The 72089-nt window shown below is 42.7% G+C and overlaps 1 protein-coding gene and 1 long non-coding RNA gene across 2 annotated transcripts; one reads left to right on the top strand and one right to left on the bottom strand.

Moving 5' to 3' along the window:
- Positions 1 to 21353: 21353 nt before the first annotated feature.
- Positions 21354 to 23511, bottom strand: LOC117875581. Its single transcript, XR_004645289.1, has 2 exons — positions 23071 to 23511; positions 21354 to 22540 (listed from the first exon to the last, which is right to left on the bottom strand). It is a non-coding gene; the product is annotated as an uncharacterized LOC117875581 (long non-coding RNA).
- A 339-nt stretch (positions 23512 to 23850) lies between these two features.
- On the top strand, positions 23851 to 60814 carry DUSP10 (dual specificity phosphatase 10). Its single transcript, XM_034764626.1, has 4 exons — positions 23851 to 23967; positions 25899 to 26747; positions 52305 to 52676; positions 59015 to 60814. The coding sequence occupies exons 2-4, from the start codon at positions 25943 to 25945 to the stop codon at positions 59278 to 59280; spliced, it is 1443 nt and encodes a 480-aa protein (XP_034620517.1). The 5' UTR covers positions 23851 to 23967; positions 25899 to 25942; the 3' UTR covers positions 59281 to 60814.
- The last annotated feature ends 11275 nt before the right edge of the window (positions 60815 to 72089 follow it).

Raw genomic sequence — 72089 nt, 5'->3', positions numbered from 1 at the left:
GACAGCGCTCTCAACTCAGATGCACTGACCAGGTAGACAGGAAAAGACCCGCGAAGGTTTGAATTTCATTTCCTGTTTGCCCAGCGTGGAGAGCACAGGTGACCACGCAGAGCTCATCAGCACAGGTAACCGTCATGGAGTCCTCCCAGGATCGCAAAAGAGCTCCAGCATGGACCGAACGGGAGGTACGAGATCTGCTCGCCATATGGGGAGATGAAGCAGTGATAGCTGAACTCCGTAGCAGTAAAAGAAATGGAAAAGTATTAGAAAAGATCTCCAAGGCCATGAAGGACCGAGGCCATAACAGGGACACACAGCAGTGCCGCGTGAAAATTAAGGAGCTAAGGCAAGCCTACCACAAAGCCAGAGAAGCAAACGGAAGGTCCGGGGCAGAGCCGCAAACTTGCCGCTACTACGCGGAGCTGCATGCGATCCTAGGGGGTGCAGCCACCACTACCCCAACCGTGTGCTATGACTCTCTCACTGGAGAAACACACAGGGAAGACGGTTCGGGGAACGAGGAAGATGACGATGGAGGTACTGTAGGTAGCTCACAGCAGCAAGGAAGCGGAGAAACCGGTTTCCCCAACAGCCAGGATCTGTTTGTTACCCTGGACCTGGAACCAGTAACCTCCGAACTCACCCAAGACCCTCAGGGCACACAGGAGACCTCTGGTGAGTGTACCTTTGTAAATATTTGTAAACATTACACATGGTTTAAAAGCAAGCGTGTTTAATGATTAATTTGCCCTGGCAATCGCGGCCAGTACATCTACTGGAAAAGTCTGTTAACGTGTATGGGGATGGAGCGGAAATCCTCCAGGGACATCTCCAGAAAGCTCTCCTTTATGTACTCCCAAAGCCTTTGCAAAAGGTTTCTGGGGAGGGCTGCCTTATCCCGTCCGCCATGGTAGGACACTTTACCACGCCAGGCCAGTAGCACGTAGTCTGGAATCATTGCATAACAAAGCATGGCAGCGTATGGTCCCGGTGTTTGCTGGCATGCAGACAATATCCATTCCTTGTCTCTCTTTGTTATCCTCAGGAGAGTGATATCATTCACGGTCACCTGGTTGAAATGGGGTGATTTTATTAAGGGGACATTCAGAGGCGCCCGTTCCTGCTCTTCTGAACAGAAATGTTCCCCGCTGTTAACCATGCGGTGGAGGGGAGGGGTGAAGTGATCATCCCAGAGAATCGTGTGTGTGTGTGTGGGGGGGGGGGGTGGTTTACTTGTGTTTGTGCCGCATGTTAACCGGGAAACTGCAGCCCCCTCCTTTTACATTGAAACCCCATTTTAAATGGACAACCCAATTCATCCTTGAGATGGGAAATGCGCTGCTGTTTGCAACCTTTCCCGCATGTTAAGAAGGTTAAATAAGCCAAAACACTGTGGCCTACGATGGCTGCCTGCAAGCCGAAATATGCGACCTTGTAATGAAAGAGTGTACCCATTGTTCCCTAAAATGTGTCTTTTTTAACCACCTCTCCCTTCTCCTCCACCAGCTGCAAATGTTTCTCCTTCGCAGAGGCTCGTGAACATTAGAAAGAGAAAACGTAAGACGAGGGACGAGATGTTCACGGAGCTGCAGATGTCCTCCCACGCTGATAGAGCACAGCAGAATGCGTGGAGGCAGTCAATGTCGGAGATGAGAAAAGTCCAACATGAACGAGAGGAGAGGTGGCGGGCTGAAGACGATAGGTGGCGTCAGCTTGCAGACAGACGGCAAGAGGCAATGCTCCGTCTGCTGGAGCATCAAAGTGATATGCTCGAGCGTATGGTTGAGTTGCAGGAAAGGCAGCAGGAGCAGAGACCGCCGCTACAGCCCCTGTGTAACCAACAGCCCTCCTCCCCAAGTTCCATAGCCTCGTCACCCAGACGCCCAAGAACACGGTGGGGGGGCCTCCGTCCACCCAGTCACTCCACCCCAGATGATCGCCCAAGCATCAGAAGGCTGGGCTTCAATAAGAGTTAAAGTTTTAAAATGCAGTGTGTCCTTTTCCATCCCTCCTCCCCCACCCATCCCTGCTACCTTGGCAATTATCCCCCTACCTCTGTAAGGAACTAATAAAGAATGCATGAATGTGAAAAAACAATGACTTTATTGCCTCTGCAAGCGGGAGGGGAGGGGAGGGTGGGGTGGGGTGGTTGGTTTACAGGGAAGTAGAGTGAACCGGGTCGGGGGGGGGGTTGGAGGGTTCATCAAGGAGAAACAAACAGAAGTTTCACACAGTAGCCTGGCCAGTCACAAAACTCGTTTTCAAAGCTTCTCTGATGCGCACCGCGCCCTGCTGTGCTCCTCTAACCGCCCTGGTGTCTGGCTGCGCGTAATCAGCGGCCAGGCGAGTTGCCTCAACCTCCCACCCCGCCATAAATGTCTCCCCCTTACTCTCACAGATATTGTGGAGCGCACAGCAAGCAGCAATAACAATGGGGATATTCTTTTCGCTGAGGTCTGAGCGAGTCAGTAAGCTGCGCCAGCGCGCTTTTAAACGTCCAAATGCACATTCCACCACCATTCGGCACTTGCTCAGCCTGTAGTTGAACAGGTCCTGACTCCTGTCCAGGCTGCCTGTGTATGGCTTCATGAGCCATGGCATTAAGGGGTAGGCTGGGTCCCCAAGGATCACGATAGGCATTTCAACATCCCCAATGGTCACTTTCTGGTCCGGGAAGAAAGTCCCTTCCTCCAGCTTTCGAAACAGAGCAGAGTTCCTGAAGACGCGAGCATCATGTACCTTTCCCGGCCATCCCACGTTGATGTTGGTGAAACGTCCCTTGTGATCCACCAGGGCTTGCAGCAGCATTGAAAAGTACCCCTTGCGGTTTATGTAGTCGGTGGCTTGGTGCTCCGGTGACAAGATAGGGATATGGGTTCCGTCTATGGCCCCGCCACAGTTTGGGAATCCCATTTCAGCAAAACCATCCACTATTGACTGCACGTTGCCCAGAGTCACTACCCTTGCTATCACCAGGTCTTTCATTGCCCTGGCAAATTGGATCACAGCAGCCCCCACAGTAGATTTGCCCACTCCAAATTGATTCCCGACTGACCGGTAGCTGTCTGGCGTTGCAAGCTTCCACAGGGCTATTGCCACTCGCTTCTCAACTGTGAGGGCTGCTCTCATCTTGGTATCCTGGCGTTTCAGGGCAGGGGAAAGCAAGTCACAAAGTTCCATGAAAGTGCCCTTACGCATGCGAAAGTTTCGCAGCCACTGGGAATCGTCCCATACCTGCAGCACGATGCGGTCCCACCAGTCTGTGCTTGTTTCCCGGGCCCAGAATCGGCGTTCCACGGTATCAACCTGCCCCAGTAACACCATGATTTCCACATTGCTGGGGCCTGTGCCTTGTGAGAGGTCTATGGCCATGTCAATTTCCTCATCACTCTCGTCGCCGCGCTGCAATCGCCTCCTCGCCTGGTCCGGGTTTCGCCTTGGCATGTTCTGGCTCTGCATGTACTCCAGGAGAATGCGCGTGGTGTTCATAGTGCTCATAATTGCCGCGGTGATCTGAGCGGGCTCCATGATCCCAGTGCTAGCTATGGCGCCTGGTCAGAAAAAAGGCGCGAAAGTAGTATCTGATGGACCAGGAGAAGGAGGGCGGGAGGGAGGGAGGGCCGAGTGACGACATGGCGTACAGGTACAGGAACAGGGAGAAACACAAACAACTGTCACACAGAATGGTCCCCCCAAAGATTAAACTGGAAACCCTGGGCTTAGCAGGCCGTTGATTTCACGGAGGAAGGGGAAGCAAATGAACACAGAACAAATCTATTTTTTACATCTTAAGGTGGCAGCCGACGCTGCAGCATGAGTGACAGCCATACCAGTATGACGATGACGGATACCAATCATAATATGCCATCATCTGCCAAAAGGCAAGGGGCTGCTGCTGTGTAGCAATGCAGCCCCACGTCTGCCAGCCCCACGTCCGCCAGCACCCAGCATCGCCCTCGGCCTCTTCTGGGTGCTTAGCAGACAATATTGGGCAATTGGCAGAAAATAGTATATTATGACTGGTAACCGTCATCATCGAAACAGTAGCATGTCTGCCCAGGTGGCCATGATTGACAGCCATACCAGTACGACGACGACGGGTACCAGTCATAATATACCATCGCCTGCAAGGGGCTGGTGCAATGCAGCACTACGGCTGCCAGCCCCACGGCTATCACTCATGCTACACCGTCTACCGCCAAAAGGCAGTTAGCAGCTGCTGCTGTGTAGCAATGCAGTCCCACGTCTGCCGGCACCCAGAGGACATATGGTGACGGTGAGCTCAGCTGAGCTGAGCGGGCTCCATGCTTGCCGTGGTATGTTGTCTGCACAGGTAACCCAGGTAAAAAGGCGCGAATCTATTGTCTGCCGTTGCTGTGACGAGGGGGGAGGGGCCTGACGACATGTACCCAGAACCGCCCGCGACACTGTTTTGCATCATCCGGGCATTGGGATCTCAACCCAGAATTCAAAGAAAAGGCGCGAACCGCTTCTCGGCTCGAGCTGTGGCGCAAACGTAGTATCTGACGGCCTAGGGGAAGGAGGGAGGGGGGCCGAGTGACGACATGGCGTACAGGCACAGGGAATTAAAATAAAGAACGGTGGCTGTGCATCAGGGAGAGACACAAACAACTGTCACAGACTGGTCCCCCCCAAAGATTAAACTGAAAACCCTGTTGACGGAGGGAGGGGGAAGCAAATGAATACAGAGAAAATCTATTTTTTACATCTTAAGACGACGGTGCAGCGTGACTGATAGCCCTCGGCATCTTTCTGGGTGCTTGGCAGCAAATACTGGGCGGTGTATGACGATGGTCTTCAGGCCTATTGCACGAGCTGCTGCTCAGGGAAGACTCTGCTAACGTGCGATGACCCGACTTGTAATAGGCCGGCTAACAGTCATAATACACCATTTACTGCCAAAAGGCAAGCCCCACGGCTGCCAGCACCCAGATCGCCGATGAAGGCTACCAGTCTACTGCACCGTCTACCGCCAAAAGGCAGTTAGCAGCTGCTGCTGTGTAGCAATGCAGTCCCACGTCTGCCGGCACCCAGAGGACATATGGTGATGGTGAGCTCAGCTGTGCTGAGCGGGCTCCATGTTGTCTGCACAGGTAACCCAGGTAACCCAGATAAAAAGGCGCGAATCTATTGTCTGCCGTTGCTGTGATGGGGGAGGGAGGGGCCTGACGACATGTACCCAGAACCGCCCGCGACACTGTTTTGCATCATCCGGGCATTGGGATCTCAACCCAGAATTCCAAGGGGCGGCAGAGACTGCGGGAACTGTGGGATAGCTACCCATAGTGCAATGCTCCGGAAGTCGACGCTAGCCTCGTACTGTGGACGCGGTCTGCCGACTAGAGCACCTAGAGCATTTTATTGTGTGGACATACACAATCGGCTGTATACAACCGATTTCAATAAAACCGGCTTCTATAAATTCGAACTAATTTCGTAGTGTAGACATACCCTAATAAAATCACTCTTATTCCAGAATAAGTATTCACACGGCTTGTATGGAAATATATTATTCCAGAATAGCTACTTTGGTAACTTCCAAATGTAGGCAAGCCCTAAGAGACACACTCCTGCCCTGTTTCCCTTTTGCTCATGGGGTGGAGGAAGGGGGAAGAAAGTAAGCAATACCATTTTTATTGGCTGCAGTTTCCAACCTTTTACCTAGCCTGTGAATAAGGGGATTGTCCAGTAGCTCTGCCTTTCTGCTCCATCCCTCCTATCACCTTTTGCCTGTGACGGAAAGAGATGGTGGGAAGAGTGGACCAAAGGTTCTGTAGCCCACTTTCTCCTCCCCCCCCACACACTTATCACCCAAACTCTGATTGGAGCAGGCCCCATGTGGTTATGTAGAGGGAAGAAATGGGGTCTTATTTGCATGCCCAGAAATATAGGAGCAGGACACAATCTTGCTTGTTAGGCTTACAAATGCTTTGCAGTTCTATAGCATTTTTTTTATTCGAGGGTCTCAGAATGCACACTGTGACTGATGCAAGAGTAGCAAAAGCTCACCCACTACACACTAGAGATGTTAAATTTCCAGAAATTGTGAAGGCATGGGAAAAAACAAGTTTTCTTCCAGATTTTTTTGTGGAGGGAATGGAAATTTTGGGAAAAATTGAACTGGTGTATTTGCGGTAGTTACTTGCTTATCAAAACTAAACTTTATTTACTTATTTAAGATTGAGAAATGTATTCTGTATAATGTAGTTAGCACATAGAAAATTTTGTAAGATATATTTATGAAATAAGTATAAATTATTTACTTTTGAATAATGACAAATATACCTAGTATTAGAGATGGATCTGCACTTAAGTGTATTTTTCTACCTGTTGACGTATTTCTAAAATTGAGGGGGGGGGATTAAAATGTTGAAAATAGAAAGTATCATATTATTGACTTGTAAACAAAAAGGAAGGTTATATCTGTTGGGCTCAAAAATAGTATGTAATTTGAGACCTGATGTTATAATGCCGATACAGAAGAACCTCATGTTTTTTAGAGAAAATGTCAGAAAATGAACATCTCTATATATTTATTACAATGTAATTAACACAGTACAGTATTAAGGACCAACAATGGTATATAGCCATACTTTATAGTAAACATTAGACTCTTTAATAGTGCATTATTATCATATATAGAGTAAGTGTGGTAATCAAAACTAGCCATCCTAGAAACAAGTATAGCGTAACAAACAGTTTAGTATAATTTGGAAATGCTGGCTCAAGCTTTTCCTTGTGATTTCTCTTATCAGAATTTCTGTCTGAAAGATCCACAATGTCTGATTCTGAACTTTCATTATGATCTTCATGTACTTCATTACACTGAAGAGTTGCATGAATTGAAACATGTTTCACATATTAGCCTGTTTGTTGATTTTGTGTATATCTTTCCAAACATTGACCAGTTCCTTTCACATGCTGCAGAAAATGGAGCAATCTGAAGCAGACAAGAAGGAAGAGGAGTCAGAGTTGTACAAAGGCCTTGCCACATGTTGTAGGAGCAATATGCTTGGCAGATTGCCAGATTGCACTCCTGGACCAAATACCTGAAGAGGTTCAGTGCTCTGTAACATTTGAAAGTACTTTTCCAAGAGCTAATCCTAAGTGATTGCTTTTTAAGTAATCCAGTCAAATGCTGTCCCAATGATGTCATCACTAACATTTCTACTTTTGAACCTTAGATCAAAGACATTTTCAGCACCATCTATTTGTCTGCAGCAAAATTCTTCCCATCTGTGAATAAAGTCCTTTGCTTTTACTTCTTTCTGACTTGTGGGTGGAGATGCACTTAGATTCTCAAAAACAGTTAAGTTTGTCTTGGCCATAAGTTGAGGAATGTCTGACAAAAATCCTTTGTCTGATTCAGATACACTGATTGCAGAAGCAATCGGGTATAGAATCTTCATGGAGTTCTGCAGGTGAACCCAGAAAATATCCTCTTCAAGTATAGAGTGTTGTATACTTTCTACAGTATCCAATAAGATCTTCAGTTAACACTGTTTCCTGAAGAGCTACTTTGTTTTTTAATAAACTTTAAAATGATGACATCATACTTCCCCATCTTATTTTGCCAGTAAGTTTCAGTGTTATCATTTTATTTTCCCCATGCTTTTCTTTCTGATGCTTCTTAAAGACAGCAGCTACAATATGAGTAGTTTTCACATCTTTTAGAACGTTTTACTCTTTTATAGATCTTTTTCAGTTTGCCCAACTTCATTAAATCATTAGGAAGCAGATTTAGGCCATGAGAAGCCCATCCTTTTGCAATAATATGTGGATATTCGTCCATTACGCTGTCCAATGCTGCTTTCATATTACTGGCATTGATAGCAGAGCAAGTACTTTCCCACTTCCAGTCTTCTCTAGTACTTCATATATTTTACCACTAATATACTCTGCAGGATATCTGCTCTCTTCTATTTCAATGCTCTTGTAAACACTGGTTGAGATGTTATCACAAAGTTCGATTCCTTCCCCACATACATTTGTCCACCCATCTGTAAGTACTGCCAGAAAAAGTACTTCATTGATTTTTCTTTTATTGCACAGCTTGCATTACATATTCATATTGTGACTGTAAAACAGGCTTGTTCAAAGAAAGGCTGCTGTGTAACTGGTACGATGGTCTTAATAGTTTAAATGCTGCCTGCCAATAATTGTTTTCTGTGACTGATAATGGAGTACCAGAAGTGTATGTCGCTTTTGTGAGAGTCTGGTCAATTTTTTGTTGATGTTCAAAGTCAACTTGTCTACAAATGAAGTCATTGTTGGGAATCTGTTGGACACAGTTGGTTGAGAGACCTGTTGTTTTCCTGGTGGTTGAGGTACTCAACTTGAGTATTCAACACTTCCAGAAGGTAACATCACAGAAGTAGAAGAACTTCTGGATCAAAAATGATTGTTGCAAGTGCAATCATTGTCAGTGTCATCTATCTCATGCTCTTTTTCTTGACCTTCATTTCCACTCATGAAGGATTTTTTTAATATCTGCAGGACAAGGATGTGTTTGGTCATCCTGGTAGTATTTGGAAATGCGTATTTCATTTGTCAGTATTTACAAAATGTGGTTCCTTTTTTGTCTGAATGACTTTCGGTGAGGAAATGCTGCCATATGTTAGAAGATGGTTGCACCATTTTTGCTGATGGAGAAGAAAAAAATAATAAGAGCTCCTCCATGCTGGGTGTGGTTGATTCCTCCTGTGGATTTTGGGGGTCAGGACTCAGGCAGGATCAATTCCAGCCCCTCAAGATTCTTCTGCAAGGCCCTGCAGGCATAGGCCTCTTGCTATCTGCCCCAATGGCTCCACACAAGCCAGCAGCAGGCTGTTTGTTCACCTGCAGGACAGAGGGTGTCAGTCTCCCATGTCACTAAGGCTAGGTCTATACTACCCGCCTGAATCGGCGGGTAGAAATCGACCTCTCGGGGATTGATTTATCGCGTCCCGTTGGGACGCGACAATCGATCCCCGAATCAGTGCTCTTACTTCACCAGCGGAGGTGGTAGTAAGCGCCGCCGACAGAAAGCCGCAGAAGTCGATTTTGCCACCGTCCTCACAATGGGGTAAGTCGGCTGCAATACGTCGAATTCAGCTACGCTATTCACGTAGCTGAATTTGCGTATCTTAAATCGACTCCCCCCAGTAGTGTAGATGTACCCCCAGGAAAGATGTCTTTGGGATGAGTTGGCTGCTCACCAGGACCAGTCAGGAGGAGAGCAACTTCAGAGTAGCAGCTACTTCTCCCTCATGATCACATTGTCTCCACACCAAACTCCACTTCCAGGATAGATGTAACCGAGGCAGGCAAGCAGCAATTCACAAGGAAGGGCCCCTGTACTTGCTTCTGTTCTCTAGTAAAGGTGACAGTGGGAGCTGAAATAATATGTCCTAGGGGATTAGATAGATATATGGTACATAGACCTACAGTACATTGAAATTGTAATTGCCTCATACTATAGTAACTCCTCATTTAACGTTGTAGTTATGTTATTGAAAAATGCAACTTTAAGCAAAACAATGTTAAGCAAAACCAATTTCCCCATAAGAATTAATGTAAATGAGGGGGTTAGGTTCCAGGGAAATTTTTTTCACCAGACAAAAGACTATATTTTATATATATATATATATATATATACACACACACACACACAGTATAAGTTTTAAACAAACAATTTAATACTGGTACACAGTGATGATGATTGTGAAGCTTGGTTGAAGTGGAGGAGTCAGAGGGTGGGATTTTCCCTTACTGCTAAATGATAAACTAGCAATTGGCTGAGCCCCCAAGGGTTAACTTTCACACTCTACAAGGAAGCAGGAATGGAGGGAGATATACACATTTCCCCTTTAAGTACACTGCCTTGTTAATTAGATCAGCTTGCTGAGACTAGCTGCTGCAAGCTCCCTCCGTCCTAAGTCCTGGTGTGTGTCCCCTGCTCTATGGAAGAGGGGGTAAGCGGGGTGCAGGAGCAGGGGGGAGGGGGACACCCTGACATTAGCCCCCCTCTTCCTTCCCTCCCCCACGCACAGCAAGCAGGAGTTTTGGGGAGCAGCTCCAAGGCAGAGGACAGGAGCAGCACATGGCAGTGGGGGGGAGGGACATCTGCAATTGCTAGGCCGCTGGGTGGCTGCAGCACAGGGAACCTAGGGGAGCGGGGAGCTGATAGGGGGAGCTGCCGGTCCACCTTGGTTCCAAGACCCCACCAGCTAGCTGCAACAGGCTGCTCTTCCTGGAAGCAGTAGACAAAGCAGTCGGCTGCCAAACGACATTAGAAGGGATCATTGCACAACTTTAAACGAACGTGTTCCCTAATTGATCAGCAATGTAACAATGAAACAATGTTAACTGGGACGACTTTAAGTGAGGAGTTACTGCATAAGTTTTGAAATAAAATAACTTCATTAGAAATACTTAGTAAGCATTTTGTAGGACTGAAGTGCAGCAATAATAACATCGTTACTCAAAAATTATTTTACTGTTTATTCTTTTCAATTTTTCCCAAAATTTCCACTTTTTCCCGACCAAGCCTTGGGTGGGGTAGTTGTTTTCTGGAAGTTTCTGGGGGTTTTCTGGACCCTCACCTCTACATTTATTTGTAGTTCACAGAACGCCAACTGCGCGGTCAGGACAATCAGATATCTGCCTCTGGGAAGGAGATTTTGTACCAACACACACATGGCCAGATTTTGTTGAAATGGAAATCAATAGGGTTGCATTGGGTGTAACTGAGAGTGTAATTTGGCCCATACACCTATCAGTTACTATGCATTGCTTTTTCAGTTCATGTTTATTAGTGGTAGCTGTAATTATACATTCATTTATTTTCTTAGAGTTGATATAGTGATTCAGCTGTGAAGCCTGGGAAAATATAGTCTTTATGAAACCAAGTGTTGAGTGGAGACATAAAGATAACTCTAACTGGACTTGTTCCTTTCTACTTGTGTTCTGTTTCTGTTCTCCATTACAGCACAATCTGTTTCCATTCAAGCTACACTAAATGTGTGAGAGAGACCACTCACCCCCTCACTAATAAAATAGAATGGAGATAATATAAATAACTAGAACTTGAGTTATAAGCTCTTTGAAGAGCAGTTTCCTCTTTCTTCTGGCTTTCCATTGTATCCCCTTCTCTCCTGGCACTCATCGTCTGTTTGTTGTTTCTTGTTACATTTATAACTTAGATTGTAACGCTCTCTGAAGTGAGGACCTTGGGTCCAAAACCTTTTTGCTCTGTGGCCCCTTTGTGCTGGCTATTGCCAGTCATAATGAAACCTAGTATCTGCTGAGTCTCCGGAGGTAAAGTTAAGGCCTTCTGACTGAACCCCCTTTTCTCCCTCCAGTCTCTACAGACAAGTTTGCAGAAGTGGGTAAAAATAGACATGTGCCCATCCTCCACATCAATTGCTTAAAAGAAGAAGTTTCAAGCGGCTGAAAGAAAAAAAAAACTACCTCCTTGCTGCTGTGGTTATTGGACAAGAAAGTTTGTCCTTGTTTAAAAACAGAAGTTTCTCTAATTTAACTTAAGTAACTTTAAAAACGAGCTTAGTTAAACTGGCGCAAACCCCTACATGGACATTCTTGTGGATCTTTTTTTTTTTTTTCAATTGGCTTATACTGTGGCAAAGCTCCACTGCTATAAGCCAGTATTAAACCAATACAGGAGTGTCTATACAGGGATTTAAAGTGGGAAGTGTCAGCACACAGTTGCCTCAGGTTAACAAAATAGGTTTAAAACTGTAGTTAACTTATAGATAAACTGGTGCAAGTGGGCATGTAGACAAATCCTTTATATGTGCACCTATGATATTTAAATTGTACCATTCACCATAGTATTTAGAGAGTTTATTCTGACATGAAAAGGGAGCATAATACAATAGGACAGAATGGATATGAAGTAACTTCCATACCACTGAAAAGTTCCCCAGTTCAAGGCTTTGAAGTTAACACCACATTGAGGTGAATTGGGTCAGTTGCAGAGAGCTAAGACCATCCTTTTGTTACTATTGTTTGGTTGGAAATAGGTTTCTAAAAGGCAGACAGAACCCTCTCCATTGTATGGTGTGACTGGGTCCCAGGGGAGCCAACTGAGGTCACTCAATTAGGGTGAACTGCAAAGAATGGGGCAGGCAATCCCCAAAGCTGGTGGATATTCCAATACTTAGATTTACCAAGCCAGCACAATACAGCTTCTATAATACCTCACTGGTTACCCAAAAGCCAACAACACAGTTCCCTTGAAGTAACCCAGCCTTAGGCCTCCACACAGACACTCAAGTCAAATATGATGAGGATTACTGAAAATCTTATTCATCTTATAAAAAAGTTCTACCAATCCCAAAGGATCGGACATATTACCTCCCAGGTTAATGAATATTCCAGATCTTGCCCAAATACACGCTTACAGCCAATTCTTATTAAATAAACTAAAATTTATTAAAAAAGAAAAGATAGAGAGCATTGGTTAAACGATCAGTATACATACAGACATGAGTACAATTCTTGAGATTCAGATTCATAGAAGAGATTGTGAGCTTTGTAGTTGCCAAGAATTCTTTCAGAAATAATTCATAGGTTATAGTCCAGTGTTTATATTCAGGGTGGTTCAGTCAGGATGGGGATCTCAGTCCTTATGGCTTAGGCTTCCCCTGCATGAAGCCTCAAGCAGATCTGAGATAAAAAAGGATTGGGACCCAAAGGTTTTATAGTTTCAGGCCTTCTTGTGACAGCTTGGATTCCTTCGGCAAACAATAGACACTCATGGGGACTTTGAAGTGGACCCATTTCCTAAGCATCACCAGTAATTGTCCACACAGATTAACATAAGGCAATTGCCTGGTTTTCCACCATTCACATGATTTGCTATGCATTTCAAAGAGAGATGAATACAGTGATATCCTATGTTTACAGTTCATTTAAATGTTAAGATGTCCTTTTGACCTCTGAATCAATAGCTATAGTGACAGACAGGAACATGGCTAAACATTAAACAAGATATAAGTAATCCATACAATTAGTATCACTTTTAATTTCTAACAATATAGGTTTGCGTTTCAAAGTTCTAGCCTATCTAACATGTCTCTAAAAGTTGACTCTGGGTCAGCTAGCCGACAAGCTGCTTAACCCTTTCTGGTCATGCGTCACATATGGGCTGGGAGTAGCCTTTCATTGTAAACTCAGTTTTAGATACTATTTTAAACTCCAACTTCTGGGTCAACTTGTCACATTTGCTCTCCTGCTAGGGGAGAATATAAGGAGGAACTTTGGGGATAACCGAGCAAGGTGTCTTGAGGACGAGGCTTTTTTTGTTTTTGTTTTTTAAAGAATGGTATTCTACTTGTGCAAAATTCTAACTGTAATGTGTAGATCAAGAGGTTTCTCAGATTAATTTTTTTCATTTGACCTCACTGAACACCATTTCCTTCATGAGATCGGTGGGACTATAGCTGGCTTTTGAACCTATGAGAGCTCCATCATTAGCAGATGGAGTTCAAAAACATTGTCCCCTCAACTCCAGGCAAATTTAAAAGGTGCTTAGCTTTCTGCAGGGGGTGACTTTCACACACACACAGAGGTGCCTATTATTTAATCCACCGACTTCCTGATCTGGTACAGGAAGCTCACTGCAAAATTTAAACATAATTTTGGACTGATGATTGGAATCTGTCTTCTGACTTCCCACTCTCCTATTACCTGCTCTGCCATGGACTTGTCAATCAACTTCTGTGCCTTGCTTTCCTGGTCTGTACAACTGGGATAATTACTTGCTTTGTAAAGTGCTTTGAGCCCCTTGAAAGAAAGGTGCTACATAAAGGCATTATCTGCACCATGCAGAGCCCTACACAGGAACCCCTTCATTTCCAGGTATAGGTGTACCTTATAAACCATATAAATGTTAATGGTCTCAGAAAGGCAGAAAGAACAGGAGTACTTGTGGCACCTTAGAGACTAACAAATTTATTAGAGCATAAGCTTTCGTGGGTTACAACCCACTTCTTCGGATGCAAAGAAAGGCAGAAGACTCCTTAAGAGGAAGGAAGGTCTTGTGGTTAAGGCACAGGAGTTTGGAATTGAATGCTCGGCTCTGCTACAACTTCCTGTGTATTGGTCTCAGTCAAAGCCAAGCTCTCCTGCCTCAGTTGACCATCTGTAAAAAGGAGACAATGCTTCCTTTCTCCATCTGGTCTGTTTAGATTGTGAGCTCTCTCAGGCAGGAGCTGTGCCTTACTATGTCTATACATCACCTAGCACAATGGAGGCCTAATCTTGGCTGTGGCCTTCAAGTTCTATTGTAATATAAACAACGATCATTGAGGCAAACGTATCTGAGCCCAAGTTTCAGACGTTGAAACCTAAGGACCTGACCTTGCAAACATTACTGAGGAGAGCGCTTACTACTGTTTTTATCATGGTGGAAAGTACTTTTCGTACTGTTTGCCAGACCAGGCCCAATCAGGCTGCTAATCTTCCTTTACACGTTCCTTAGCAGTAGTTTTGAAAGCTAAGGACTGCCAGCTCTGTAGACTTTAATCTTTATTTACACACAGGTCAGGTACTGCACATAGCCATTGGCAGACTGGTACTAAAATATAAACAGCCAGGGCAGTATTTTAGATAAAATTTCTGTGTTTCATTCCAAACAAGGGACAAAGTCACCTATCGTTCAACAGACAATTAGAATGAGACACACAGAACAAACCCTTCAACAACCAGGGATTTTTCTAGGGGCCACTTTAAAATGGTATCTACTGGTGAGTTTGACATGGTTATTACTGTGTAAATTGATTATTACTAAAAACATGTATCAGTGTTTAACTGTTTAATTACATGTTAACTTTAAGGGATTAAATATTTTGTTCAGTTAATGTGTGAAATGCAAAAATTTTGTGAATGTTTCACTTTAAAAAAAAAAAAATCATTTGGGCCTCATTCTCCACCCTTCTGTTTTTGCTTTCCGGCAAACATCTGAACAACCACATTTTAATAGTAAACATTTTTTGCCAAAAATGGACTTCAAAATCATGCTCACAACTACCTGTGGAAACAGAAATTTAAATAAACACATGCAGGTACTTATGCCAGCAGTGCTTATATCCCAGTACGGTAGCACACTCAACCAGTCATGACACAATACTATGGCCTATTTGTCATATCACAATTAAGCAACACAGGTTGAATTTTGAATACAGACAGTAAAAAATTCAAAAAAGATATTCATTAAATACATGTGAGGAAATCCCAATTGGGTCATGCATATTCTGTGAGCAGGAAGAAAGGGCTAGCATTATGGAAGAATCCAATGAAATGTAATAAAGATGAAGTCAATAAGGTTCTGTAGTAAGTCCTCTTAAGGCTACATAATTTGACTGAATACAAGGGATATTCTTTGGGTTTTCTATTGTACAAGGACAGAAAGCAATAACAATTACACTGGAATAAGGAAAAAAAATACAAAGCTACATTCAATAGAAAGCCATACGTGTTATAAAACAGTATTGTACATTTATACCCTCTTTGTCTGGCAAGAATACTCAGCAGAGATACATTCCTGAATTAAATATTATTGGATGGTTCAAAATAATCTATAGAAAACTTATTTTCTATTTAATTCTATAGAACTTTTCCACAAGGTAAGTTCATCAAAAATTAATTCACAATGAATCATTTTGCTCAGTTTAAGTTAATGTAGAATAGTCTGGTAAGAAAGTATAAGACAAATCGGTATCCTATTAAATCAGTATCCAAACATTTATTTTTTAATGAGTGTTTGTTTTGGATACATGTCAGATTTGACCACCTCACAGCAAAGCAGTTCAGTGAATCAGTCATTTTTCAGGAGGATGCCCACAATTATATATATGTTAGAACCCTTATGGTTGAGAGGACAACATTTTAAATGTGAAGACATAAAGCAATGCAGTGCCGTCTTCCAGAGTCCGCAGACAACCTGAAGTAATAGCTTTCAGGGAAGTGTAAACTGACTATCTTTGCCTCAGCAACATCAACATTAACTCTACACTGCTGATCAGAACAAGCAAGAAAAAAGAAGGAAGATCATTTTAGGAAAATCTGAGTGGAGTCTCACTTTGGCATTTTCATGGGGATCAAGCCATGTTTGTGCCCAAAATTTGGGAGAACACCACCACTCCCTCTCCACTCCATTCTAGCCTCTTGTTTGGAAAAGGCATTAATAATCAATAATTTCACATCTGTAAAAATCTTTTTATTTGTATTCAGTATTGCAAATAACCTATAACTCATAAGCCATTAGTAAGTATTCTACCTCCAAATAGGATTGTTGTGTTTTCTGATTTAAGAATGAAGCTGTTCTGTTTCCTGGCTCACTTAATCAAAATGTTCGCCAGAACATAGAAGCAATTGCTCTCAGTGGAAAGTTGACAGTTCAAGGGGAAGAGTCTTTGGGAAGCCAAGTTCTTGTATCTATGATATATCCACTGGCTTCCCCTACCCCACCCTCAGTGATCTGGAGTTGCTGCTGCAGAGCTGCAAACAAAAACCTGAGATTGAGTTGAGCTGAGCACAGGTTTGTGTTGAATGGCTCTATGACTGTTTGGGGAATCTGTCTATATGCAATTGATTAATTCTGGTTGATATTATGAATTCTCTGTGTTTAAGCCCTTATGATTATTTTTATTGTATTCTTATTGCATACTCCTTGTGACAGGCGTTAAGGGCTATCAACAAATTAAAAGGCCATGCCTTAACAGAACAATGGGGTGACTAAAGGTAGGAAAGCCAGATCTCCAGAGGAGAAGGAATGGAATTTCCCAGAAAGAGAACAGGTTTCTGGACTGAGGGGGAACCTTTCTGACTGCCAGACCAGCCAGAACCTGAAGCACACTAACTGCAGGAGTAAGATGGAGAGACTCCATGTTCTGGAGGAAAAGCCATGTGCAGGAGGAAAGCTGGAGAGGAAGGACCCTGCACTCATTAGAATGCTTTGACCTGCTCCCAATGAATACTTAAGTGTAGTGAAGAAACTGAGGTAGGCAATGGTGTAGAGTTGTCTCATTGTTTTGCCTAGATCTGTATCTCTCTTGTGTTGTGAAAGTGAAGAGTGGTGTTAGAATCCCAAAGCAAAATTGGTATCTATTTGCTTCAACAATCACATGTTCCTGTGATACCAGAGAAATCCCCAGACTCCATTTTGTATTCCTGGCCTCCATTTTGAATAAACAAGAGTCACTCCACCACTAGATGGAAGCTGTAGGTCATATAGCACTTCAAAGTAGGGGTAAAATCAGCTAAATTACCAATGTAGGGGAAAGTATAGATGAGGTAATCATAACTCTGAGGTAAACAACGGCAGTGAGCATGCGTGGAATGTTGGCATCCATTCAAGAATGAGGTAATGTTTGGAATGTTGGTACTGAGCATATGCGAGCATGTGCAGTAAAGATCTGATGGTGTCATATCTAAAAATAGAATTGAAAAACAGTATAAAAGGCAGTGTGCCTATGGACAGCAGAGAGAGAGTTAGAGGACGAGAGAGACTATTGGGAATGGACGGATAGCAAAGGAGGAGCAAGCAGATAGTAACCTGACTGGGAGGAGCCATGGTGAAGTTGAGCTATGGAGCAGACCAGAGCAAAGCAGGTGGTAGAAGAAAGCCTGAAGAAGCAGCAGCAGCAGAAATCAGGAGACAGAATAAGCCTGTCAGTTGTGACTGTAGTATAGTGTTAGTGTTAGCTTGTGTGTGGATTAATAAAGATGTGTCTGCGCATTATGTTAATTGTACAGGGAATCTATATATGTAACACTTAATGATTGTTACCAGTAGCTGTCAGTGACCTGTGATGATATTATTGTATCCGGGATTGTTATTTGCACCAAAAAGGGTGCTTTGTTTTGGAAAGAATACTGCTTGTGTCAATCATTTATTGGAAGACTGTATCCATGTCCTCTGGGGGTAACAAATTCAAGCTGTTCTAGGGAGTTTCTAAAACAGGGAACCCCTGGCAAGCCCAAGATATTCCTTAGCCATTCTGAAGACCCAGGCCCAATGAGAACAGCTTGATTATAACAGGAGAACAAGTGGGCTGTTTTGAGGGAACCCTTGGTAAACCCAGAAAGGGGCAATAGGTAAGCTATTCTGAGGATACCCCAAATCTGTTTTGGGGGTAACACCTGAAGGGACAAACTATACCAGAGTGCCCACAAGGTTGGAGCTCTGGGAATGGTGTGCTTACGGTATTGGGGAGTCTGGGGGAGCCACTACAATCTCAGGGCCTAGGCAGCTGGACTGTAAGGTCCTACTCTGAGAAGGGAGGGATAGATGGAGGATTGTACACCAAGAGTCTGCCTAGAGACCCAAAACCATAGACTATGCCTTGGCTCTGCTCAGACTCTGCAAGCAAAAAGCACTCAAGTCCAGTGTTGGGATCCAAACACAGCAGCCTGGTGAGTGCCCAGCAGGGGAGCATGGCCAGAGCTGTGACAGAATCCACTAACTTGACAGGCATTCAGGAGAGAAGATTTTCTGCAGAGATGGGCCGAGGAGGTGGTGCCTGGATGTGGATCTGGATCTTGATTAGGTTTAGACCAGGTTTGGGTTTATTGGCAGAATCAAGGTGTTTGTGTTCAATGCTATCAAAGTCTTGCAACCTGTCCATTGAGATTTTGGCTCTAAAATGCAGACATTTGATTTTACCGTCTCGTAAAGTTTCCACCATTTTGGAAATGGATCTGGAAAGTAGGCTCTTTCTAGCTTTGGTTTCAACCAAAACCCTGGTGCTTTAATTTGGATTTGGTATTTCAAATTCACATAACCCCTGTCCTGCCCTAAACCCAGGAAACTCAAAGGGAGTTAGATTCAAGTTTCTAGATTAAATTTTACAGATACTTCTTTGAACAGTGAAGATACCTTAAGTGACATCATCCCAGATTGCTTGGATTGCAATGAGAGCTGAGGTATTTCTGATGTGACGTACTGATGCATTATGAGATATTGTCAGTGATCCAGCAAATACTAAGAGGATTTCACAAAGATCAGGATGGGGAAAAAGAATTTTAAATTCTTGTATCGCTGCTGAATGTCTGCCCACAGGTTGATTAGTAGGCCCCTGCAGCTCAGAAGCCAATTTTCATTTTTGCCTTGCAGTTCACTTGGAAAAAGGAAAGGAACTAAATATTTTATATAATTTTCTGTGTCTAAATATATTGCCAGAAAGTCTGATTCCCTTTTATCTGCTTTCCCCTGGTAATTTGTCTCTGAAGCGTTGTGTCTCTTTTTTCCCTCCTACCCCCCATCCCTACTTTGCTTTCCTTTTCCCTAGGGTATTTTATTTTAGGCCAGAAGAACCCAAAGTTTTTCAATCTGAGTATTGCACTGGTTACCTACTAGGAGTCTGGGGGTGGATCTTAATTTGCAAAACATGGAGCAGGTTGCAGCTGGCCTCATGGTTAATAGGAAGTACAGCATGCAGAGACTTAACCGACTTGCCATGTTAGGCTTTGTGCTCCATTGGGACCTTGTGCTGCATGCTGAGTGAATTATGGCTTCCATTCACAGAAGCTATTGTGTTTTTCACTTGATGCTGCTCTCACTAGCACATGATTATTTTTGAGGGAACAGGATTATTAGGAAACTTATCTAAAAATGGAAATTCCAGAGGTTAGTCATCACTGTACCCCAGGAATTATTTTTAATTGAAGGTTGATTCTTTTTGGTGCAGATGACCCTCGTCTCTTGGTCAGTACTGACACAGTGCCCTGGGATGAAGTTTGGGAGTCCTGGGTTGATGAATGTGCTATTTGTTGCATGAGATGCGCAATCAATTCTCTGACAACTTGTGGGGCATTAAATGGTTCCATAGCACCTTTTCCAATGTGCAGTGTATCTTATCCACTCCCTGCACTATTGCAATGCATAGAAGTGTGGATATCTATCTCAGTTAACAGCATTGACCTCACCCACTGTATTGTCTCATTTTCTATGTGTAAAATTATAAGTAGAGCTGAGTGGGAGCTTAACTAAATAGTTTTTCATTGGAAAATGCTGATTGGTAGAAATCAAAACTTTTCCCTGAACCATATAATTTTTCACTAAACTTTCTCAAGTCCAGTATATATGAGAGAGAGAGAGAGACGCACACACACAGAGCTTGGAATAGCCAATAGTCCAGTAATTAGGGCATTCACCTGGGATGTCAGAGACCCAGGGCATGGCTACACTTGCAGTTGTAGAGCGCTGGGAGTTAAACCAGCTTTTGGAGACTGCAGCAGGGAAAACGCTGCCGAGTGTTTACACTCTCAGCTGAAAGCGCTCTGGTGTGGCCACATTAGCAGCTCTTGCAATGCCACAAAGAGCAGTGCATTGTGGTAGATATCCCAGTGTGCAAGTGACTGCAACGTGCTTTTCAAATGCGGGGGGTGGGGTGGAGTGTGACAGGGAGTGTGTTGTGTGTATGTGGAGGGAGAGAGAGTGGGTTTTTGGGGGGCTGAGAACGTGTCAGCATGCTGTCTTGTAAGTTCAGACAGCAGCAGACCTCCGTCTCCTCCTTCCCCTACCCTCCCTGCCCCGCATCTCTTTCACTCACTCAAAGCAAGCAGCATTCCTCAGTAATGGTTCCTTTGTCTCGGAGCAGATAAGCAACCAGCTGTCAGAAACGGAGCTTTGAAGGGCATATCCGCATTCCTACAGTGAGTTCAAAACAATGACAAGAGTGGCCACTTGACTTAAGGGGATTATGGGACGTTTCTGGAGGTCAGTCAGAGCGCAATAATGCAACACCTCATTCACACTGGCACCACGGTGCTCCAGCGGGGGCGCAGCAAATGTTATTCCACTCGCCGAGGTGGAGTACCAGCAGTGCTGTAGCCGCAGTCAGAGCGCTCTACGTGCCTTGCCAGTGTGGATGGGGAGTGAGCTAGTGCACCCGGGGCTCCTTTATTGCGCTGTAACTCGCAAGTGTAGCCAGTTTTAAGTCACTGCTCTTCCTGATTCAAAGCAGGGACTTGATCCTTGTTCTAACCACTAGGGTACTGACTATTCTGGAGTGGGATCTCTCTTTGTGGGGGGGTTTCCCCAAAACTAAAGGTCCTGGTTTGTGCTGCATTGGGCTGGAAACAAATGATGAAATCTTCATTTTTGGAAATGGAATTCTTGTTTTCCTGACAGCCCTATACATAAGTGCTTGACTCTTATGAGTAGATGATCCCAGTCATGTCTTCTGGCCTTAAAGTCTGAGTCTAAATATAATCTGGACCATATAAATTATCCCCAGAACATTTTATACAGATGGGAAAATATACTCCTAACACTTGTAAATAGAATGGTTGTGCAGTTTCTAGGTACAGAAATGAAACATGCATAGTTTATAAGCATGTACTTTATTTGTTGGCTATATTCAAAGCAGAAAAATTCAGACTTATTCCCCACCAATTAGCCCCAATGGTGGAAGCAGTAGTGGTGACTGTATTTCAAAAGTAATTTAGGCATTTTCACCACTCTGTTGCCTAAAACTACTTAGTGTAGAGTAAGATGACATATGATAAAAAGTGCCTGAGTCTTGTCTAAACTATAACTTCCATGGGTGGAGCTGCACTGGTGATTGAATTATGGGGTTTAATGTTTCCTAAATAAGTTCACTCACAGCAAGTGCAATTGGAGAGATGCTGGTGGGGCTGACATTAGTTGTTTAGTTTACATAGGCAGTCTTTAAGGCACCTAATTTTTAGGAGTAGCTCCTGTCCAGGTGCTCCTTTAAGCATTCCCACACAGCTGGCTGACATTGGCCTCGGGCACCAAAGTGTCTAGTGCTGCCTAGTTCTGTTTATATGCTGTGGCAAATATTTTGTGTGTGAGGCAATGGGGTGTGTTGCAAACATTGCTGATGCTCTCAATGCTAGAATTCTCTGCTATGGGGAATTCTCTCTCGTGTCCTAGTCAAATTCCAGTCCTGCTAATTACGTTCTAGCTACCTGAATCCCTCCTGTATCTTCAATTAGAAACAGCATCTAAAACTATTGTGTAGTGTTGCTGAGCGCTGTTAAACATTTACCATGCTTTTGCTTTAGCAGTGGTTGCTTTCCAGTGCTAGGTGAAGTGATTCCTTATATATGTGTAATGTTTGTAAAATAGTTTTGGATCAGACTGACTCAAAATCACAACAGCTGTGACAGTCCCATCATGTCTGTATCAAACTCCATATCAATAATGGGACTTATATAACCAACGAGAGGAAAACTGGCAAAAGCAAGGCACATGAAATCATAGCTTTTTAAAAGTAATTGACAAAGACAAGGTTTGAAATAAGATGCTATTTGACAGCATTTTACAAAGATGTATTAAATGGGAAGTCCTCTCTCCTTATGTTACAGTCTCTTCCCAGGCTCGCTAGTTTACCGTTCTGAACCTCTGCTCGAAGGCTGCTACAGTAGCAGGCAGCACGGCTGCACTCCGTGATCGCTTCAATCCTTATTATCCTTTTAACAACACAATAATAGTAAAGACACTCGGTGTCCTGGTTAATACCCAAGGTCACTGTGCTCCCTGCCCCTGAAAGAGAGGAGGGGCGGGGGGAAGGGGAGAGATGGTTTGGTGTGTTGATAGACTACTCTGTGAGCCCCCCAAGTGTACTGACAGAGATATGCTGTTGCGCCAACTCTCTGATTCCGCGCTGGGAAGGGCTTCAGAATTGCATGGGTGCTGAACGGTGGCAGCACTAGATACTTTACCCTGGGACTGAGCTGGGATTGTCACTCCCCAACATGCAGAGGTTTGGCAGCGGAAGCCAGCAGCTGTCTTTAAAAGGCAGCTTCCAGCCTTCAAGGGCAGGGCTGACTCGCGCTGTGACAATTAGAATGAGGGAGATTTAAAAAAAAAATTTGAGTGTGGATTGTGTTGTTGTTTTGCAAATGCCTCTTGCATCCCAGGAGGCGCGTGCTGGGGGAAATAATGCCTTCGCCCTTCCCGGGGCCGGGGGCTCCCTCCCCGCCTGGGTGACCCGGGCAGGGCTGCAGCCAGGGAAGCGGCGGAGGGCAGAAGGCAGCCAGTCCCTGCGAACGTGGATGGTGACTCTGCCGCACCTTGGAGTTCGTTCTCCGCTGCGTGGGGCTTATCAGCCTCCGCTCCACCCCTGCCTTTCACAGCGCCCCTCCTGCGCCCGGGGAGCCCCGGGGGAGCAGCTCGAGCTGCTGCTGGCTCGGGCTCCCGCCCTCCCCAAGTCTTTTTGCCAAGTGCCGTCTGCGTTGTCAGTCCCTTGCCGGGGAGGGGTCGGGGTGATTAACATGAACAAACCCTTCTCGCGGTGCCCGGGGCTGCACGTCTGAGGCCGGAGCGGCTCGGCGCGGGGGGTTCGGTTGAAGAAAGCTGCTGCGGGAGGGTTTCATTCACAGACTGCGAGCCGGTGTGGAGGGGGGCGGGGAGAAGGACTCCAGAGGCGGGGGAGTGAGCCAGGACAGGGGACAGAAGGGGGAGAGGGGAAGGCGGGAGCGAGCGTCCCATTGACAACCCAGCCCAGGAACGGGTTAAGCACATGCCCGCTGGGTCAGTTGACATGTAAATACAGAGCAGCTGCTCCTCTCCGGCTCGGGCCGGCTCTTCCAAGCTTCTGATTGGCTGCCAATGACATCACCCGCGGCCCCTCCCGTGTTATACCACAGCGGACCCAAAGCTACGTCGAATAAACCATCCCCAAGCGGCTGGGAGCCCAGCCCCCGGCTCCTCCCACTCCCCCACCTCCAGCCATTGGCACCCCGGCGCTGGGAGCCCGCCCACTTGCAGGGGAGAGCCCCCATTGGGCGCGGGCGCCGTCCGTCCCCGCCGACTCCGCCCCTTTCGAACCTTACATTTACAGTGTAGCAAAAGAGAAAGTAACTCTGTTGCAGCGGGAGATCAATGAAGCCGAGTGAATGGGGGTTTAACGTGTAACTCCGTAGGCACAGAGGAGCGCCGGATGCTGAAGGGGAATACTTATTTATGAAGTAAGTGGAAGACTCTCATGATAATGACAGGGGCGGGCAGCGTTTATGTAGTTACACATAGGTGCAGCACCTATAATATACGTAGTATGAGTGCAGGGCATAGTTTCATCTGTATGAAATGCTACTTTTGGAGGGGTGCTGTAGAAAGCTCGGCCAACAGTGTTGGGTTTGTACTGTTTCTGATTACTGACCTCTGCTCTTTCTAGTGAGTGTTGGTGGGATGGGGGAAGAGGCTTTTCTTGTTTGGGATTGCTGCAGTGTGTGTGGGGAGGGGGTGACTGAGAGACTAGAGTGCTCGGAGGCATCTCCTTGCATCTTCTCCCTTGGCTTTATCTCCCCACCCCAGACACACACTTCATTTTTGTATGGTCCTGGGGGAAGAGAGCGTGATGGTTAGTGGTGCTAAACAGGGTGCCTTAGCTCTGTTCTCTGACTTCATGGTTTTGCTGGAAATATACGACCCTCTGCTGCAGAGATGCAGATCTTCCAAAACTGCATATATCCTTGGGAAAACAATTCTCTATACCTAGAATCAAATCCTATGAATTGTTTTTGTAATCTTACTGACTTTTATGTATATTTTGAAATAAAAGTAGCTGCCTTTTATTTTTAATTGTGCTGCTGTTTCTCCCCCTCTTTATTAGCTGGAGGAGATTGCTTTTTAGTTTTCCGTTATGTTTGACTGTCAGGCTCTTTAAAACAAAACAAAAAAAGGGGGGGGGGAAGAGGAGGGATAGGCTAGACAATCTACCGGGGTCGTTTTTTTAAAGGTTGATGATCAGTCTCTACCCTGAGATTTCATTTTCTGTCTTGTTAGTGCTTTCATCTGTAGATGTTAAATATTTTCCCCATTGTAAAGATGTTTTCAAATTCAACCTGCAGAGAGATTTTTAGAGAAAAGAAGGAAGTGAAGGGACTTATTATCCTAAGGCGGGCCAGAGAATACAACTCATTGATATAAAAAAGAGATGTTATAGGTACTGTAGACATGGACAGTATAATGCTGGAAGGGGAGGAAACTGATATTAGAAGTGCTCAGTTGCTTTTCTTTTGTTAGATTTTATTTAATTTGTTAGCGGGTTGATGGAATGTATTTCGAGGAGGGGGTACCAGATGCTCTGAAAGTTGGTGGATATTTTTTGGCGTGTGTGTGTGTGTGTGGGTGAAATAACTTTATGTGGTGTCTCTTAATAGACGAGACACTAAAGCTTGTAAAGATCATGACCTCAGGGCTGCAGTGGGACCCTTATTCCTGGAGTCTCTAAAACTGTTCTGTGGGGTGAGGGTGCTTCTCCCTCTGATTGCTTGAGGTGCTAGAGTTTCCAGGCTGATATATTTTTTTATTAGAATTGTACTAGGATCTGAAAAGGGGAGATGGAATGCAGGCTTGTGCCTTTCAATTACATAATGATTCCTGGCATCTTCTGTTTCTTGTTATGCTGTTGTTTCTGTATGGGTTCAAGCTTTCAAATGGCTTTCTCAAGGGTTTATTCCAAGGCTAGTTTTATTCAGGCTTGCTAGAAAAGTTGCACATCTGCCTCTGACATATTTAGCTGCTGTGCATTCCTACGAGTTGTTGAACCATGCCAATAGTTCTGTCCCTTGCTGTGAGCAGAGGAAATGAGAGAACATGCCTTTTTATTATCTCTATCAGTTGTATGCTTTGCAGCCTCAAGGTTTCAGAGTAACTCAGCATCTGCATGTAAATGAATGTCTCCTCTCGACTAGTTGCTCGGTAGGCCAATAGAATATTCTGCATTCTCTTTGCGTGCAGGCTAAGAGTTGAAGCTTTTGCTGCAGGATTGGGAGAGGTTCCTTCATAAACTGCACTGAGCTGATCACTCTTAGTCCGTGATGAGTATCAGAAACAGCCTTTAGAAATCTCTGGCCCTGTATGTTTCATGTGATCCTTTTTCTTTTTCCCTTTGCAGACAGATCTTGAGTTCTTCTTGACTTGCCAATTCTCAGCCTCCTCATGCCTCCATCTCCTTTAGACGACAGGGTAGTAGTGGCACTTTCAAGGCCAGTAAGACCTCAGGATCTCAGCCTTTGTTTAGACTCTAGCTACCTTGAATCTGCTTCTTCTGCCAGTGAGAGTCACACAAGTCTCCTTGGCACAGCTGTTGTGTCCCTAAAGGCTGCTAATCTCACGTATATGCCCTCATCCAACGGCTCTGCACGCTCCCTGAGTTGTGGATGCAGCAGCGCCAGTTGCTGCACTGTGGCAACTTACGACAAGGACAATCAGGCCCAAACTCAAGCAAGCACCAGCAGCACTACCAACGTAGGAACCTCTACCACCTGCCCTGCTAACCAAATGGTCAACAACAATGAGAACACGGGCACATTGAGTCCATCGGGTGGAGTGGGGAGCCCGGCCTCAGGCACAACCAAGCAAGTAGCTAGCATAAAAATAATCTATCCTAATGACCTGGCTAAAAAGATGACCAAATGCAACAAGAGCCACCAACAGAACCAAGGGCCTGTCATCATTGACTGCAGGCCATTCATGGAGTACAATAAGAGTCACATTCAAGGGGCTGTTCACATTAACTGTTCTGACAAGATCAGCAGGAGAAGGCTCCAGCAGGGCAAGATCACTGTCTTGGACTTGATCTCCTGCCGGGAAGGCAAGGACTCCTTCAAGAGGATATTTTCCAAAGAAATTATAGTTTATGATGAGAATACCAATGAGCCAAGCCGAGTAATGCCTTCCCAGCCACTCCACGTAGTGCTGGAGTCACTCAAGCGAGAAGGCAAGGAACCTCTAGTTCTGAAAGGTACTTTTACCCGCTACCCCCAAAATAATCTTCTGGTTTCTTTTGTCTTTTTTCCATAAATGTCCAGGTTTTGTTTTTGTTTGAAAGATGTACACTTAAAATCTATTTGGGAATCCTATATGTATAGAGTCACCAATAGCAAAAGGAATATTCAATGAAATTACTATAAGGTGGGTGCACAACTGTTGAAGGACCATCCTCAGAGTAGTTATCAATGGTTCACTATCAAACTGGGGGGGGGGGGGGGGGAATGTATCTGGTGGGATCCTGCAGGGGTCTGTCCTGGGTCTGGTACTAGTCAATGTTTTCATTAATGACTTGGATAATGGATCTGGAGAGCGTTCTAAAATTTACAGGTGACACCAAGCTGGGAGGGGTTGCAAGCAGTTTGGAGAACAGGATTAGAATTCAAATGAACCTTGACAAATTGGAGAACTTTCTTGAATTTCAGAATGTTGATTTCAGACAAGACAAGTGCCAAGTATTACACTTAGGAAAGAAAAATCAAATGTACAGCTACAGAAAGTGGGGAATAAGTGGCTAGGCAGTAGTACTGCTGAAAAGTATCTGGAGGATACAATGGATCAGAAACCAAATGAGGCAAGAATGTGATGCAGCTCCTAAAAAGGCTAATCTCATTCTGGGTTTTTTAACAGGAGTGTCCTATGTAAGACATGGACAATTACCTCCCTGCTCTACGTGGCACTGATGAGGCCTCAGCTGGAGTGCTGTGTCCAGTTCTGGGCGCCACTCTTCAGAAAGACGTAGACCAACTGGAGAGAGTCCAGAGGAGAGCAACAAAAATGATCAAAGGTTTAGACAACCTGACCTGAGGAAAGGTTTAAAAAACAAACAAACCTGGCCATGTTCAGTCTTGAGATAAGAGAACTCAGGGAACCTGAACATGTTTGAAGACAGTTAAGAGCTGTTACAGAAAGGAGGGTGATCAATTGTTTTCCATGTCCACTGAAGGTAGGGTAAGAAGTAATGGGCTCAATCTGCAGCAAGGGAGATTTAGGTTAGAGATTTGGAAGAACTTTCTACCTATAAGGGTCATTAAGCTCTGGAATAGGTTTCTAAGGAAAGTTATGAAATCCCCATAATTGGAGGTTTTTAAAAATAGGTTGTTAAACACCTGTCAGGGATGGTCTAGGTATACTTGGTCCCACAGGAGGCTGTACTAGATGACCTCTGAAAGTCCCTCCAGCTCTCCATTTATTAGGAGTCCATGATTGAGAGGGGAGGAAGATCTTAGCATGTATCTTGTATATACAACATGGAGATAGAGCTTGGTGGGTTTTTTTTTTTTTTTTTTAATGAATATTGTTCTCTCGGGGTGAAGGGAGGGAGGAAACAGACTTCTTAGATTTCTAATTTCTGTGCAGAATTTTAATTATTCCTAACTATAAAGGTTTGGACTAGAAATACTTACAGTAAAGGGCAAAGACCCAAGAAGATGCAATATTCTACCCAACTGTTTTAGATCAAATTGATTTTTGGGGACCTTGGATTTCTAGTAGTCTTGCTGTCTGTTATTTTAGTCTTCATAAAACTTAGCTCACAGAAGCTGGAGATGTGCAATAGAGGATGGGGGTAAAGGAAGAGCATTAACCTAACTAGTGTGAGTTCTCATACCATGGTAGTCCACAGACTGATCTACTACCTATTCTGATGGCTGATCGTTTGGATCTCAAAATATTTCACTCTGTGCAGGGTTGGCATGTTGGAGGAGGCACGTAGGACAATTTCTTGGCTCTGAAGTGGTCTGCAGGAAAACTTTTTTGAAAAACTACTGTTTTAATGCTTTGTCCAGTTTAATTTGAAGAGTTTCAAGTGATATCTTCCATCACTTTGAAAAGCTTTCCGCAGTCTAATACTGTCTGAAGATATTTACCTTTTTCTTCAGTTCATTCTGTTACTTCTGTTGCCAGCCAAATTGCTTTCCCCTTTCTTGGTATTTAGACCCTTCAAATATTTGGTTGACAGTTGTCTAGTCCTTCCCTCTCCTGTTAGCCATTGTTTAGCCAAACTGTATATATTGCGTCTGATGAAGTGGGCATTCACCCATGAAAGCTTATGCTCCAATACTTCTGTTGGGCCTAGTCTTCACTTACCGGCTGGTCCGGCGGCACGCCATCTATGTTCTGGGATCGATTTATTGCGTCTGGTTAAGACGCGATAAATCGATCCTGGATCGATCCCGGAAGTGCTCACAGTCAGCGCCGGTACTCCAGCTCGCCGAGAGGAGTACGCGGCGTCGACGGGGGGAGACTTCCGGCCGCATCTGGACCGCGGTAAGTTCGGACTAAGGTACTTCGAATTCAGCTACGTTATTAACGTAGCTGAATTTGCGTACCTTAGTCCGAAGTCCGGACTAAGTGGGGACCAGGCCTTAGTCTTAAAGGTGCCACAGGACACAGATTCAGACTAACACGGCTACCCCTCTGTTACTTCTATATATTGAACTCCCTTAATCTTCCTCATAAGTCATTTCTTTTAGCCTGGCAATTATATCCCACAGAATATGGCGGCTAAACTTGCTGTTCTGAGGGTTGCTAGAGGACTCTGTGGAAGTAGATGGGTTAAAGAATGGAGCTGAGTTAAAGGTTTTGCGGCAGCCTTCATGATTTTGTTTAAACCTTAAAATCGTGTTTTGGCTTTCTTGTGCATTAAGTGCACCTCACAGATACACTGATTTGATTTTGACAATTGCAACTGGTTCCCAATAGACTTTCACTGAAATCCTTAGGCCATCATGATTCTTATGTATGCAAAAGAAACCGAGACACATTATGCTGTGAAGCTCCCTTCTAAATTCAATGCCACTATTGACCATAGTTCTCTTAACAAAGCTTTCCTTCTCCCCCTCCTCGTCTTGACACTGATACCTTTTTCAGCAAAGACAATGTTTCTACAAACAGATCTTTTTCTATATTTCTTTGTAAGAAAGATATGGATAAATGACTTTGCATTATGACAATTCCAGGATCCTGATCTACAGCATGGTAGCTATGGTTTATCTGCATAGATATTTGGTATTGGTGAAATGTTAGACGATTGTAACAGTAGCGAGCCAGTCCACACAGGTGTCATGCTTGTAACATGGTTTTTATACCCTCCTCTACTGATGCTGCCTGCTAGGTGCTCTGCTGAGATTTCATAGAATGCTTGCAAAATCACTCAGCCCATGCTACTTTGGTCCTGCTCTGAAGCAGACCATTTTAAAATTAATGAGAAGCATTCAGTGGTTGGCTCAGAAGAGTCTCTTAATAGAGTTTGGATCTCTTCCTCCCCCCCCCGCAATCAGATGTTCCCTCTGAACTATTTCTGCCACCAGGGGGTGAAACTGAGGTAGAGGACAAGGGAAGAAAAGCCTATGTGTTAACAAGGGAATGGAACTAGCTTGGGAAAAAAAATCAAGCGGAGGAGGGCCAAGAGCTCTCCCATTTTAAACAGGTGTCATGCATTTTTACCCCACCCGCTGCCCCACCACCTAATTTGAAATGGGGTCTGAGTAGGGGCCTCTTGGAGATGGGATTATTATGGAGTAATTAATAAGGCTCTGCTTAGGCTTCTATGCCTGGAAAGTGGCAGTAGAAGTGCTTGTTATTTAGTTCCAGTTGTCAGATAGGATTTTTCCATCATGCTTCAAGTGTGTGGGGGGTGGGGGGAGGGAGACTGAACTAAAATTGAAGAGAGGATATAAGGCCTCTTTGCTTTTTATTTTAGAAGATTTCTCTTGCTCACCGCAATCCAGTCATAATTTATTGCTGGCCCATCTGATCCTCTGTTTTATGTTTGTAAACATTGGTTGCTAACCTTGCTGTCCAAATTTATGTCCCCCTGATCTGGTGCCATGTTCTCCATGTATGGTGCTGCCTGTCAACCAAGCAGCCTTGTTGCCATTTTAGTGTTGCAGTGTCACATTGAGGAGAAACTGATCAGAGAACCTCAGGGCCCTTAGCCTTGGGGATTAAATTACTGCTTTAATTTACAGTTCTTCTGGCTGGTGACCTCTGTTCAAGATGTATTTTGTTCTAGATGTCTGAATCTTTTTTTTATTTTTATTTTTTAAAGCTGTGAGGGAAATATTGTGTGCTTTTCTAAGACCAGACTGATGATCTAGTGATAAAATACACTTTTGAAATTGTGTACATGCCAATGGAGAAATTTAAAGTTAAGCCAGGTTGCTGCTTAATTTATCTTTAATGTTAACAGGACCACATGTTGTACTGGGGCAGCAACAAGAAGACACAGCTGGGCAGTGTTGAATGAGATTGGTCTTTGCCTTTGTTTTATATAGGGATTTTAATCTCTCTAATGTGCCTCCCCCACCCACCTTCCTCCCACCCCCACCTGCCTTCTCTGCATTATTTCTTTGCCACTTCCTTTAGCTATGGGGTACATTTTTTTCTTTAAAAATTAAGGTAAGATTTGCGTTTGATTTAAGGATTTCAAAAGCCAAGTTTGAAATGCTGATATGCCTTTTGAATAACAAATATAAGAACTTCTATACCTACAGAAGTATATATCAGATTATATTTTTAGCATTGTCAAATGGTGTATAAACTTAAACTGCTTTTTATTGTATCCTGACCAAATCCAAAGGTCTGGTTTGGTTGCATACAGTATGTCAAATAGCTTTCTGCCCCTACCCCCTCCTCCAAACTTCCCCTTTTTTCCTCCCTTTAACAGTAGATGCTAGTATCAAGTAGTTATCAGAAACTAAAGCCACTTTCTTTAGTGGCTGGATTTCTTTGTATATCATCATATCTTTTTCTCTTAGTGTCCCACATACAGAACTGATCACAGTGGTGTCTTTCACCAGTTCTGCTAAATGACTAGATGCACTTAAACAATGCGCGTTGCCTTTCGTTGTTCTGGAGGGGGGTAGGGGATATTTTTTTTTTCAATCTCCCCCAAAGTCAGTGGGTGGAAAAAGTCAGTGATGTGGGCCTACTTCTGCTCTCCTTGAAGCTGATGGAAAAATAGTCACTGCATTCAGTGGAAGTAGACTTGGGAGTCCTGATGGCTTGGTCCTTAGCCTCATTGGCCTATGGAACAGGGTGGGAGGGAGAGACATGGGGTGAAATCCTGGCCCCGCTGAGGTTAACCGCAACACTTCCAGGACTTAACCAATGGTGTGGAGGCGCCTTTGTGCCTTATAAGGGGAATTCTTCTCCTATTAGTGACTAATCCACAGTTGAAGCAATATTGCCAACTCTTGCAATTTTATCACAAGTTTTATGGTACTTGGTGTTTTGATTTTTAAGTTTTTGTGTTTTCCCCTTAAATCCCCAGCTCTTGGAGTCAGGTAATTACATAAATATTTCCACTTTAATTATGAATAACGTTCTCTTCTTTCCCTTCCTCCCCCCCCCCCCCCCCCCCCCGGATTGCAGGAAAAAAATCTGGAGCAAGAAATGAATTGTCAAGGCACACCAGAGGATGTTTTGTGGGGTGGAGGGAGACCATTTAAAACAACCAAACCCCCCCCCCCAAACATGATTTTTCAAGCCAATCACTTTTGTTTTATTGTTTTATTATTTTTTTTTAAGAGGGGGCAGGCTGATTTGAGATTTTGAATGCATAGGATTGGCAATCCTCCTGAAGGGGGCTTGTTTCTAAAGAAAGTCTTGCTGCTTTTCATCGTATTGTGCACAACTGGGTTATATACACCCAGAGAAGTGTGGCTAAAGCTCAATGAGAGCCCCTTGTAACTCCTTTTGTTTTCCTCTTGGTGTAAGGAGCTTATTTCTGTTCTGGTGTTCTACCTTTGCACTGTTCATCTAACGGGGGAATAAATGAAGTGTTTGAGGTCTTGTTATAGTGATGAGTGTAAAACCTGCCACCAGGCCACTTGGTTTTTATTATCATGATCTAAGAATAATTTCCAGACTCCTAACTTAAACAGGTATCAAGAAAGTTAAAATAATTCCTAAAGAACACAGAGTTTTGTAGACTTTAAATAAACGTCCATCTAATGTCACACACTAAGCTCACTGTGAAATAGTTATCTGCTTTCTTCTCTGTACCTGATGTTAGTTTTCTCTTCAGAAATAAACATGGTTATGTTTTGTTGTAATTCTAGAGTAACTCCGTCAATGTCAGAGTTGCTCTAAATTTGCAGATGTGTAACTATGGATCAAATTCAGCTCTCAGTGACTGACCAAAACTACTGGCCAATAGAATATATGAATACTTAGCATGTATTTCTGCCAGGGATCTCAACGCACTGAAGTCAATTAGACCAGTGGCTCTCAACCTTTCCCGACTACTGTTCCTCTTTCTGGAGTCTGATTTTTTTTTTTCTTCCATGCCCCCAAGTTTCATCTCACTTAAAAACTACTTGCTTACAGAATTAGACCTAAACATACAAAAGTGGCAAAGCACACTATTACTGAAAAATTGCTAATTTTCTCATTTTTACCATGTAATTATATTCCAATCTCTTTATTTTATAACTATTGTACCTACATTTCAGTGTATACTATATAGAACAGTAAAAACAAGTCATAGTCTGTATGAAATTTTAGTTTGTACTGACTTCACTAGTTCTTTTTATGTAGCCTGTTGTAAAACTAGGCAAATATCTAGATGAATTGAGGTACCCCTGGAAGATCTCTGTGTACCCCCACTGAATAAGACCATAGCTACACTAGGAAAAAGTTGTATTTTTAAATGTTAACTAACACGTGAAAATCCTAGTGTGATTAAAAATAACTCTTGCCTTGTGAAATTCTGGCCCCACTGAGATCAGTATCAACTCCCAATGACTTCACTAGGGCCAGGATTTCACCCTAAGATTTTCATATATACTAGCTAACATGTTAAAACTACTGCTCTTTCTCTCTTCTCCCCACTCCCCCCGAGGTTGATAAAACTAAGGCTTTGCCTACATTCTCTCTCCACTCCAGTTTTGTACATGGGTTTATACAAGGTAAACCGAGGCATAAGTATTCTTGGGAAAATTTAGCATTCTCAATCCCTTAAACTACATTACATGGACATTGCTGCATAAGAAACTGAAAACTACTCTTTCTCTTTGCAGCTACATGAAGTGCTGTCCTTGCCTCCAAAATAAATGGTACCTATTGTGTGGTGTCCAGCATGCACTGTGCTGGTTATGTCACACTCAGCCTTGAAGAAAGCAGGAGACTACCTCTGTGTAGGGGTAAGAAGTCCTGTTTTCCTTCCAATGTTGCATTTTTCTCTTTCAAAGGTTTTCAATATTCTTATACCCTGGGGATCCACAATAAGAATATTAAAAAGCAAACTATTTTAAAGAACCATTCCTGCAATATTGGCAAGGAAAAATCTGGATTTACCATCGCTTTTTGGAGGCTGGCTCCATCTCTGTAATGCTGGGTGTGACATCACCTGCAATGTGAATGGCAGGTTTAGCACTAAATAAGAACTGGCATTTGGATGACAGGGATTAGCAGTGCATAGATCTGCAAAAGATTACGGAATTAGGTTTTGGGTGACTAAATTTACTAATACTGCCTTTCATTCTCTTTGCCCTGTTTGTTACGGGACATTCAATACCTGCTACTAAAGTTCCATTGTTCTTGGTAATATTGTATATTTAATATTTCCCCCCCCCCCCCCCTTCAGTGTAAGTTTAATGCTATTGATAGGTACTGGATTGACAGCCCTGGCAGCAGTCCCTGCTTAACTACAGAACCAGCTACAGCACTGGCTTTGTCTTCACTGCTAAAAAAGGTGTGTTTTTTCTTACCTTGGGGTAACTAACCTGCATGACCTGTTCTGAGGTAAAAACACAAAGTAGTTAAAGCACTTCAATTTTACTTCAAGTAAATTTGTCAAGGTCAGCCCCTGGAAGGAGTATAGGGCTGCTCAGTTTTACCATGAGATAAGCAGCCCTATTCCAGGGCCTTGTCCTCATGGCTTTTTACCTTGGGGATAGTTTGTGTGTGTGTGTGTGTTACCCTGAGGTAGAAGAAAAAACAAGCCTCTTTTTAAGCAGCGAACATTAGTCACCTTGCACTGTTTCTGCTTGTGGCTTTGACACACTGACCCAAAAATGGACCTCAACCCTTGCTTGGAGAAACCTTCCTTAAGACTGCAAGGCAGATCAGTCTCTTCACTTGTTGGCTCATTGGTCACCATTGAGACTTCCAGCATGAGTGTTACTGTTAGTTGTCATGTGGATGTACAAAGCTAACCTACTGTACAAACAAAATACCAAAACCACATTTATGTTCTAGGCTTGAGTGGTAACCTGGACACTGCTTAATGCAAATATGTCTGCATAACGCCTTTTTAGTTTGCACACACAGGTGGGTTTTTTCCTTCAAAGTAGCAGCTGACTTTGTTAGTGTGCTTAATACTCGAAGGTTCTTAAGATTACTGTGGGTTTATAATAAATCTGAAATGTGCTGTGGGGGATCAACCACTGGGCTTCAAGCTGTGACTTCTTAACATGTTTTTTTGATGGAATAAGTAAGAGAATGTTAAGGTTGCATATTTTCGGACTCAAAAGCCAAGAAATGCCCAAAGTAGGACCACACATGCAACCTTAATTGTGTTGGGTGTGTGTACATCCTACATGGTTTTTATTCTCATGATCACACACTGTTTCTCAGTAATATAGTGAAGCATTCAACTTTGTCACAATTTTTAGATACAGAAATGTAGCAATTCCTACTGCCACTCTGTTTATGCAGACAACCCCAGGAAAGTTATTTCGGTTGCAGTTTACCAGGTGTAGGGGAAGAAAAATGCATGGCCTTGTATTTAAGGAAATATAAGTCCTGATCCTATGAATGTGCATGCAATAGCTTTACTCATGTGGCTAGTCCCACTAAGTCCCAATATTGTGCACACAATTGTCCATGGGATCAGGCCAGGTTACCAGCCCCTCTGCTCCTACCCCCCCAAAATAAATACAAGTAGACCACTAGATTGGCCATGCATTATGCATTTGTACCCTGCCTCTGCTTATGGCACTGTTGACACTTAAAAATAATGTGCATGTGTACAATGCTATTTTTTTTTAAAAGCCTTGCAGCTTGGCCACTTTTGCCTGTGGAACATTCCAGAACAGTCAGTGAGGGGCACTTCTCTACCACATTGATACTTTCTCCACAAGATGCTTCATCGTTGGCGCTGTTGTTTTGTTGTTTGTTTGTTTAAATTTTTGGAACTGTTTTGTACTGGGGATTATTTTTGCTCAAATTAAAATTCACCTTCAGGGCAACACTAAACCTGGAAAAATCTGTCTGGGAGGGAAAGTTTCAGCATTGATTTCCAACACCCCATCCCTAAGCTCTGTTGTTCTCTAGGAAGAACATGTCTTCCTACCCTGTTGCAGATCCTGGGCCTGTAGAATGTCCTCTGTGGGATTTGGGGTGGGGTGGGGGAGGGATAGCATAGTAGAGGCGGCATCATCTTCTGTGGAGAAGACAGGAGAGCTGCATGTGCAGGGTGTATCTGTGCATAGATCATGGGTGCACTATCTGGGACAATGGCTATAACTGTCAAGTCACTGCAATGATGACTGTGTGATTAAACCTACAAAATGTACTTGCTGGGAGGCCTTGGGCAAGTCATTTTAATCTGAGTTTTCTTTTTAATCTCTCCAACTCCTGATTTATAAAATAGAGCTAATACTTGGCCTATCGTGGTTACCATTATATGTAATAGACCCAGGATTATCAACAATAATTTTCCTATGCTTTAGTACTATGTCATCTGCAGCCTTGCCAATCCCAAGCTTTGAAAAATCATGAATCAGCCTCCCCTCCGCTTCCCCTTCCCAATCATAACATTATAAATAAGTGATAAATGTTGGGTTCTTATGTACTGTGATTTCTCCCCCTCCCCCCATTTTTCTTTCTGCAGCAATGAAGGGTAGAAACTTTATTTTAAAAACATAAAAGCTGAGCTTTCCATATAGTTGTCTGTCTTTAGGAAGTGTGCCTTAAGGAAAAACAGGAAATAAAGTGAAACTTGCAATTAAATCATGAGTTGGCAAAAACTACCTCTGAGCTACCACTGTTCAGTAACTGTGGGTAAATGGCAACCTCTGTCCCAGTTACTATTAGTGAGCACTTTGAAGATGTAAAACACTTTGTTAGTGCTAATAATAGTAGACTGGTTGGGATCCAAGAAGGAAATAAAATTTTGAGCGATCTCAACACATTTGTTTCAAATGTATATTACTACAGTAAAGCTTTTGAAAATCTTTAGACTATTTGAGTAAGCCCCCTTTTTGATTCACTGAAAGGGAGAAGAGATGACTATAAAGATGTCTGTTATAAAAGGAAACATGTCATCCCTTGCCCTTGCAAGAATTATGCACATGAATTATTATTTGTAAAATGCCTTGGGAAATTCAGAAAACCAGAGGATTGGGCGTAACTTGCAAGTGTCTGTCACATTAGTTGAATGCGATGGTTTTGTCAGTTTACTATGCTAAAGCCTGAAACTGGCTCTTATATAAGTGACTGGCCAATAATGTTATAAAATGAAAGCTATTGTTAAGCAATTGACCTGTTCTGAGACCATGACAGCTTCTATCTCCTCTGAAATAGTAGGGTACTCTTGGTTTTGGTCTCTGCAAAGATATTGCAAGTGTTTCCTATGCTCTGAAGCTGTTAGCATTCACTGGCACTTTTAAGACTAAACACATTTGATATTTAATTTTGTTTTTCATAATCACATCACTAGCAGAATATATACGTACACATTTAAATTCCAAATAGCTCATTTTATTTTAAAATTGCCATGTAGAGTATTGCATCTCTACAAGCATTATTCCTCACAACACACTTGTGAGACATTGTAACCTATTTACAAACAGAGACATTGAGAGCTAGGCTGAATTTAAGTGACTTGCCCAAGGCCACTTAGTGAGTCAGTGGTAGACATTAGAATTTTGGGTTTCCTTGTTCCCAGTCTCATGCTCTAATCACTGGATAATGTAGATTCATTTCCTTCCACACTTACCTGCCAAAGCTTGTGGTCAGAGTTCTGTTTCTACTGCAAGTCCATGACCATGGATGTATTTAAAGCAGTCTGAGGGATCATGCCTTCTCACAGTTATCTTTCTCCTATTACTTTGCATTTCTCTTTCCCAACTTTCTCCTCTCTCTCTCCTGTGTGTATGATTATGATTAAGGCCTAGGGAACCAGCTTCACCTTTCCACAGAAAAGCTCTTCCTTCAGCAGCAGTCATGACTAATCAAGTGGATTGCAATGATACAGTTCAACTGAAGTTTCCACAAGAATTGTGTGGAAAACCTCTCCATACAGGAGCATGGTGCTACTCGTTTATTGCTACCTGATGGCTCTTGGCTGTCACGTTTGGGGAAGAGAAGACTTTGCCCAGTGTTCAATCATTCTTTAGCTAATGGTTTTTTAAGACTCCTTAAATATTAGAGGGAAACATCTTAAAGAGACACTCTCTGTGTACAAATTATGTTAGATGGACTCATGTATAAAGTTGTAAATGGAGCCAATGTTCCCCAATGCATGTGGAGATCTAGGGTCTGTTAGAATTATTTTCCTTGTTCCTTTTTGATTACTCTAGGAGACACAGTGGGGGAGGTGGGAATGAATGCAGAACTCAGATGAAGTTGGTCCACAACCTTGGTCCTTTTAAGCTGCTCAGTGATCTAGGGTGGCCTAGTAGCTGTAGTGGCAAAGCACTCCTACTTTCCATCTGGAGCTGGTCAGAAGAACGTACCCCATCCTGTCAGCCACAGACCTGGCCATGGTGATTGATGCATCAATGAGCTCCAGAGAGGATTACTGTTATCTTTTTGTTGTATAGGAATGATGCATACCACATGCCCTGAAAAAGTTCTGGGCAGAAAACTCACATCCAGGGGATGAGGGGAGGAAAGGTGTGACAATGTGGGCTAACACCTTTCATGTTCTCTCCGTTCTGGGGTGGTTAGGGCCAGAGTGGTGATTGGCATAAGTTAGTCAGTTCAGGGAGCTACTCTAAGTGTTGTCTTGTCTGGGTTGCCTGTGGGCAGCCCAGTGCTGTAGCCCTACCCTGGGGGATTGGGTATCCTCTTGAGACTGCTGGAGGCTGACCTATGCACTGCCTTGCACCATGGCAATTGTCCTCTGAACAGCTATGGATTGTTATTTCCCTAATGGTGACAGGGAGCCCTCTTCCCTAACTGGTACACAAGAATAACCAATCTGCTTAGTAACAGGCCAACGTGAACCCTGTCACTGGTGCTCCAGTCTCTCTGCAGTGACTTCCTATCAAATGCAAGTTTTGTATTGTGATTGTTCAGCACCCTCCGGGATAGGATTGGCATGGGCTGCCTGAGGGGTCTTGCCTCCCTCCCTGAGCTCCCACAACACTTATATCCACGGGCACAATGAAACGGTGGGGTCAGTACGGGGAGGCTTGTGAGTGCTGCAGGCAGAACTCTCTGCAGGAGCTGGACCTAGGCTGGGGACATCTCTCCCATAAGAGAGAAGCAACTGCTGAACTACCTGCTCTGAGAACTCCGTACAAGACTCTTCTCTTTGACTTAACTTTCCTTCATTAAGTTCTCTGCATACCTGTGCCCTATAAACTAATATAGTTTAGTTTTTGTTGAGATGTAAATAGGGTCCAGCATTAACAATACTTTGAGGGGACAGTTCATGCCTCTGAACCATTGCTCCAGGCTGACTGATGACTCTGTAAGATAATGCTGCGCTAAATCACATTATGAAGATTTTCTTTACTTTTACTTTTACTTCGCTTAGGGTGTGTGTTTTGATTTTTGTTTTGTTTTTAAGTTCTTCAGTAATGAATGGGCTACTAGGGAAGTGCTGGTATGGGTTATCAATGTGTAATAACTCAATCTCATGCGAGATGTATGTGGGGCTGATGGAATTGTAGCTCCCTTTGCATCAACATTTTGGATGAGAGGTGGTTACCCTTGTCCTCTGAAGAAACAAGTTCCAGTATTTCCTATAGAGCTTATGGCAAAGTTTGTCCTTAAGAAAATGTTTCCCTTAAAAGCATAAAGTGAATAACTGGTAGATGAGTTGTGGAAACAGTGGCTTTCTCTAAAGCCACTGTTTAAGCAGAAATATTTAATCTTACCCTTCCAGAATAAAAATGGTGACTTACTTTTTTTTAAAACTTCACCCCTTCCCTCTTCATATTTGCTGAGCCAGTACCCTTTTGCATTGTTTTAATGTGCACATAATCCACCACATGATCGCACCAGCTGCTGATTGTGTCAATGTGAAGGCTGCATTGAAGGGCAAATGGGCATTATTGCTTTAGATATAAATATGGTGATGGCTAGATATAGGAGAAAATCAGCAATAAAACCCCAAATGGGGGGAGCTTTTGTCGTACAACTTTTTTCCTCTGTCCTGTTTCACTTACTCTCCTTTCAAGGCTGATACAGAGTCACTAGCTTAGGTAAAGTTTTTGGTGTCTTTATTTTATTTATTTTTGGGTGTTAAACTGTGTGCTAAAGAGATAAAAATTGTTTCTAGATGACCTTTGTGTTAATGCAACTTCCAGTGGGAGTATTTCCTTTGGGGTTTACTCTGACATTTCCAGTAACTATTTAATTGGACTCAATGTAAGTTTAAATCCCCACGGAAAATGTACTTTTGCTTTGAGAAGTTGTGATGGGCCTAATTTTGAGTTTTTGCTGTAAATGCCTAGAATCCAGGGATGGTGTTCTAAGGTAGTCTTCATTTGCACTATTGTGATGCTTGTAGAAAGAAATGCATCTTTGGGGGGGTTTTGTTTTGTTCTAGCATTTAGAAATAAAGAAGACTGCTTTCTCTTCCCCTAAGAACAACATAAAATGAACAAATTTAGAAGAAAGTGCCATGTAATATGTTCTTGAGAATAATTTTTCTTAGGACATTCTCATGTAAGCAAACTCCACTCTCCAGCAGCATGTTGGGATTTTCCCATTTTAAAGCCAATGTAATCTTGGAATTGGCAGATGCACCAAGAGTGTAATAGTTTCTACTAGTATTGTTGGAGGCAGGGGGTAAGGGGGTGCCAATACAAAGTTGTTGGTTTTTTGTCTCACAACATATCCAAATATTCTCTTTGGCCATGCTGTTTTGGAATAGGATGAGCACCGTAATCAGCCTTTTTAAGTTCAGATTGTTAGATGCTCAAGAAGACAAATGTAAAAGCATGCTGGCCGGTAGTCTAGGTCCAAAACTTAGGGTTGGGGGGGAAAATAAAGTCATAAATCAAACACTGAATATTTTATAGAGCATCAAAACTCTGCATTATACTGTATGGAGACTAAAAAGAAGATTGAATTCCTGAAGGCTTTCTAGTGAAAATTAGACAAGGGGTGGGGTATGAAAGTGTAAGATGTCACTGGCTCTTGCAACCCACTGGGGCATGCAACCCAGTGTGCCCATTACAGCCTGAGGGGGTTTCAAAACTAGTTGCTATATTGCAGGGCATGTGACTAGGAGCAAGCTTGTGTCCTACAGGACACTAGATACAAGGCTTCCTGATTCTTGGGGCATGGTATCCTGGAAGATACTATATGGGGGAGGATATGTCCTTACTCTTTACCACTGTCAAAAGTGGGAAAGGTCTCAGTTTGCCAAGTAATTTGAGTCTTTTGCCTCTTTGGTTTCATCAGTATGCCTGTCCTGAGGAAAGGGACGTAGAACTAAACTCGAACATTTGGGCTCTCCTGGCTGGTGAATCTACCCATCAGCTCTGCAGGTTAAAACAAAGCAGCATGAACCCTTATCCCCTAAGGAGTGACTTGCATGGTCTGATACTACCTATCCAGGGAGAGCAAAAGGAATAGATGGTACAAGAGTGGAAGTTAATGGTGGGAAGAAGAGGGATCTGAAGGAAGGTTTGTGGGCAGAGGGATATAGTTTCAGGTGTAGGTAGCAGTATAGAAAAGCCATGAATGAGGAGATGAGACAGAAAGTGGTTGGAGAAAAGGGATTGAGATGGAGGGTGATAAAATACAGGCAGGGGAAGAGCTGTGCAGAGCCTTAGAAGTAAGAATGAAGAGCCTGACCTCTGTCAAGCATGGTGCCAGAGAAAAGGACTTGAGACATGAGTGATGTCATGACGAGAGATGGGAAGTGAAACTTGTTTTAGCAGCTGAATGTTGGGTGGTTGAAAGAAGGCTATGGGGCTTTGTCTACTATCTGCACCATTGCTGGCAAAATAGATTTTGTACTATCTAGTGGAGATAGAATGACCAGATGTCCTGATTTTTATAGGGACAGTCCTGATATTAAAAAAAAAAAAAAAAAAAAAAAAAAAAAGCCCCAAATATGGGCTCTTATTACCACCCACTGTCCCGATTTTTCACACTTGCTATCTGGTCATCCTAAGTGTAGACAGCATCAAAGAGACTGGAGAGGAGATTATAGTAGGTCAGAGAGAGAATGTCCTGTGAACTGGAGGTCTGGCAGTGAGGAGTTGGCAGGAGTTAGAAGTGTTAGAAATAATCTAAGCTGCATGTTAATACAGGTGTGAGAATTTTACCCTCGGTCCCTCTTTAGAAACTAAAAAGGACCTCAAAGCAACCTTGTCAAAGATATGATAGCAAATCTTTAACCTCCTTTAGGGCCAGGGTTTGTTTATAAACCATCCTCTCTAGATAGTTCACATATGGGGGAAAAACCTCACTTTACAGGTTTTCTGGAATGTGCAGAGCTTTTTGGTTTTGTAAGACTTTTGTTTGTTTTTGATTTAGTATTTCTTTTTTTTTTTTTTTTTTAGTGTTGTGAAGCTTTCATCTTGGTAGATTGATGAGAGGGAGAGACTCTATTAGATTGAGTGTATCAAGGTGGAAGTTTTTGTAGTCTGTTTAGTTTTACATTTATTTTTTTAAGCTTAATCTCTTATGGCAAGGCTGACACTTAGTTCTGTGTGTGTGTGGAGGGGGCAAAAGACCTGCTGTGAACTGTTGAAAGGTGCTGCAGGCAGACCCTGGCAGGTGAGAAAAGTGCTTACAGCACTAGAGAGCAAGACTCATCTAATCTGTTAGTAACCAACATAAATAGAAAGATCTAAGTCACTCGTGGCTTTTTTTTTTTTTTAATTCTGCTTCAAAGATTGGATAGATTTCAGAGGAAAATGTGATGCAGCAAAGTCTACTTGTATTATGAAATGGTTTACCTCAGTTTCACTCTTTAAGAGCACTTAAAGGATTTTCTTCTTAAAGGCAATGGATTTTCTTCCCCCTTCTTTAAGAGGGTAAACAGTAATGCTTAAAATTAGCAGAAGTCTTGTTGTATCTGTGTTCCCCTCAACGTGCAACATGGTGGGTTCTCCCCACCTGTACACACTGTCAGTTGGGCCCAATTTATTTTTTTTGGGGCAAAATCTGGTGTAACTCCATGGAAAGTAAAGGAGCGACCAGTGTAAGTGAGATCAGAACTGGTCCCTCTTTCTTTATCTGAGGAGAATTGCTCCTTTTTCTTCTCTTATCGCTTGCTCCCCACAGCACCAGATAGTTCTATTAATAGCAGTACCGCTTTTGGAGACTGACTTCCTGGGCCAGTGGTGTCCAAGCCATGACCTAAACTGTGACCCTCAAGGAAGTTGTGGTAAAACAAAAAAACTTGTATTGATGGCACAATCTGAAGTGTTTTGAATCAGCCTTGTCAGTATGGGATAACTAGGAGGCAGAGCTACTTACTGCTTCCCCTGAAGCCTTGGGAACAGCTTTGATGTAAGCCAGAAGCACTCTCAGGAGCTGCTGTCCCATCCTTGCTACAGCTGCTCAGCACCTCCCAGGGTGGCTGCCTGCTGTATTACCCAGGAGGGTGGAGAGAGTAGCTCTGCCTGGTCCATCGCCTGTTTACTTGCATGGCTGCAAGAGCCTCAGACAGAGCAGGATAGGTGTTTGCTTGGCTTTGCTGGAACCTAGTGGAGCAACTAACAAAGGATGGCTGCCTTCCCAGCATCACTCCCTAGGACAGCCCAGGAGGAGAACCTGAGAACAACCAGTTACATGTCCCTGATTCTCTGCCCCGGTGGCTCTCCTTCCCTGTTCTCAACATACTCCTTGCACAAGGGGCTGTGGTGGGGGAGCAAGGCGGGGAGGCTGAATGCTAGCTATGTGCCTGAAGGAGAAAGTGAGGGCAGTTTCCACTCCCTTTACACCACCCTCAGGGCTGTGAAGGGACAGAGAATAAGTCCCAAAGTATTGATTGTGGCCCCCTGTGAAGAATTTGACCCTCTGACCGAAAAGGGTGGGTGTCCATGACAATAGAGCTGTGTTCCCACTATGGCTGAAACTGTGATAAACAATATTTAACGTAGTGGCGAGATCCTCAACTGAGATCAAGGATTGCCAAGTGCAGCTGGGAGGTGGGGGGAGTCAATGCCACTGCCAGAAGCATGAGGACTTAAGGATCACTAGGGTGTAAATAAACCCTCACCCCATCCCCCTCTGCTAGCAACAAAGATAAGGACTGCTGTTTAGCTGTATGCCACTGTAGAATCCCCTAGGCTGGGATAATTGTCTAGTGGCTGCTGATGCTGGTGTTGGGTCTGCTTTTGTACCAGCAGCCCAATGGAAAGGGGTTGCATTGCAGCTCAGGTGTTGCTAGCATGTTTGTAACCACTTCCCTGGCAGTGGTGTTAAACTCTAGCCTTGTGGGATGGATCTGGCCTGTCTGACTCTATCATGCAAGATATGGACACATCAGATTCTGTAGAATCTAAGGTTTCATTTAAAAAAAATTCCTTTCCAATTTCTGCCCCTGGGCCTGTGAAGAATACACTTGATTCATGTGTGGAAGGTTATCTGCAACAATGTTTTTGTCTATCTGCAAACAGTCTGGAAAAAAGGCTTGGAGAGGCCTAAACTCCCCCAGCCTCCATTCATCTTACTGGAGGTGTCAGTTCTTTAAATGTCAATATTAAGCACTTCATTGCCGAAGGGATTGTGAGGGAAGGTCTAGACGGGGGGTTTGGGGGGTGGGGAAGAACTGAGAATTGTTACAGGGGAGGGAAAAATGCAGAAAGATGAATGGATGAGAGAGAAGAATGACTGGTCTACATGCAGGAAGAAATTGGTTCTACTCCCTTGAGTAGATATCCTTAAATTGGTTTTAAGTGGCTAAAAATCAATTGAACTTATTTTGGTTTCTTACCCAATTAAGCTGAATCAATTTTAGCTGTTCTTAAACCAATGTTAAGGATGCCCACACAAAGGAGATGAGCCAATTTACTTAAATCAAAGCACTTCCTGCATGTGGACTATGCCATCAAGATGGGAAGGAAGAGGAACAAAGGTCAGGGATAGCAGTGGTCATAAAATGAGCATGGTTTTTTTTCCATTGAGTGTGACACAACAGGGCACTTGTCTAACTTTAATTCCCTATTTATTATTTATTCCATAGAGACATTGCATCTTTGATATGCAAATCTCAGTGGCACTAGGGCCAATCCTTTGTGAAGTTCAGTCCTAAACTTGTGCCCCAGACCATAGACCATAATTAAAACCAGAATTCAGCCTTCCCCACAGAATGACTTTGATTCCCCAGGCATACAGATAATTATGAAAACAGTCCTAGAACTGTTGGAGATGACCTGGGAGCCAGCCTTGAGCATGATTTTGCTAGTGTAGTTCTTGGGCTGGAAGAAGGTAAAGACTTTTCCAATAGGTCTGGGATGTTGTTGATGCTCATGTAGTTTTAGTTATAGTGTGGACAGACTAAAATTAAACTTGTGTGTGTGGTCAGATTGACTTTCCCTTGAATCATCCTGCACTTTGAATCAACTTGACATAAAATCATCTGTTCATTAATAATAACACAGAAGCAGTTTAATGGTCGTCTTAGTGGAAAAATACACGAGACTGTCATCAGCTGTTGCTTCTGGCTTTTCTGCAGTAATGCAAATAAATGAGGTCACAGGTTTAAAGGAGCAGGCTGTACTTGCACAAATCCAAAGTGTCCTCTTAACACTTTGTGCATGTTGCAATACAGCCATATTATTGCTCCTGGTATGCCCAAAACGTTACCAGCTGAACACTCTTATTTAATTTTAGATATTACAGAATTTGGGGTTATAGTCCAGATTTGGTGTGTGTGCTTAAGTGGGCTGCCTGTTTGTTTGGTTTTTTTTAATTAAACCATTAAAGTCTTTAGTGAATTACTTGGTACTACTTTATTCTGCTCTGCTCTAATCTTTTATTTAGAGTGGAATACTTAGGCTGGAGCAAATCTGAAAAGAAGATAGACAGACAGAATATGGTTTTAGCCAATATTTTCTTGTAATCTTCGCTTTTATCTAATAAAGTTTTTTGTTGTCTTGTTATAATCTAGGATAGCTTTGAAAGAGATGTAAAAGGTCTGTTTGTCACTACAGGGTCACATGTTCTGTCTAAATATGGACATCACATCTACGGTCTGTGTGATGCATCACAAACAGGAACATATTTTTGACACAACAGGAACATACAGTGCCTGTTAAAATTAGAACTTAAAGATATGCATCAACAGTAGGTCAGCAACAAATATGCTTTAGTTTTTCTGTAGAGAGTACAGGTGCTGCATGGCGGTAGCTGCATATCCTTGCTCTTTAAGATAGACTGTTAGGGATTTTTCATCGAATTAAGTTACTCTTAATTCTTGATCTTGCAGATGATTCTGCCAATGAAGTTTTCATAGTTCCTGCTAAAAGCTGATTAGCATATCTCTGCTATGAGACCATTTTGTGTGTCTGCTGCATACAATATAATAATCACCCCAATGGTGATTACAGAATAGACCCAATGAATGTCTGTAACATTGTTACAACTGAAGCTAGTCCACTTTTTTCTTGTTTAAAAACTGCTGTGGCTCAAGTCTCCATTGATCTATCTGTACCTGTTTTTTCTGCCAACCAGGTGATCCTCAATGGTTTCAATAAGTTGAAACTGGTATGCAGAGTCCAGAGATTACAATGTAGCAATGCGAGCTTTGTTACGATTACAATAAAGTAAGCTAGACACTGATGAACAGATCTTCCATATTCAGCACGGAACAAATTGTCATTGGTAGCTGGAGGGTATGGTGCTGACTTATGAAGCTGAACAGCGCAAGTCATACCAAAAGTTTTGACCTCTCAGGACACGGTTTGAGGTCTGTCACTATTTACTAGCAGGTCTGGCAGAACGGGACAGTGGAACTTGTCATACAGTGCGGGAGGGAGTATTTCAGATGTAGTCATAATGGCACAAATCTCTGGCTGCTTGCATCAGTGACTACAAGAATACTCTGGCTTCTGAATTATCTTGCTTTATAGATGACAGCCCAGCTTGCCTGTCATTAAGAGTATTGCTTTCTTGATTCCAGTCTTCATGAAAGAAATACCTGGGTTTTCCAGATGTCCTGCGCACCCACAGACCCTGTTGACTTTAGTTAGATTTGGGTGTGCTCAGACCCTTGAAAAATCTGCTCATCGGCCGACTTTAGGGTGAAAAGTGTACGAACTGCTTGTACAATCTCTGCATAAATGCTTGTGATGAAGCGGCTGCATCTGATTGTAACAGGGTGAGGTTATACTTTTCATCACAGGCAGGTAAGTGGATACAATCTGCAGCATAGTGTTTGCAGCTACATAATACTCAGCCTAGGAGATCTACATTCTTATCAAATCGGGCTTATAGATACATATAGCTATATGTGTTTCCTACCAGAATATTTCACTGACTTCAATTGGATGTCTCATGGAACAAGGTACTACTCGATGTGAGTAAGGCTACAGTCTCTAGATTTTCATAGCTATCTCTTCAGCGGTGCCTCAGAAATGGACTCCCATGCCAACAAACCTTTTTTTCTTTTTTTTCCTCTTTTTCTCTTAGATTTGAGGATTGCTCATCTGGACTTGTGTATGTTGTATAATGCTGCTATTGGCTGTTTTAACTTCTTTTTAATGTCCTGCTTACTTTTTGTATAATGATGCATTTCTTTTTGTGATTCTTCTCAACCTTCACCTCCCTCTTCAGGGCACTTCGCATTCTTGCACTATGACCTGGGAAGCTTTGGAAGTACAGTGTAAGAGAACACATTAGTGTCACCCATAGATCCTCCTACAGCTAAAAAACCTGAGCCTTTGGAATGTCCCTCCCTCCCACCATCCAGTTTTCCTGAGGTTCTTTCCCTGATAGGAGTGACATGGTGAAATCCTTGTCACCACTAAGTTTGGAACATCCACTCTAGACAGACCTGCTGTAGGTCAGTATTGACCTTTTCTTTTCTTGGTGTTGTGGTGTTTGTTTCCCTTTTTTACATAGAGCATAGACTTTAAATTCTGGGATAACAGCCATCCTCTGAAGGAATACTAATCCACAGAAAGCTCTAGTGGTTATACTTACACACACATACAGATGGGGACCCCATCTTGACTTTGGACATCAGGAAATTCATTTGTGATATATATTTTATTCTTCCAAGCGAGTGGAATAAATTGCACTCAGATGTATTCGCAAAGTACATGTTTAAATTACATGTAGTGCCAAACAACCCACTGGGATCAAGCCCCCATTGTGTTAAGTGCTGTTTTAAAAAAAAAAAAAAACACATAGTAAGAGATTGTAAATTCATTTTATAGAAAAATCTATTGAGTTACCTCTACTTTTATGAAGGGGAGCCTTCTCTTTAATGGCTTCTCCCTGAAATGCTTGTTAGGGTGCTTTGTCTTGTCTGATGTGGGGACTGCAAAGCTAATGTCTCTAGTAAAGAGAGCCTAACTAACCTCATAACTTATAAAATTTCCTCCTCCTCTTTTCTCCACCTCACCTCACCTCACCTCACTGCATGGTTCATAAGTATTTGCATTATCATAGAATATCAGGGTTGGAAGGGACCTCAGGAGGTCATCTAGTCCAACCCCCTGCTTAAAGCAGGACCAATCCCCAGACAGATTTTTGCCCCAAATGGCCCCTTCAGTGATTGAACTCACAACCCTGGGTTTAGCAGGCCAATGCTCAAACCACTGAGCGATCCCTGCCCTCCCCCCCCCCTTGTTCCTGTCTCCAAGTGTGCATATTTTAAAAATGTCTATTAATGTGCACACTGCATTCAGTGCTGCGTATGCTTGGGGAATATGCACTCTGAAAATTGCTTTGGATAGCTATTGTGCTTGGATAATTTTTTTAACATGCCACCAGAAAAAAAGCCAGCCAACAAGGAAACGTGCACCTAATCAGTGGGGTGGCTACTGTCATTTTGTTTTTGTTATGTTTCTCTTTTTCCCCTGCTGGAAGAGATAATAAGCTTCAGTGCTTCTTGGATGCCATTGATCTATCCAGCAGCCCTATCCCACTGCCTGGCAGCCTTGTTGGAATGTTTGTTTGGGGGTTGCCCTGCAGTTTCTGCTCCTAGCCATCAGGTGCTGCTGTTGCAGAGGGATTTCAGACACCTAGATTGTCTCACACTCTCCACTCTCTGCTTCCACCTGCTAGTTTCAAACTGGCAAGAAGTGCTGAGGAGAAGGGGGTGGCTGCTGCAGTTGGGTGGCCTGGTGTCTCCCTCCACCGAGGGAAGCAAGGAGCCAAGAAGGAGGGAACAGAGACTGGGCGGCAGGATGGGTGGGGTGGCAAGGGGGGAAATAGGCAGAGTAGGGGAGGCTGCTCTGGACTCTCCAGTCCTCTTTTCTCAGCCCTCACCCAGGTCTCACCTGCCTGCTCTGCCATTACCCTAACCTCCTCCACCCCCACAAACACCCCTGCTTCTAAGAGATGAAGAGTCTAGGCTCAGCCTACAGCTTCTTATTCCCACCCCACTTCCATTGCAATTAAGTGGGGGTTGGGGATAGGGAATGTCACATGCAAAGGTGTGGAGCATCTGGCAGCATTGTTGAGAATGCATGTTCTTTGGGGCTGGGGCCGTGTTTGGAGAGTGCCTAGCGCATTTTGGTTGCTACTGCAATGTAAAACAATATTTAGAATCTAATCACTCACTTGTCCGTACTGTGCAGAGGACCTGAGGAGACCAGAATTCACATTTGGTTTTAGGCTACGTTAAAGACTGCATCAGGGCAGGGTTACAGTTTGATGGAGGTGACATCTTGAGAGCTATCACAGGAGTGGAACCCTACCAAATTCATGGCCATGAAAAACACATCATGGACTGTGAAATTGGATCTCCCCTGTAAAATCTAGCTTATTTGTAAGGGAAGGAAGTGGCGGGGAAGAGGCAGGGCTAAGGGTGCCCTAGTCGGGGGCTCCTACAATGCACTGGGCTCAAGTTGCTAGTCCCAGCCTGGGTGGGGAGGGATGGGACTTCCTCTTCCCCTGCACAGTTGCTCTTGTTGGGGGAGCTCAGACCCATCTCTGGGAACCTCCCCTGGCTGCAGGAAGCTCTGCAGCGCAGAAGTGAGGGTGGCAATCCTGTGATGCCCTCATAACCCTCTCTGTGGGTCAGGACCCCCACAGTTACAATATTGTGAAATTTCAGATGTAAACATCAGAAAACATGAAATTGACTATTTTAAAAATTCTATGGCTGAAATTGACCAAAATGGAATGAATTTGGTAGGGTCCTACTCATGAGGCTTTACCATCTTGAGCCAAAAAGAGCTCCAGGTATTTGGATTCAAACGCTTAACCCTCACTCCCAATCTTTTCTGAAATTAAACATAATTTAGAGAATGTTTCTGATATCTGGTCCATCTTTATCTTTTACTTTTAAAAATCCATGTTCCTTTTATGAGAACAGTAAAAAATGTGTTTGAGCCACAACTCCTTAAAGCGCGCACGTGCTCTTTTTTTTTCCCCCCCCCCCCCCACCATTTTAACCCAGGTTTTTGTATCTCCCCTTCTCTCTTCCACCCCTCCCCCCCCGCCGCCCCTTTCCTTCATCCACTTCCCCTCTCAATCTCCTGAACAGAGATCTTATAGATGAGGTTTGCTTTGCACATATTTTTGTCCTGGAACTGTTAGTGTTTAATACCCCTGAAGATAATGTGCGATTTGGGGCAGGGGTTTAAGGGTAGGAGAGGTGTCTTACAGTTTGCTAGCACTGTTGGGGGTCCTAGACAAAATAAGTAAGTAACTTATCAGCAAATGAACAAAGCCTGTCAATATGACCGTATGTTTAGGTTTCCATATTTTAAAATCTTCCCCTAGCAGTGAATTACCAAAGTATTTTATGTGTATTAAGCAGACAAATACTTTCTTATTTTTAAGCTTAATAAAATTAGCAATATGATGACTTAAGCATTTCTTTTGGTCAGTGCAGCTCTTTCTGGTAACCTTTTTATATCTTTCTTTCTTTCAAAAAAATTTTTTTGCTTAGATTTAATGAAGTGCATTTAAATCCAAACATTTTGATTGTTTCAAAATATAGGCTGCATGGTACTCCATATGGCCTCAGTAAACCATTAAATACATCATCTTACAAAGATATCCCTTCTGTATACATATCTTTTCTTTGTCTCTCCTCTTTCCCCCACCCCCCACTTCCAGTTAGGCAAAGGCGGTCCCAAGCCACCTGTTACTATTACATCATTGATTCCCAAGAACACAGTTGTAACAAAGGTCTTAAACAAAGTAGTTCTTCTAGTATTATTTGCACTCAAAGAGCTGATGTCATGCCAACTGATGTCATTGTATGCCTTTGTGTAATTGCTATGGAAACCAGGCAGGTGGGGAGCCTGGAGCTGATGTCATCGTGGAATGAGGTGAAGAAAGAATTTTAAAACTATTCTGCTTTTCGTCTAATGTTTTGTGGTGCCACCCACTTGAAAAGAAAACGGTGCTTTAAAATCCCACATTATAATAGGATACACAGGGAAAGTGCAACTTAAACTGGATTTCCCCCGATCCACTTCCTCACCCTTATTAATGTCCTAAAAATAATAGATATTGTTGCAAATTTGCAGCTAGTCTAGGCAGAAAAAGTGAGGCTGGTGCTTGCCACATGTTAAGTGAGCTCCTTGACTGTGATAGTTTTATAAGGAATACACTCTTAAAAAACAAAATGTCACTACTCTATTGCCCGGTATAAAAATTTTAATGGATTTTGTCCCCTTCCATTTGTTGGCATTTTGAAAATGAATGCGGTGCTGTGCTATCTCTGCTGAACAGATAGTGAAGGCCTTGAACAGATGAAGTTAAGACTTTTCTTTTGTATATTACAGTTCAAATGTTTAACCCTCCCACTCTGCAATTTAAAGCAAAGTGATTAAAAATGTTGTACAGCTTTGTTCAGATAACTACTTTCTCACCCCACAAAATTAGAAGTTCCAGCCATATGGGGTTCAACTGTGTATTGATGTGTTGCATGGATACATGTTTGACTATTAATTTATTCCCTGGTATATCTTGCCTATAATTTAAAAAAAAAAATCACATTTGGGATGTATTGCAGCAGCTGTTACCAACACTACAGCTGCCCTCGTGGTAGCAAAAACGTAAGCGCTGGCATTGATGGGGGTGGGGGAGATCAGGCACTTTTTACCACTGTGTTCTGAAAATCTGCTCTGAGGAGGCAAACACTCAAGCATAGTGCAGAGTTGAGAGAACTACTCACATACATACATTTCTTCATGTGAGCAGTATATTACTCAGAAATCTCTGCCCTCACACTCTCTCTTTTGCTCTCTCTCAGGTGGACTCAGCAGTTTTAAACAGAACCATGAAAACCTCTGTGATAATTCCCTCCAACTTCAGGAGTGCCCAGAAGGCGGAGGAGGTGCATCTGCTGTGCCGACCACGCTACCTCAGTCCATCCCTACCACTCCAGACATAGAGAATGCCGAGCTGACCCCCATCTTGCCGTTCCTCTTCCTTGGAAATGAGCACGATGCTCAGGACTTGGAGAAGATGCAGAGGATGAACATAGGATACGTAATCAACGTGACCACCCACCTCCCCCTCTACCATTACGAGAAAGGCTTGTTCAACTACAAGCGGCTCCCTGCCACTGACAGCAACAAGCAGAATCTCAGGCAGTACTTCGAAGAGGCTTTTGAATTCATTGGTAACTATCCTTGCCTGGCAATTACTCTTGTTATAACCCTTGATACCCGTTTGAAAACCTTGAATGAACTTAATGCTACGCTGACAGCTCAGAAAGCTTTTTAAGTCCTGATTTGTTGTGAGAAATGCAGAACCCATTGACTTCAGAATTGTGGCACCCCTTATTAAAGTTAGACTTCAAGTCCTATTTATCCATACACAGTGGCAATACTGCCAAACCCCAAGTGTTCAAAATTAATGAGCCATGCCTCCAAAAATCATGAGACTTTTTATTTTAAAAAAGTATTTGCCTTCTGGTTTCTGGGTCTTTAGCGTGGTCACGTTTTCCAGCTTTTCTCAATAACCAAGAGGACTAAAACTTACCCCCTTTTAAAAATCTGGGAGACTTTCCTAATCGCGTAACTCCAGGAGCAGAGGCATTAAACATATCAAGACTTGTGATGATACAGTCTTAAGAGGTGGCAACATTGCAGTGCTGGTGTAAGCTTTCCAAATACACTGTCATGCCAACCTGACTCAGTGCTGACCTGGAGGGTAGACAGAGCAGCTCCATTTTCTCTTAGTGCCCTGCCCCCTCCACTTAATGATTGAAAATACTACACTTTGCAGTAGTGTTTGGAGCCCTACCGTGGTAAGTTTGTTAGTTTGAAGCTCATATGTGGTAGGAATGAATGGTATTTGTTAGCAGTTAATTACTTTAACCTAACCATATGTACAATCTTGAAGTCATCTGTTCAAAGTAATTCACTAAGGTTTTTCTTCTATTATTTTTATTGCTGCCTAAACCTTGAAAAATTAATACTCTTATATAGTCTTCATTCAAAGCATGCTTGCTAGGTGCACTCATTTAGGATGAACAGCCCATATTTTTTGTTTTAAAGGCAAATATTTACCACTTCTCTGGTCTGTCCCTTTAAAAATCTTGCTCATGGTCTGTTGCGTCTCAGTAATAAAAGATGTTCTTTTCCTTTCCCTTTTTCCCTTTAAAAAAAGTCACTGTCGTCAATCTTCATATCTTGGTAGACTTGCTCAAAGTGCTTTACCAATGCTCATTCAGCTTCACAGCATTCTTGTAGGCTGTGGGTAGGGGTTAGAGCCCAGGTGCTGCTTTCAGAAAGGGTATGTCTGCACGTGCTGCTTAGCTCGGGCAGACAGAGACTTGCTTGCTCTGCTTGAGGTAGCATGCTAAAAATAACAGTGTAGCTATCTGCCTGAGTACGTCTGGGCAGGTTTTTACTCCCGGCAGATAGCCCAGGTTACCTTGGGCTACACTACTATTTATACTGTGCTAGCTCGAGTAGAGCTAGGTCATGTCCATCTAATGGAGCTGAGACGCATGCTCCCAGCTGCAATGTATTGAAGGCTAGTGAATGTACCCAAAGGCCCACCCATTTTGCAGTCAGGATACAGGCTCAATCCCTTCAAGGCTGATAATCTTCCAGTCCCTTCTCACAATTCCTTCACATGCACCCAGGACAGACATGTTCACCTGCAATTCACTAGTAAAGAATCCTAGAATGACTCCGCTTACTGCAGCACAAAGAACCATGGGATATGCTTCCGGAAGCTCAGGGTGACACAGGAGGGAGTGTAGCACTAGTGAGCATACAGTGACTGCAGTAGGGCTTTTCAGTGTGAATGCTTGCACCCGGGCTAGGCTAATCCACGTGTCCGTTACCTGGGCTCAATATGCAGTGAATGAAGACCTATCCTTTAGGAGCATGCAGCAGCATTGTGTTCTAGTTGATGTTCCCCCAGTCCCACAGTTGGATCTGCTAGTTCACCCCCCTGTGCTTGTGAGTTTCAGAAGGGCTGAATATCCATAGCTTCAATTGACTTGAATTGTAGTTGGGTGCTCAGCACCTCTGACATCCAGGTCCCTGTTGGCTCCATTAGGACTGTGCCAGGCTTGGAACTATTGGATCCAATTGCAGGCTTGGGGCCTAATGCAGGAAACGAAGGGCTTGTCTGCATGGTCCTGCAGTGTGGACTATGGGCATGTTGCGTTGTAACGGCCCATGTAGACCCTGCTTGTGCGAACTAAAAGATACCTAGTTTGAGTTACGTATTGTAGAGTCCTGTTTGAAACGGGACTATGCTAACACAAACTAGGTACCTTTTAGTTCTCACGAGCAGAGTCTACACGGGACCATAACGCAACACTGTAGTGCACACTGCAACTTGTACTCTGTAGTGTCTACTGTGGGGCCATGTAGAAAAGCCCTTCGAATAGCACATTCTACTGAAACTACCTAATATTGCTTTCCTTCATGGCAGTGCTAAGAGCACTCTCAGCGTGGAGAATGTCTTAGACTCTGCCCAGTCCAGCTGTTTTTTTTTAATTGATTGTGTCAATGCACCACAGTCTCATAGAACTGGAAGGGACCTCGAAAAGTCATCTAGTCCAGTCACCTGCACTCAAGGCAGGACTAAGTATTCTCTAGACCATCCCGGACAGGTGTTTGTCTAACCTGCTCTTAATCTCCAATGAGGGAGATTCCACAACCTCCCTAGGCATCTGGATCTGCTAGCGTAACCACCCTGACAGTTAGGAAGTTTTTCCATAATATCCAACCTAAACCTCCCTTGCTGCAATTTAAGCCCGTTGCTTCTTGTCCTATCCTCAGAGGTTAAAGTAATGGTTACATCATTGTGACGACTAATATAATTACCTTCTGTGTACTTATTTATAACTGTGCTGGAATTCAGCTGGGAGACGCTAAGGTTAACATCTTGGCTCTTATTAAAAGTTTCATGAGATCTCTCACTATAAGCGCTCAGGATGCTGTTCTACCACATTTCACTGGTTTATTTGCCACATGCTTCCTACAGTTGCTGTCTCACACTCAGCTCCACCAGGGGTAGCAGTAGAGTAGTGACTGAGGATAGTGACGTGTAGCTGTCTCCTTGTGTACTTGCCTGCACAGCAATAATCTGTAATTGCACTCCTGTATGCTCTAGTTTGTACTAAATTAGCTTCACTAAATCTGGATTACAGCAGGAGTGGAAAAGCTAAAATGGCCTCTCTGGAGAAGGTGAGGAGGTGAACACAAGGAAGGGAGGAAATCTTGTTTGATATTGTTGAGTAAAAAAGAGAAGCTGGGTCATGAAATCAGGCAAATATACAACCATGATTCATGAGAACAGGAAGATGCAGTCAGGCCTGGCTTATGTTAAGACATTACTAAATTTCACAATCATTCTTGTGAAGAAAAGGTTGTATATTCAGCATTCATAACAACTGCAGGATTAGATCCCATTGAAACCATTCATAAACAATGCATGGTCTATTACAGGGGTCGGCAACCTTCCAGAAGTGGTGTACTGAGTCTTCATTTATTTACTCTGATTTAAGGTTTCGCGTGCCAGTAATACATTGTAACATTTTTAGACGGTCTCTTTCTATAAGTCTATAATATATAACTAAACTATTGTTGTATGTAAAGTAAATAAGGTTTTAAAATGTTTAAGAAGCTTCATTTAAAATGCAGAGCCCCCTGAACCAGTGGCCAGGACCCGGGCAGTGTGAGTGCCACTGAAAATCAGTTCGTGTGCCGCTTTCAGCACACGTGCCATAGGTTGCCTACCCCTGGTCTCTTACCTGATCCAAGTGCAGAGAGAACTACAAGAAGGCCTCTCACAGGCCAGGCTAGAAAGTGTAAAAAGAACGAGGAGTACTTGTGGCACCTCAGAGACTAACACATTTATTTGGGCATAAGCTTTTGTGGGCTAAAACCCACTTCATCAGATGCATGAAGTGGAAAATACAGTAGGAAGATATATATTACAGAGAACATGAAAAGAGGGGGGTTGCCATACCAACTCTGAGACAAATCAATTAAAGTGGGCTATTATCAGTGGGGGGGGAGGGGAACTTTTGTAATGGTAATCAGGATGGCCCTTTTCAAACCATTGACAAGAAGGTGTGAGTAACGGGGAAAATTAGCATGAGGAAATATATTTTAGTTTGTGTAATAACCCATCCACTCCCAGTCTTCATTCAGGCCTAATTTGATGATGTCCAGTTTGCAAATTAATTGCAGTTCTGCAGTCTCTCATTGGAGTCTGGTTTTGAAGTTTTTTTTGTTGAAGAATTACCACTTTTAGGTCTGTTGTTGAGTGTCCAGGGAGGTTGAAGTGTCGCTTACAGACAGCCCCCCAATCTGAAGCAAATACTCACCAGCAACTACACACCACACAACAAAAACACTAACCCAGGAACCAAACCCTGTTGCCAAATCTGTCCACATATCTATTCAAGGGACACCATCATAGGACCTAATCACATCAGCCACACCATCAGGGGCTCGTTCACCTGCACAATCTGCCAATGTGATATGTGCCAGCAATGCCCCTCTGCCATATACATTGGCCAAACCAAACAGTCTCTACGGAAAAGAATAAATGGACACAAATCAGACCCCAAGAATTATAACATTCAAAAAACAGTGGGAGAACACTTCAACCTCCCTGGTCATTCAATTACAGACCTAAAAGTGGCAATTAGTCTCATTAGAGTTGGTATGGCAACCCCCATCTTTTCATGTTCTGTGTGTGTGTGTTACATATATAAAAATCTTCCTACTGTATTTTCCACTCATGCATCTGATGAAGTGGGTTTTAGCCCACGAAAGCTTATGCCCAAAGAAATGTGTTGGTCTTTAAGGTGCCCCAAGGACTCCTCCTTCTTTTTGCTGATACAGACTAACATGGCTACCACTCTGAAACCTGTCACCATGCTAGAAAGCGTGTTTCCTAAATCCATTTTACTTTCCTTTTTAATAACTGCAGCTTGTGGGCCTGCCTGTGTGTTTAATAAACAACTATATCTTATCAGTTGGCTACATTTGCTGTTCAGTAACTAGTCCAAGCTTTTTTTTTTTTTCCCCTCCTAGCCTTGGAGGAAATTTAAATTGATTTATTTATTTTAAAACACACAGTTTAAGATGTTTCCAGAGCTTTTCAAATGCAATCTGGGGTTTTAAAGACTGAAGGCAGAATCTTGCTGAAAAGAGGCACCAAAAGTTCATGCAGTTACAAAACTCCATTTTTTTTCTTCTCCAAATGCTAACTGGCAAAAATATCCTGGGGAATTTAGCCTAATTTATACTGTCAGAATACTCCTGTTTTTGATCTAATGTGTTCCTTTATCCACACTTGTTAACTGTTGTTTCCTTTTGCTCTAACTCCTGTGAAGAGCGTGGAACGTGGTTTGTGAATGTTTGTGCAAAATACAACTTGCCTAGAGTTAGGAGCATCCTTTAAGGTTCCCTTGCTTTTGCTTTAGGGATTTGTCATTCCAAAAATGTTCGGGGGCGGGGAAATTGGTATTATAATTTTTTCCCCCCCAAATACTGCTGAGGTACAATTCCTGGAGATTTTCCCCCAACCCTGCCCACACTGTTGCTGTGCTTACATCAAAGGACACAAGTTAATGGTTGAGTTGTGCTCAGATTGGGCATAGGATTTGTCATAACCACCTTTCTTCACACCGCTAAAGGTGATTAAAACCGGGCTGGGAACAGAGGGGAAGTTGGAGCATACCACTCTTTCCTCTTTTCATATACAGGAAAGAACTGGGAGTCAGAATTTCTGGGTTCTTTTCCCAACTCTGCCAGACTTGCTGAGTGCCCTGGGCAAATTATTTAATTTCTTTACAGCTTACTCTTTTGCAATATGGGCATTATACTTGCTGCTTTTGCAAAGACATTGTGAAAGAATGTCAGGCTAAAGTTCATCCAAAGTACGGATCAGTAGAAATCTTTCCAAGAATAGAATGTTTCCAAGTATCTTACAATGAGTAGTGACTGTGAGCTTTAACACCCTTATGGGAGGCGGTATTAACCTCTGGGCTGCATTTCCTCATTTAAATGGGGATAAGTCACATGTCCAAAGTTATTATAGAACATTTATGCTTGAAAGGGAGTAGAACTCAACTCTCCTGCTTCCTAGTCCTGTGCCTTGACTAAAGATCATGCTACTTCCTAAATAAGTATTCCCCTGCCGTGCCTGAAACACAACCATTGCAATATTGTGCCCATGTAAGAGCAAATGAGATAAGAAATGGACTTAACTAAATCTGAAACTCTACTTTCTGCTGCATTTTGGCTCAGGTAAAAATTTTTTTTTTTTTTTTACAGTCCAATTGATTTTTCACTTTAATTTTTTTTTTAATTATCTTGCTCTGTGTAACCTAAGTGGGGGGTTTCACTGACATTTTCCTTCCAATTAATTGTAAATTGCATTGAGATTATCTGATTTTAATTTTAAAAACAAAATCCACCCCTGCCCTTCTTTCCAGCAACAATTGTTACCTCTGTCTTTTTTGTTTGTTTCCAGAGGAAGCTCACCAGTGTGGAAAAGGCCTCCTTATTCACTGCCAGGCCGGTGTGTCGCGCTCTGCCACCATTGTCATCGCTTACTTAATGAAGCACACACGGATGACCATGACGGATGCCTATAAATTTGTCAAAGGCAAACGACCAATCATTTCTCCTAATCTTAACTTTATGGGGCAGTTACTGGAGTTTGAAGAAGATCTAAATAATGGCGTTACACCACGAATTCTCACACCAAAGCTGATTGGGGTGGAGACTGTAGTGTGATGGTGAAGCTAAGAGGTGGCATATAATGAAGATTTTATCATATTATCATATTCTTCACTTGATATGGGGGGGAGGGGAAGGGTTGTGCTTTTATTTTATTTTTTTATTTTTTTTAGTAAGGAAATGTTTTTAAAACAAATCCAAGAACTTCACTACGTTTGATGGAATGCCACTGAGATTCCCTTCCTAGAAACTGACAAAGCAGGGAGGCTTCCAAACAAAATGAGTAATTTTTAAAAGCAACACAACAGGGGGGAAAAAACCTGTGCTTCTTTGTTTATTTTATTATTTTTTTAGCCACTTGTAGAGTTTATGGCTAAGTAGTCTGTGCAGGTTCATAGACCGAAGAAAACTATGTTTAAACACGCAAACAGCCAAAACAAAGCAGAAAAGACTTTCTGAAGCATATGGGCCTTGATTCTGCAAAGGCTTTTGCTAAAGATAAAGCAAAATGCTCACCAGTGCAAAGGAAATCAGAGCAGCTTAGAACGTCTGCAAGGCACTTTTCACACTCCTGATAGAAACTAAAGAAAAAAACATTTATTTGGTGTGTTTCATGTTCTGGTTCTATTTTTCTATTTTTGGGTGTAAAGAGGTTTTAACAGCAAGGGACTTTGACCATTCTATGCCATATGCCTTCACTGGCTTCTTGTGCAATAATAATAATTTGGGGGTTATTTTGAGTGTGCAAACTGATTACAGCTGACTGCCCACTAATAATAATAAAAAATTTAAAGTGTGACAGCAGCTGGCTTGGTTTAGAAGGAATAAACAAAAGCAATTATATTTTCCTTTTTATTCGTTTCCTTTGATTCTGGTTACAGTGCCATAAACCTTGTTACATATGTATATCAGAATGTAAAAAATCAAAAACAAGCAAAGTTTATTTAAGATATTTTTCGCACAAAATACTGGTGTGTTTCTGTCTATGTAAAAAAAAATTTGATTATAAAAATGAGAAATTCTTTTGGAAAGTGTGTGTCTTATTTCTTTAGTAATTACGTTTTTCATTTGCTTTATATGGGCTGGGTTTTTTTAAGTATAGAACTGCTTTTGATGAAACAGGTATCCGTAGCCTTCCCCTTTTATTTCCCTTCTCTCTTTTTCCCCCCCCCCCTTTCAGAATTCATCAAATTGCTGGGTGGGCTAGATGAACTAGAACAATCAGTGAGGGCTTTTTGTGGAGGAGCTGTTGTCTCTGCAGTTTGGTAGCAAAGCACTCATTTGGGAAACTGCAGGATCAACTCTTCCCACTAATTTCTTCCCTCCCCACCCCCTTGCTTAGTTTTATTATCTTCTGTGTTATGCCCTTCTGTACAATGTACTGTCCTCTGTTAAGAGGGAATGGGATCTAATTTCACAATTTTAAAATCCATGTTGGGTTTACTTCCCACTTTGCTGCATTTATTCCCCCTCCCACCCACACCGACCCTCTCATTTCCTGGCGACAGCACAGTGTAAAAGTGTGGCGTGTATTGCAGGTTCAGTGTTTAGCACTGATTTCTTTCATTAGATGGTTACCCCTTTTTAAAAAGTCGTTTTTTGTTTTGTTTTTTTTTTTTGTTTTTTTCTCCAGTGTAACCTGGTCTCCTTGTGGACTGTTGCCAACCCAACGTGTATTTGTATTAACCTGAAATGATTAGAAAAACTGTCCTTCTTTTTGGGGGTGAAAATTTAAATATCCCTGGAAGTCTGATAGCAGTGATGGTGCCTCACGAATCAAAATCTACATGGACTGAACTAAATTAAAACAGGGCATGTCAGCAAAACTTATGTATAAACACATTACACATGTATATTTTTGTGGACTTTTTGCTTAAAAAAAATGTTGTTACTATACAAATATTTTCTTGAAACTTATCCCTTTATTAAATTATTTTTCTACTAGAACTGATTTTTTTTCTCCTTTTGATAAACATGGTTAGTCTTCTTTCCACTTCATCCTTAATGAATGTTGCATGTGCAGTGAAACTCATCAGCAGTGACCACTCTTGGGACTAACAAAATGTAGTTGTTTAACAAAGAGAACTCTACTGAAAGTGAAACAATGTATTTGCATTTGGATGCTATTGAGGAAAGGAGATTCCTTAAGGAAGATCTCTTGCACAGGTTTATTGTACTTGGGCCTGACTTTCAATGTTGGTGTGGTGTGTGTGGTGGTTTTTTTTTTTTTAATGGATGCATTTTTGAGCCCCCAGTGAATCTTGGGTGCAAACAGCTGCTGTCATGCTACATATTTGCAGGCACAAATCAGTTGGTGTAAAAATCTGCTTGTGCCTGCAGCTCACCATGAGCCAGAAAATTTGAGACATCTTGCAAAATAACAGCCGAGTTGAAAGCCATCTCAAAATCAGCCCATGTAACAGGTGAGTGAAAACCCAAATAGATTAACACATCCAGCATGTGAACATACCGTACATGGTGGCCTGTATGTGTTATGGCTATTATAGTTACTCATCCTTCCCTACTTATTTGGGTAAGATTCAAAATTGCTATTTACTGCCACTGTAGATTTCTGGCTCTGAATAACTTAATTCAAATCTCTACAAGTAAGACAAGGGTCTGCTAGTTTGGTATAACCTTCCCCAACCTTCTATCAAGTTTCATGCTAACCAATCTCTGCTCTTTTAGACAAGATTCAAGTTTATATCATGTCTCTTTGTGCTTTTCAAAAAGCCAATTTAATAAAAAAAAAAAATTCCCTCTTTAGTCCAGAATGTTGTTGATAGAGTAAATGCCTTCTTTTACAATGTATATTTCATATTTTTCTGGGGATAGCTCTTTGATTTCCCCTGCCATTGTTGCACCCAGAGATGTTTAGTTTGGGACTGGCTTGTTTCTCTGTATGCTCGTAGTGATTGTTGAAGAAAGGAACTTTAAATGCTTTCAGCACTGTAGTTATGGTGGTAGAATGCCCAGTAATGACTAGAAGGTTAAAACTTGCCTGGCTTTCACTAACCTCTCCACTTGGAGACATAAGATAGGAACTGCACTTGGTCACAAGTAAACTGAGTTTGGTGGTCTCTGCTTGGTCCTGGGTAGATGATGTCATCCAAGTCAAACTATTCTCTTTCCCAGTATGTTCTTTCTCTGTGTAGCAGCTGGTATACAGTGACTACCACGTGTTACTACATGCCCAGATGAGGCTTGGGGGAGGGGGGGAGGAAATTGGGAGAGGAGGGTATTAGTAAATACAGTGGGGAAATGACAACTCGAGCCCTGCAGTGGGTGGAATCTTGAAGGACCAACACTGGTTCACTTGGTTGGAATCTTTTGACGCTAAAGAGCATCCCCGTGCAACTATCTGGATGGGAGAACAAGAAGGTTGGTCTTGGATTCCTTATCTATTTGAATTGCTGTAGTGTCTGGGGTCCCCAGCTAGCCTCCCCTCCCCCCCAACATGCTTACTACATGCCACTGTCCTAGGTGCTGTACCTACACCTAGTAAGAGTGTTCCTGACCTGATGAGTTTTCAATCTTAATTGGAAGAAGGAAGTGAGATCAGGGGAGACTAGGGCCCAGATTTTCAAAGCTACATCAGCATACTTCTGAAAATCCCACTGTGCACCCATCTGAATGTTAGGTGTCTAAATACCTGTGAAAATCTGGCCTTAAGGGATTTGTTTGAGGTCATACAGGAAGATCACGGCAGAGCTGGGAATTAAATGCTGATCTCCTGAGTTCTAGTCCAATATCTGAACCATAAGACTGACCATCCTTCTGTCCTTCTCCTATCTGTATTTAAAAGAAAGCCGCACATGTAATAGTCTATGGTGCAAATCCCCAGAAAACTTACACTTCAGCTGTGTAAAAGCCATTCAGTTAGCGTTTTGTGTTTTGAATGACTCAAGTGGAACCAAAAAATCCCCTCCCCTGTCCTATTTTAGTTTCATATTTGTATCCAAGGTGTGCTAAACTAATTAGCAGCTGGCAAAATGAACTATTACTTGAACTCCTAAGCAAATGTCTAACTTGTTTCTATTTTCTCTTTCCGCTTGAGGCGTCAGTTAGACCTTTAGTATTTAGTGTTCCTGAGAGCACTCATCTCAAGACCTGTATATTGGAAATGGGACCTTCAAACTTTCTCTTCTTTTGACGTATCAAGTTTTTAGCACTAAACGCCATTTCAAATTGTGAACTTTTTCTTTTAAAAAAATGAAGTCCCATGAGATCTATTTAAATGCAGACTATTAGTTTTAATTAGTAGAACTGTAGAATAATTGAGTAACTGTAGAGGAATGTAATTTAAAGAACTAGAGATAAATATCTACTCATGCTGAGATGATTTAACTCATTTCAGTAGTAATCTATCCCATATTTGAACTTGGACTTCCCAAGGTGAAAGACAGATGTGTTATCCTATAGCACTAATTAGCCCACACGTCACCTGTTTTGGTCACACCAGAAATAGAGCTGAATCTTCCATAAATACAGTAAATGGTTTTCAGTTGGTCTCTGACATGGCAGTGAGTGCTGACATGACTTGTAAAAAAAGAGGAGAAATTATGGTTAAAGGTTTCCTTTATATTAATGTGACCGATATGGACTAGAAATATTTTAGCATGAAACAACTGCAGGAATTGTGATGGAGAAGACCGTAGTGCATCACTCAAAGGTTGTTGTACCCTCCTATGTCTGTCTGGTTGTAGGCACTGTCAAAAAATACTCTTGGGTAATCAGGTTAAGCTAACACATTTGTGGGGAGAGGGAGGGTGGATATCAAAGAAACACCCTGTAAATGCTTTGGAGTAAGTCTTATCACCTTTTTGTATGATCTGCTACAAATATAAGGAAATATTCCTGGTAATACAAGAAAAGGACTCCAGAGTCATGAGAAGTAAAAACATCCTTTTTCTTGATTATTGTGCTAAGGAAGGAATCCAAGAAAGAGAGCATGAGGTAGCCATTAGCTGTTTAACAGGTAGCTTCCTTCCTGTGATATGTCTGTCTGTGGTGGAGTTGCTGCTGATGGTGTGGTTTCCACTACTTTAGGCATCCAGGGGGAAGTCACTAATAAACAAGTTTCAAGTGATTGTGTGCACAGCATGATACCAGTAGGTAATAATCAGAGCCCTTTCCCTTTACTGCTGAACACACTTGGCAGTACAGTGCTGGCACTGATGGGAAATGGTTTTTAACTGAGCTGCGTGGGCTGCCTCTAATGGTGGTCTGATGCTCATGTTGACGCATAATGTTTGTCCCCACTGGGTGCAATTTTTTTTTTTTTCAGCTAGATCAGCCATTTTTTTATTTTTTTTTTCTCTCCCTGTCTTGTCCCATCCCTCCCTAAACTGGAAGAAACCAAATGTATTGAATTTGATTTTTAATTTTTTTTCCCCTTTGTGTTCTGCAGGGAAATTCTTAGCAAGTCATGCACATTATTCAAGTACAGGTAGGAGAGCATTGTTCAGCATTGGAAGCACTGTCATTGGCGAATGTCCAGAGACGGCAGACTCACTGACTGACCGGCTTGGTGCTGTCTTTTAGTTATAACAGAAGCAGGGAACATTAGTCTTACCCTTCCAGTGTATTCAAAGCAATGGATGGGCTAACTCAAATGTCTTTCCATTAACTTGCTATCTAGGGTGGATGCTTGAGATGTCAGAAAAATAGAGTCAGGGCTTGAATGAGAGACCTCCAAGGAAAAAGCAGGGTGCTGTCAGAAGTCACATTGGTGACTCAACAGTCCCCTGCCTGTTAGATTGCACTGAGCTGCTTGAGATACAGTAGTTTGCATGAGTAATAAACTGGTCTTCTGACTACTTTTGGTCTTTGAAGATGCCATGAATTTTTCAGCAAGAGCTGGAGTGTTCTCTCCAAGTCATGGCTAAATTCTAATTTGGTTAATTGCATTCTGCTCTGCTAACTCCTCCCCCTAGCAGACTTAACTTTAGGTGATATTTTCTATTGTCCTAAATTTAGTGTTTGTATGATGCATGTATGATTAAATAGTTGCTTTATTATGCCCCAGCATTGGATGCATTTCATTGCTGGGAGAAATTAATCCTGTTTAAATACGTTTCATGTTTAGGGACAAAAGTTTCTATTTATCTATATCTCTCTATATATAATATTGTAAGATACTGATGTGGGGAAGAGATTGAGATCATGAATTTAAGTCCTATTTCAATGAATGAAATAGTCTTTTTAGCTAGGAGTATCTGCCACTCAGGAATTCAATGTGGAGTTAAACTAATGCAAAACATAAGTAGTGAATTTAAATAAACAACATCCCTTTGTAAGGGTTTACAGTAACAACTGTTTCTAGGACAGGCAGTGGTTTCCTTAAAATACAGGAACCCTTGAATAGGGATCTTTTCGGGTTTCAAATGTATTTGGGGAGAAGTTTAAAATACAGTAAGTGTACAGTAGTTGGAAAAAATGCTTGAATGAAAAGAGATCGTGCTAAGTTCTCAACCAGACAGCTGTTTGTTTGGTGTTCTCCAAGGTAGCTCTGAAAACTTGAAGTTGCACTTAGTCATCTAATATCACTGTTCAAGAATTAGAATAGGTTATCGTATCCTGTGTCTGTCCCAACTAATTTCCCTCCCAATTGGGAAATCTCCCACTCTTGGAAATAAAATCGTTCACCCTCCTATTTTTCTAGCCTTTAATTTCTGGTGGTGGATGATGAGGTAGGGTTGAATAGTATGACTGGATTTCCCAGTTTTTGCTCCCAGTCATCTAAGCTCTTCTTCTGTCTTTTAAGTAGTAGAATTCTTTTGCTACCTTGAGCTCCAGTGACGATGGCCAGAGCAGGCCATGGAATCGTGCTGCTCTGATGCAAGTTTAATGGATAAGTCTTTGAGAGTGAGACCCATAACCCCTTTGGGCTTCACTTTTTTTGTGATTTAGTCTTTTCCCCCACCACTTGACATTGTTTGACGTGGGAAATTACACACACTAGGTATCCTACCGCAGTCAATTAGGGTCAAAGACTCAAGTGGAATACCAAACACACCACCTCACCTGAAAGATTGAAATGGCCGGGCCCTGTAGTTTGTTTCTGCTTTAGTTGCATGTTGTGGGTTAACTTGGGTTTCATGTGATGAATATACAAGCCCAGGAATCCAGACTAAGTGGTACTTAATAGACCATGCTGTCTTATGTAGGCACCTTTATAAAACCCACTAGATTTGCTTTAAGATAGAGCTAGGTTTCTTTAAGAGTAATAATACTTTGCAATTATATGCCAACTTTCATCTGAGTATCTTTAAGTACTTTATAAATAAAACCTTACCAAGAGGACATGAGGTATGTAAGTTGTATTCTCCCCATTTTACAGAGCAGTAAACCAAGTGACTTAACCACGGTCGCACCCTAAATCAGTGGCAGAGCGAGGAAAAGAACCCAGCAGTCCTCACTCCCAGTTCTTTAATCGTTACATTATACCACCATCTTTTTCCTGCAGCTGGTTACTGACTAATATATTGATGGTCTAATAAAGACCCATAAAGTGAGGCCCTTCAGCTTGACGGCCATGGTGAATTAAGACCTGAATTGCATTCTGCTGCCCTCTAGGCAACTAAAATGCCAGAGCAATTTTAGCTTCAATTAAGTGACAACAAAATCCTGTTAGTACCTCTCACTAATCCTTCTTTTACTGCTGTACGAATGTTACCAAGTAGTCCTTTGCATCTTTAGCCCTAAAACAGGCGCAGCATATATGATGTTGCCACTGGTTTGTCATCCTATATTTAGCATAGCCTTGATTACACAGCGATCTACAAGTGGGTAGGGTCTGATAAGCAGTTCAAGTTCTCTGCATAGAAATAGCACCAAAATAGTTTGTGTTGTTTCTAATTGCAATGGATGAGCAGCCTGGCTCATTAATCCTCCCCTATCAGCAGTACATAACTTGTCTGCACCAGAATAGCCCTGATCTCAGCAATCCTGCATTCAGCCTTGGGGTTGTGTTTTCGACGTATTTGGAAAAGGCAAGCTCCTATTGCGGGCCCAAAGGGATTTCCGCTCCACTGAGCTGGCTTTATATGGCTGAGCCAACACAGAACCCAGAAAAGTTTGTGTCCCTTCATAAAAAATACATCAGTGCAGCAGAGCGCATAATTCTGGTGAACTTTACACAGCATTAGCGAGCAACAGCACTGTGCTCTTTGGCACAGTGTCACAGCATAGTAGTGGCTGCAGGAAGGCTAGCTGGCTGTCACGCTGCCTCACCTCTAAGGGTGAGTGAGTAGTTCAGTCTCTCTAATCATTCAGTCTTTGGCCAGTCAGGTTGAGACGATGTGGACACCTGACGGAGTCCCTCAGTGCTGTTTTGTGAAACTATGCAAAACGCTAGAGGGGGCAAATTCTGGGAAATTATTTTGTTTGGCTTGAGATGCCCCTGGGGTGGGGGTGGGGAAGGGGGACGCGGCACAATACTTTCGTGAAGTAACAGCTTCTATGAAGGGAATAATTAGTACAGTTAACGGGTGAAAGTCTCAACCCTTCTTCCCCCCCCCCCCCCCCCCCAGTGACTTAGGAACCTAAGTCCTATTTATCAAAGAGATTAAGGCCTGGATGCACAAAAGGGATGAGGTACCTAAGTCCCTGTTTGGGGACCACTGTGATCCACAAAACTCCTGCTGAACCCTGTGGGCACCTAAACTCACTTGGCACTTAAGGTTTTCTTTTGCAATAAAAGTTCTTTATGTGCCCAAGTTCCTGCTTCTAAGTATGTGCACTGCATCCTCCCTCTAGGCCCCTGGACACCTGTCTCCTGCCTAAGGAGTGTGATTCATGAACCAGAGGAAGATAAGTGTTGGGTTGCCCAAGTCATATGTGGGACCTGATCTGGTAGGCATGCTCAGAGGGCACTTACCACATCAGGATCCTCATGCAAGTTCACACAGACCAGCGGGGGCAGGATCCCCTCATAACTTTTAGCCCCAAGGTTAGGATATTTACCTGAGAGGAACTTCCCCCCCCTCCCCCATATACTTGAGGGGAAGGAGGGATTTGAACAGGGATCTGCCACCTTTTAGGTGACTACTCTAACCATTGGAGTGAGAGAGCGCTGCCTGAGACTACTCCTTAATCTCTCCTGTTGTACTCTGGATAAATAATTAGTCATTGACACAGTGGACTGGGTGAGTGCCCTAATCACAGGGAGAAAAGTTATGAGAGAAGTCTGCCGCCACTAGTGGCAACCCTCCTCCTGGCCTTTTGTTAGAATGGTGCAGGAGCCTAATGCCAAAAGAAGGTTTGCAGCTGATAATCCCAAGACCTTTCCTTGAATTCCTGATTTAGGCCCCTGTGTCTGAGACAGGGGCAGGGTTCACCAGGCACAAGTAAATCCCATTGGCTAGCCTAGGCAGCTTTCTGTCTAGCATGCTGTTTTTTGTGAATCACTCTAAGACTCTTCTCCCCATTCATTGTAATAAGGGCTCAGTCTCCTAACTTGGGCTTTGTGAATCAGTAATTTTTTTCTAAGCACCTAAACATTAGGCCTTGTGATGCTCAGCATCACACCACCTAACCTTAATCAATAGGACTTCATTGCCTAAGTCAGGCCCTTTTTGAAATATTACCCAATATTTTAAGAATCCTTTAGTGCTTAGGGCTTTTTGCACAAAGGTCTTGAAGCAATTAAAAGTAGGAGATATTCCCCCTCTAGTAAAGATGGGGGAAACTGAGGCACAGAGCACAAATGATGTGCCCAAGTCCATATAGTGCTATTATAAATTCCCAGAGGATATATCACATTACAGTATATTCTGAGCTAGTTGAAAGAGGATAGTTAATCAAATATAAGGATAACTCTGGAAAGAAAAGAACAGATAAATGATACCATTATCCTGGCTTCTGAATGACTAAATAAGAGTTTGGATACAAATAACATCCATTGACACTGGCCTGGAGTGGGTTAATTCTTCCTGAGGACTTGGAATATTTTTTCCTTATCTATTTTCTTCATATTATGAACACCGCTCCTGTTCACCTTGAATACAGAAGGGTCAGACAGCAAAAGCCATAGCATGGCTAAACAGCTGTGCACCCTCAGCCAGCCCCAGCAGTTTTGTGTGCTCTGGGCCCAATTTATCACAGTCCTTTGCCCCTGTTAGGGTTCTTCCCCTTCCTGGCTTACCCCCACCCCCATTTGAAAAGAGCCACTTTGTTTAACACAAGAAGATTTAACTCTCTGCCTCTGCAAACATACAGCAGTACCCCATCCTGAGCTGAATGCCCTTTCACAGGGCTGGCTATGGCTACAATATCTAGCCCAGATCCTCACTCACATAAATAATTGGAATAAAATATCAGCTTCCTTTTCTTACCACTTTTGTCTTAATGTTACTAAGATGAAAATAACAAATGTTATACAAGGAAATCCAGGAATCATTACTGCAATATAGCACTGAAAAGGTCTAGTATGGGAAAATCAGGTTAAGGGACCTCTGGAACCTCATCAAATCGAAGTGAATATTTGTAAGCGTTTTCCTCTTCTTAGCCACTCGTATGCCACTTCAAGGCTACTGAACGTTTTCAGCAGAACTCTAGGCATACAGCACACAAATTGCATTCTACCTACTTAAAATTCCTCTTGCTATTTCAATTGGATATGGTATTCTCCTTCACGTCCTATCTTACACAGTGATTGTGTTGGTATGAGTTGTTAAATAGCTGCTATGTTCTACTCCAGAGGTGGTTGAATTGCTTCCTATATATTGGGGCTGTCAAGCGATTAAAAAAATGAATTGCAATTAATTGCACTGTTAAACAATAATAGAATACCTTTTATTTAAATATTTTTAGATGTTTTCTACATTTTCAAATATATTGATTTCAGTTACAACACAAATACAAAGTGTACAGTGTTCACTTTATATTTTATTTTTGATTACAAGTGTTTTCACTGTAAAAAGACAAAAGAAATAGTATTTGTAAATTCACCTAATACAAGTATAATAGAATCTCTTTATCATGAAAGTTGAACTTACAAATATAGAATTATGTACAAAAATACTGCATTCAAAAATAAAACAATCTGAATTTTTTTAGAGCTTACAAGTCCACTCAGTCCTACTTCTTGTTCAGCCAATTGCTCAAACAAGTTTTTTGTTTTACATTTGCAAGAGATAATGCTGCCCGCGTCTTGTTTACAATGTCACCTGAAAGTGAGTTAATCACATGAGTAAACTGCAATTAATCGACAGCCCTATTTTATATATACTTTTCATGAAGTACTTTGGCAAGAAAGGTGCTATATAAAGGTAAGATACTATAAAGGCCTTGTGCAACTAGTGTTTAATGGCCATTGGCATTTCTGAGCCTAGTGCCAGAAGTGGCCATCTTACTGAAAAATGATAGTAGTGTAGCTCTCTTGCCAGTTTGTGGGCTTCAAAGAAGCTGCTCCCATGGACGGGGCCGGCTTTAGGCCAATTCCCCCAAATCGGGCCCCGTGCCTAAGGGGGCCCCACGCCCTAAAGAAGAGTGCCTAACTTAGGTGCCTTTTTTAATTTTTTTTTACTCACCCAGCGGTGGCATTTCAGCAGCGGGTCCTTCAGTGCCACGGAAGACCTGGAGCGAGTGAAGGATCTGCCGCCGAAGTGCCGCTGAAGACCCGGACTGCCGCCGGGTATTCGAATCTGGCTCTGCACTTCCTAAAGCCAGCCCTGCCCATGGAGAGCAACACAAACTGTAACTGACGCTGCCTGCAAACCTGTGCTTGAACAAGAGAGACAGCCTGTGGGGTCTGGATGAGGAACTTGACTGGCATACCTGGGTGACACACGCCAGGCCCTCAAGAGCTGGTACGTGGCTGGGCCATATGTGCTGAACAATTCTGCATTCATCTATCCTGGCCCCTCTATTTACATCAGTCTGGGAAAGGGGGAAAAAGTGCTAGATGAGTGGACCAATGGGGTTATAGATTCCAAAGAAAGGAACTCTCAGTGATTGTAATAACTGGCGTGGTATCACACTTTTATCTGTGCCAAGCAAAGTATTGTGTAAGATCATAGTCCAGCATATATCAAAGGCAGTTGATAGCATTCTTAGAAAAGAGCAAGTTGGTTTTCAGAAAGGGTGTGGATGCACAGATCAGCTCTTCACTCTACAAAACATTATAGAACAGTGCTTAGAATGGCAACGGCAACTCTACATAAATCTCATAGACTTTGAGAAGGCTTTTGATAACATTCACGAGATCAGCCTACAGCGTACTCTGCGGGCATATGGAAATCCTTTCCGTATAATCAACATCATCAAAAGCTTCTATTTGAACTCTACATGCAGTGTTGATCACAGTGAGCTCACTTTTGAAGTCAAAACAGGAGTAACTCAGGGGTATCATGTCTGCAATCCCCTTCAACATTGCCATTGGCTGGAAAATGCGCCGTATAACAGAAGACCTGCCAAGAGGCATTAAATGGACATTCTTCTCATCCCTTGAAGACCTGAACTTCACAGATGTCACTCTCCCATCACATACCCAACAACCCAAGAAAAAACAACTGGACTCAATGCATTTAGCCAACAAATTAGACTGAAAATGAACCGCAATAAGACAGATATTGTGACCTTTAATATTGCCTCACCATCACCAGCATGGATAGAGGATTGTTCTCACCAATGGAGAAACATTCACATACTTGAGCAGTACCATCAGCCAGGACGGTGGAACAAGCCAGGACATCCGGAACAAAATCTGTAAAGCCAGGAACACCTTTAGGAACTTAAATACAGTCTGGAAATCATCAAAATGCAACGCCAAAACCAAACTCAAGATTTCAGTGCTGCATACTCTAGGAATGAGAAAGTATGATATGTCCAAACTGTCTTCTTTCCATACAACCTACCTCAGA

This window comes from Trachemys scripta, chromosome 3 (assembly GCF_013100865.1).
Source record: "Trachemys scripta elegans isolate TJP31775 chromosome 3, CAS_Tse_1.0, whole genome shotgun sequence".
NCBI classification, from domain to species: Eukaryota; Metazoa; Chordata; order Testudines; family Emydidae; genus Trachemys; species Trachemys scripta.
Note: the sequence above shows the minus strand (reverse complement) of the source record. Positions and strands in the feature narration are given on the sequence as shown.

Bases quoted from the DNA above. Each gene is read 5' to 3' on its own strand.
- DUSP10 (XM_034764626.1), top strand. From the start codon at position 25,943: ATGCCTCCATCTCCTTTAGACGACAGGGTAGTAGTGGCACTTTCAAGG. The intron at 26,748-52,304 runs GTACTTTTACCC...GCTCTCTCTCAG, and splicing joins GGAACCTCTAGTTCTGAAAG to GTGGACTCAGCAGTTTTAAA. The intron at 52,677-59,014 runs GTAACTATCCTT...GTTTGTTTCCAG, and splicing joins AGAGGCTTTTGAATTCATTG to AGGAAGCTCACCAGTGTGGA.